Source organism: Juglans microcarpa x Juglans regia, chromosome 2D (assembly GCF_004785595.1).
Source record: "Juglans microcarpa x Juglans regia isolate MS1-56 chromosome 2D, Jm3101_v1.0, whole genome shotgun sequence".
NCBI lineage: Eukaryota > Viridiplantae > Streptophyta > Magnoliopsida > Fagales > Juglandaceae > Juglans > Juglans microcarpa x Juglans regia.
Genome location: NC_054596.1, coordinates 3,985,694 through 4,055,714, shown reverse-complemented (window position 1 = coordinate 4,055,714; position 70,021 = coordinate 3,985,694). Strand labels below are relative to the sequence as shown.

The 70,021-nt window shown below is 36.5% G+C and overlaps 7 protein-coding genes and 1 pseudogene across 20 annotated transcripts; 5 read left to right on the top strand and 3 right to left on the bottom strand.

Annotated features, from left to right (window-relative positions):
- The first annotated feature begins 274 nt into the window (after window positions 1–274).
- On the top strand, window positions 275–13,787 carry LOC121251161. Of its 6 annotated transcripts, none has more exons than XM_041150512.1 (19): window positions 275–536; window positions 1,410–1,769; window positions 2,087–2,335; window positions 2,928–3,118; window positions 3,235–3,406; window positions 3,927–4,064; window positions 4,211–4,403; window positions 5,696–5,820; window positions 6,210–6,386; window positions 6,631–6,741; window positions 7,023–7,142; window positions 7,280–7,436; window positions 7,800–7,963; window positions 8,106–8,192; window positions 9,255–9,583; window positions 10,093–10,174; window positions 10,394–10,533; window positions 11,967–12,216; window positions 12,971–13,787. In XM_041150512.1, exons 2-19 carry the CDS (start codon window positions 1,479–1,481, stop codon window positions 13,301–13,303), a joined length of 3,309 nt encoding a protein of 1,102 aa, XP_041006446.1. In that variant the 5' UTR covers window positions 275–536; window positions 1,410–1,478; the 3' UTR covers window positions 13,304–13,787. The 6 variants fall into 6 exon arrangements, with proteins under 6 accessions (XP_041006446.1, XP_041006443.1, XP_041006445.1 ...); XM_041150509.1 differs by having other exon boundaries at window positions 11,943–12,216; XM_041150511.1 differs by lacking the exon at window positions 275–536 and adding an exon at window positions 570–615 and having other exon boundaries at window positions 11,943–12,216.
- LOC121251283 lies at window positions 12,681–12,818 on the top strand (annotated as a pseudogene).
- Window positions 13,788–25,386: 11,599 nt separating the features above from the next.
- LOC121251160 (glycosyltransferase family 92 protein RCOM_0530710-like) lies at window positions 25,387–27,945 on the bottom strand. The gene is made up of 3 exons (XM_041150508.1): window positions 27,807–27,945; window positions 27,386–27,625; window positions 25,387–27,169 (listed from the first exon to the last, which is right to left on the bottom strand). Exons 2-3 carry the CDS (start codon window positions 27,516–27,518, stop codon window positions 25,551–25,553), a joined length of 1,752 nt encoding a protein of 583 aa, XP_041006442.1. The 5' UTR covers window positions 27,519–27,625; window positions 27,807–27,945; the 3' UTR covers window positions 25,387–25,550.
- Window positions 27,946–31,779: 3,834 nt separating this feature from the next.
- Window positions 31,780–34,413, top strand: LOC121251159 (myb-related protein 315-like). 4 transcript variants are annotated; one of them, XM_041150506.1, is made up of 5 exons: window positions 31,787–31,917; window positions 32,045–32,247; window positions 32,961–33,215; window positions 33,306–33,435; window positions 33,613–34,413. In XM_041150506.1, exons 3-5 carry the CDS (start codon window positions 33,083–33,085, stop codon window positions 34,148–34,150), a joined length of 801 nt encoding a protein of 266 aa, XP_041006440.1. In that variant the 5' UTR covers window positions 31,787–31,917; window positions 32,045–32,247; window positions 32,961–33,082; the 3' UTR covers window positions 34,151–34,413. The 4 variants fall into 4 exon arrangements, with proteins under 4 accessions (XP_041006439.1, XP_041006438.1, XP_041006440.1 ...); XM_041150505.1 differs by having other exon boundaries at window positions 31,780–32,247; window positions 32,979–33,215; XM_041150504.1 differs by having other exon boundaries at window positions 31,780–32,247.
- A 7,666-nt stretch (window positions 34,414–42,079) lies between these two features.
- On the top strand, window positions 42,080–48,145 carry LOC121251155 (peptidyl serine alpha-galactosyltransferase). Its single transcript, XM_041150493.1, has 9 exons — window positions 42,080–42,738; window positions 43,938–44,108; window positions 44,248–44,491; window positions 44,653–44,853; window positions 45,185–45,669; window positions 46,224–46,388; window positions 46,584–46,827; window positions 47,008–47,679; window positions 47,789–48,145. Exons 1-8 carry the CDS (start codon window positions 42,440–42,442, stop codon window positions 47,620–47,622), a joined length of 2,424 nt encoding a protein of 807 aa, XP_041006427.1. The 5' UTR covers window positions 42,080–42,439; the 3' UTR covers window positions 47,623–47,679; window positions 47,789–48,145.
- Window positions 48,146–49,321: 1,176 nt separating this feature from the next.
- LOC121251156 (protein WVD2-like 7) lies at window positions 49,322–53,155 on the top strand. Of its 5 annotated transcripts, none has more exons than XM_041150496.1 (9): window positions 49,322–49,590; window positions 50,105–50,680; window positions 50,760–51,125; window positions 51,243–51,301; window positions 51,425–51,499; window positions 51,898–51,973; window positions 52,049–52,150; window positions 52,234–52,344; window positions 52,626–53,155. In XM_041150496.1, the coding sequence occupies exons 1-9, from the start codon at window positions 49,522–49,524 to the stop codon at window positions 52,869–52,871; spliced, it is 1,680 nt and encodes a 559-aa protein (XP_041006430.1). In that variant the 5' UTR covers window positions 49,322–49,521; the 3' UTR covers window positions 52,872–53,155. The 5 variants fall into 5 exon arrangements, with proteins under 5 accessions (XP_041006430.1, XP_041006429.1, XP_041006432.1 ...); XM_041150495.1 differs by having other exon boundaries at window positions 51,871–51,973; XM_041150498.1 differs by having other exon boundaries at window positions 49,323–49,590; window positions 52,088–52,150.
- Window positions 53,156–53,771: 616 nt separating this feature from the next.
- LOC121251158 lies at window positions 53,772–54,623 on the bottom strand. Its single transcript, XM_041150502.1, has one exon. The coding sequence runs from the start codon at window positions 54,557–54,559 to the stop codon at window positions 53,963–53,965; it is 597 nt and encodes a 198-aa protein (XP_041006436.1). The 5' UTR covers window positions 54,560–54,623; the 3' UTR covers window positions 53,772–53,962.
- A 697-nt stretch (window positions 54,624–55,320) lies between these two features.
- On the bottom strand, window positions 55,321–66,434 carry LOC121251157 (cystinosin homolog). Of its 2 annotated transcripts, none has more exons than XM_041150500.1 (8): window positions 66,157–66,434; window positions 58,252–58,384; window positions 57,209–57,298; window positions 56,945–57,069; window positions 56,759–56,801; window positions 56,158–56,275; window positions 56,012–56,061; window positions 55,321–55,612 (listed from the first exon to the last, which is right to left on the bottom strand). In XM_041150500.1, the coding sequence occupies exons 1-8, from the start codon at window positions 66,348–66,350 to the stop codon at window positions 55,466–55,468; spliced, it is 900 nt and encodes a 299-aa protein (XP_041006434.1). In that variant the 5' UTR covers window positions 66,351–66,434; the 3' UTR covers window positions 55,321–55,465. The 2 variants fall into 2 exon arrangements, with proteins under 2 accessions (XP_041006434.1, XP_041006435.1); XM_041150501.1 differs by having other exon boundaries at window positions 58,252–58,396; window positions 66,027–66,283.
- Window positions 66,435–70,021: the final 3,587 nt, after the last annotated feature.

Sequence of the window (70,021 nt, the reverse complement as noted above, 5' to 3'; positions counted from 1 at the left end):
AAATATGTAATAATGAGATAAGATGAGAATTTTATGTTTCATCCCACCCCTAAGCCTGCACTATATCTATACGGCCCGGCCCGGCCCAGCCCAGGCACAACGTGGCAATTATGCGCTCTATCACTAAGCTAATAAGCCCGATGTGCAGGCCTCCCACCGGGACTTACCATGTCAAAAGCTTATCCACGCCCGTCTATAAATAGATTTTTTCAAGTTGTTACGAGAAGTTAATTTGAATTATAATTAAATCGCGAATTTATCAAAGACATCGATAGGAAAAGAAAAAGAGAAGACCACTTTAGAGAGAGTTTCTTACCACAGAGAAAGTTTGTTACCGAAGAGAAAAGACCTCGCTGGTAACCTTTCCATAGCTCGATCTGACACCCGTTTTGCTTGTTTTCTATGTATCGTCATATCCTTTCCCATTCCCTATAGGACCAATATACACTTCGGTAGACCTCTCAGTAGCGGATCTGTCTCCGCAAGTTGAGGCTCACAGTTTAATCAGCTTGATATTCCAGTGTTTCTCTGATTTGGTAAGAAAATCCTTCACATTCTTCTTCTCTTTCTCTCTTCAAGCTTCTTTCGCGATTCAGATCCATCTGCTCTATCCGAGTACTGCTCTCCGTTCGCTTTGATTTCACCTCTCTCTCTCTCGCAATCCCGAATATAACACTCAAATTAATGTAACTTTGTGCGAAACTGATATTTCTGTCTTTCAAGTATTTTCGATCTGAACCAAATAGCTTTTCGCAATTTTTTGTTACTATTTAACTTCTGAACTCCGGTTTGAAACCATGGAGGGCGATAGATTGACTATCTATCGCTTTATACGACGTATGCATCTACATATGCACATAAATATATATGTATATATGGATGCCTTTTAGGCTGTATACAATCTTGATATTTTGGTTCGGAATTTGGTCGGATTTTCTTTGCTGGTATGAGATTAATACAAGCGTATGTAGGTTTGGTTATGGCTAAATAATGTGGTTTCTTGGTTACTCTAGTGGATTGTTATTCGCTATCGCGTTGTCCTGAGCTTGCTGCTGTGTTAGTTTGCACAAAGTTTGTACAGGTGTCGGTTTTTAGACTGTTTAACGGTTCGGTCTGAAAGGAAAAATATCGGTCGCTCATTAGTTAAAGTCTACTTCAGAATTAACGAAACAGAAAGAGAAAAATAGAATGAAAATTGCTCGCCTTCTCATGGAAAATTGAAAGAGATAATAAATTGTGGACTTCGTAACATCTTTTGGGGCACGATGTTGACCAAAACCGTTTTCATGCGTTATATATTGCCATTGTCCTGATGCTTGTTTCAAGTGTTGCGGTTGGATGGATGCAATTTTTTACTGTTAATATTTTAGCGAAATTTTTTTGCTGATTTTTTTATTTTTTTGGGGCAGAGTTTCTTGGTGCAGACAGAAAGATATGCAAAGTAAGTTGGACGAGAAGTAAAAGGTTGATCCTGAACAATGCAAGGTTTCAAAGCAAAATTTAGAGTAGCGACTCTTGTGGCTGTAGCCGTATGGACTGGTCTAGCTGCTTTGTATGGCTTGTTAAAACCTATTTCGAATGGTTGTATTATGACATACATGTATCCAACATATATTCCGATTTCATCTCCGGTTGGCGTGTCATCAGAAAAGTATGGATTGTATCTGTACCATGAAGGATGGAAAAAGATAGATTTTAAGGAGCACCTTAAGAAGCTTAGTGGCATTCCCGTCCTTTTTATTCCAGGCAATGGTGGTAGCTACAAACAGGCAAGGTCCTCATAGTCTCTTTAACTTGATTAGAATATTACCAAAACACCTGGCCATTACTTATAATCATTTACTTTTCATATAATTATTTTTTTTAAATCTTATAATCATAACCGTAGTGTAGAGTTTTATAGTCACTATATGATACAACAAATATTTGGTTATGTCATCTGACATAAGGTAGATCAGATCCCATTGAAAGTGTTGGAATGTATTATACAATAGACATATATGGTATCAAATATGGTGCCTTTATTGTTGAGATTATTCATCTTTATGATATTCTTCGATTTTTTTGTGGTCATTACAATTTATAGGTACGATCCTTGGCAGCAGAATCTGATAGGGCATATCAAGGAGGGCCTCTGGAGCATACATTTTATCAAGAAGCCTCCCTAACTCCTGAAGAGGGAGGAGCGGATTTCGATGTAGCTGGCTTTCAATTGCCCAATCGATATACTTGCAGGCTAGACTGGTTTGCAGTGGATCTTGAAGGCGAACATTCTGCAATGGATGGTGGAATACTTGAAGAACATACAGAATATGTTGTAAATGCCATTCACAGGGTATTTCTTTCTTTATTTTTGGCATTATTGATTCTAGTAGCATATGAAAATTGGATGATAAGGTCAATTAAGATTAAATACTCTTGAACTCTTTTCTCTGTTTAGCACAGATGTATCAGATAATATTTTCAGTGAACATGTTTTTAGAACTGCCAATCAGGAAGATCTTGAAAATTGAGATAAATGGCATCAAACTTTGTAATTAAACTAACATATTCAATATAGGTGTCAATATTGATGACATGGGATACTTATATAAAAAAATATTGAGGACATGGAACATCTTATTAAAAAAAAAAAAAAACTGATGTTATCACTGTACTTCTCAATGCGAAAGGTTAATGACGTTAAACTGAAACATTAAAATTTTTCACTGAACCAAGAACCATGCAACTCTTAGTGTCCACTATTACCTTTCTCCATAGCTTCAGACCACACTTTTCTTTCCCTGTTTCTTATCTTGTTATCAACGTCTGATCCTGTTACACCATATTAGCACTTATTGAGTTTTTCAATTCTTGTCGTCAATTGTGCTTGCATATGTTTTCTTGAAGACCTTTATGCAAAAGCTATCATATGTCTATGCTTACAGATTTTGGACCAGTACAGAGCATCATATGATGTTCGAGAAAAAGAAGGTGCTGCAACCTCTGGGAGTTTGCCAAAAAGTGTGATATTGGTTGGCCACTCTATGGGTGGTTTTGTTGCTAGAGCTGCTATCATACATCCTCGCTTGAGGAAGTCAGCAGTTGAAACTGTTCTCACACTTTCAAGCCCACACCAGTGAGTCCTGTAGTTTCAATGAAATGGCGTTTTTCTCCCTTTAATGAAGACGGCTTTGGTTTTTACAAATTTTTTTGTATTGATCAAATTTTAATTGGGTTACCTATTTTATTCAGATCACCTCCTGTGGCATTGCAGCCTTCCTTGGGTCATTACTTTGCACGTGTAAATCAACAATGGAGAAAGGGATATGAGGTTGAAACCACTCGCACTGGACGTTTTGTGTCTGATCCTGTACTCTCTCATGTTGTTGTTGTCTCCATTTCTGGCGGTTATCATGATTATCAGGTACATGTATCTTTGCATCTTTTGCTTTAGTAGGGTGGGCAATCCACCAGAATCTCTGCCTAATTAAACTAAAAGGGGTTCTTTATATGTTTGTATGATTCAGAACTAAACTCTGGTCAATGAGGATCTCAGTTCTGTTTTCTTACATCTAGTTTTTCTAGTAGCTCTATGTAACTCTGCAGTATCTGGCAAATTGACTAGGCATGATGCTTTCATAAACACTCTAGAGTAGCTGTCTGCTTGCTGTTTTTCCCATGCTTCTTGTGGATGGTTCATGTAATATGGTGGATGCAAGTTCTCTTTTTCATTTTTGTTTCTTTTGGTTGATGAATTAACCCTGCTTTAATGTAGTTGTCCATGTTTGAAGTTGCTGTCTAGCGGGTTGCCATGAAAGTTCATGTTTTTGTTGTTGTATTTATGTAAATGCTTTCTATGAATAAAACTACTTGATTACCTATAAAAAAAAGCTTTGTATGTACCTTAATTTGGTCCACTGAGCATTTTTGGATATCGTTGTCAGGTGCGAACAAAATTAGAATCCCTTGATGGTATTGTGCCTTCTACCAATGGCTTTATGATCAGTAGTACTGGCATGAAAAATGTGTGGTTGTCAATGGAACATCAGGCTATTCTATGGTGTAATCAGCTAGTTATCCAAGTGAGTGAAACTCTCTTCTATGCAAACTTAAACATTTGGATAAATGATTATAACGTCCCGTGTAGTTGGGCTATGCCTATATCTTATAAAAAAAATTCTTATTTACCGATAAAAAAATTAATTTTAATGTGTCTGTTCTTTTCTAGGTGTCGCACACTCTTCTGAGTTTGATAGACTCCAGAACAGGCCTACCATATCCTAACACTCAACAGAGACTTGCGATATTCACAAGGATGCTTCGGAGTGGCATACCGCCTAGCTTCAATTGGAAGATGCAAGCACAATTAGCATCCCAGAAGCCGAAACATGTTCCCATCAAGGATGTCAAACATGCAGCTGGTAAATTATACTCTATTTTTTTTCCACTGTCAGAAAACTACATGTTGCACATTTCAGTTTTCTTAAAGTTCTGGAACATTCTTTTATTTTATAAGCAAAGTTGTTGCCCATTCTTATTAATAATACTTATATAAAAAAAAAAAAAGTTGCTGAATCGATCTTGATGCCAAGTTAGTGATTTTGGTAGAAAAAGTTTGAGCTTTTAAACGAGGATAATTTCTTCTAATTCTTAGCTAGTGAGAGTGAAAGCAGTAACTTTCTGCCTTGGTAAACTAGAAAACCAACTTCAGCACTATTGTTCCAAATGGTATGGTTGAACTAAAATATCTCCCTGAAGTTATTATTCTTCTGTATAACTGTCATAAATCATAATGTGCTGCTGTTAAGAAATATCTGAAATCTTATGTTTATTTATTTTGATAAGTAAGAAGTTTTATTAGAAACGAATGAATAGGCAAAGCCCATGTACTCGGTAAGTATACAAAAGAAAAATCTGAAATCTTATGTTTATAAACCATTCATTTATTTCTTATTTTGCACTTCATGGAGACAAAACAAGGAAACAGAAAATGCCAAATATCTGGCGTGGGCCTTACTTTATAGACAGCTACCAAACACTCTGAATGTGCTTTTGCTTGGCAAATGCTTTTAGACATTTTAGACATATAGAAGTGGTTTAAGTAACTATGCCCAGTTGCTATGTTTATAATACTTTTCCTGACCAAAATCAGAAATCCGATTTCATAATGAGGGTTTCATGAATAAGCAGTAATTTGGTGATGATTGGTTAGGAGTATCAGTAGTAGTATTTTCAACAAATATCTCAAAATTTTTAATTTCATGATGAAATTCAGTCGCTGTATACTTAGAGATCCTGGGTTCAATTCCACATTTGGAGTTTCCTTAGATTGATACAAGGTTTTGGTGGGTAGGTATCTTGGGTGGTTTACTACACAAGGGTGGGTCCGAAGGGCCATGCCTTGGTGAACTTCCACACCATGAAGAAAAGGAAGTATATGACTGTAGTTCTTTTTGTTGAAAAAACACAACGGTTTGAAATTATACTTTACATGCAGCATAGATAGGCTTGATGTAATTATTGGAGTCAAATGTTCACTGTTTTGACCCTCGCATATTTAACCATGCAAGGACGGGCTTCTTTTGATGTATAACCATGCATTAGAGCTTAAGTTTCATAGCATATGGGACTCAATGCACCCTTACATAAGACATTATAGTCAAAGTTACACGGTATTATCCAAATTTTCTCACTTTTCTACCGCATGCTTCAGCCGCTTGTCCCAGCAATGTTCATTGGAGTGATGATGGCCTTGAGAGGGATCTATACGTTCAGACAACCACTGTCACTGTTTTAGCAATGGATGGTCGGAGGCGATGGTTGGACATCCAGAAACTGGTTAGCTCCTTCAGAGTATTCATAAGAAAGAAACTTGCTCTGTTTTTTATTCTTTTCCCCACAGTTGATTGCTTAGATATCCTATTCTCTATAGGTCTCCCCCCCCTCTTCATGATTCATGTTTCTAGACAAGGGTTTCTTTGACCTTGGTGCCATATTGTTTTATATTCTATCCGTAAAAAAATACTAGTCCTCAACAGCTCAACGATGCTCTCAGATGTAATAACTACAATTAATCATCTTTTATATTTGTCGCATTAGGGATTGTTTTTGTTTTCTTCCTCATTTACATATTATATATATACACATTTTTGCGATACCATTCATTCATTATGTTTCTATTTTAAAATCCTAGCCAAAGTTACCCACATTCAGCCTGCGTGGTGTAGGGATCTAATGGGAAAAACCATTTTGTATTTGTGACAAACCTTGCTCCGTGTTCTGGGGTCAGACTTCATCTGTGGCCAGAAAAAGGAACTTCAACTTCAAACTTGCCTTTGAGTGGTAGGGTTGTTGAGGTGACGTTGAAAATGGTGTCTATTCCATCAGGACCAGCACCAACACAGGTACTAACTGCTGTATTCATGGCGTTCTTTTAGAACTCACATTTATGAACATGTTTGTTTTTATACTCGGTGCATCTTCCCAAATTGGAGTGTATTTTTTTTTTTTTCTCGTTTGGGTGAAGTGCTGTCCTTAAGTAGGACATTTAAATTTGGTTGCTATCAGAGACTGGCTGGACTAAAAGAATCGGTTCAGCTGATATGATTGGCATTACTTATATTTCTTGACCTGCTCTATGTTTATTAGATTGAACCTGGGAGTCAGACTGAGCAAGCTCCTCCATCTGCTGTATTTTGGTTGGGACCAGAGGATATGCATGGATTCAGATTTCTGACCATCTCAGTTGCACCTCGTCCGGTATTTTCTTTTTATGAAGATTCTTTTTCTACTATATCAAGTTGGGAGGTTATTAACAATTTGCTTTTTCTGTGTGATGCTTCTATCTCATGGATGCACCATCTTAAGCATACATAAAAAGCCCATGCCTTTGCTTTTTTATATTCTATTTTTTCCGGCAAGGGACTGTTTTTTCTGGTAGTCTTAGGATATTTGTTTTTTTAACCTTTATTAACAGAAATGTAAACTTTGTATAAGCTTATTGCTGGTATGGATTCTTTTGGTGACAATCTGGTTCTCAGACTGTTTCAGGCAGACCTCCACCTGCAGCATCCATGGCAGTTGGGCAGTTCTTTAATCCTGAGGAAGGGAAGATAGAGTTTCCTCCCTTATCCATGCTTCAATCTTTTTATTCTCATAAGGTTATTATCTCATGAAGCGGCTTAAATACTACCCGGAATATGAAATCATAGAACTTTTATCTGTTCCATTTTTTTTTTTTTTGCTTTTAATTTAGTTCACTGATCTTTCGCTGGTTCATGACTTTGATGTGAAGCAGGAGACACTTGTCAAGGAGGATCATCCCCTTGCTCTCAATCTATCTTTCGCCCTTAGCTTAGGGCTTCTTCCTGTCACTCTGTCATTGAAAACTGTTGGATGTGGAATTAAAAAGTCTGGGCTACCAGATGAAGCGGCTGGAAATGTAGACAACAGTAGTAAGTAATCTATACTTTTTTCAGTAGTCAGTTTAAAGTTTTATATATATACATATATGATAAGTGAAAGGAGTGGCTAATATATAACAGGTTTTACGAATGAAAGACACTACCCACTTAAGTTGGTGGTAGGCTAAACAAAAGCATGTGCGATGCATTTAGTCTGATGTATATGTCCAAAAGAGTAAAGGTGGATAGTCCTTGCAATTGTCCAAACATGTGTTTGGATGAAGTAGACTATCCAACCTTAACAAAAGCTTGCCCTTGACCAATGGTCTTAGATCTCAGGCTGTTGTAGTGAATTTGACTAAGATTTTGGCAGATGTGGACCAACAGATTTCATGAGCCACCTCTTTATTACAGGGCTTTGTAAACTGCGTTGTTTCCCGCCTGTTGCACTTGTGTGGGATGATACATCTGGTCTTCACATATTTCCCAATTTGTACAGTGAGACAATTGTTGTCGATTCCTCACCAGCACTTTGGGGTTCAACTCGGGATTCTGAGAAAACTACTGTTTTGCTGTTGGTAAGAGGTCACCTAAATAAAAGTGTCTTGTCACTTAATATGATATTAGCATGCAATGGTAGCAAGTTATAGTGTTTTTTCATTATCTCATTCCCCCATTGTTACTGATCATAGGTTTTAATGTCTGCATCACTTTGCTCAGGTAGACCCACATTGTTCATACAGGACAAGCATCACTGTCTCTGTCACTGCAGCTTCCAGCAGATTTTTGCTCTTGTACAGTCCACAGGTGATAAGTTTAAACAGTGGTGATGTGGATGCATATTCTAATTTTGTGCATGATATTTGCCTACTGGGGTTTGTATGCATTTGGTGCTTATTTCAAAAAACATAATTGCTTCGGTCTATTATATTTATGTTCACCTTTGTGGGTTATTAGACTATTTTCTGGTTCTTGCTTGAATAAGTTGTTGCCAAACAATTCTTATAAAAGATTATTATGAGTAGAAAACATTGGGATGGGTTTTCCATTCACATAGCTTCCAGGGCCAAAGGCTGCCATCAAGGTTATGTGGAGCAAATTGGTTGGAAGAACAGCATGCAGTTACGATGTTTCTTTACCCTATTTGCTTCATTTGCAATTTTGTGACAATAATTCCTTTTACACTCAGACTTTGGGGCTTTAGAGATTTAATGATTAACTATTCGAACTTCTCATTTGCAGCAATCTATTAAAAAATATATGCATGGAATTATCACCTATAGATTCCCAGAAAAACTATGAATGCCCCAAATGTTGTGTTTTTTAATGCAATTCTTGGGAAACACACACAAGGTATTTTTTGATAATTTATAAAGTTTATTGATCTTCAAAATTAGACATAGCCCGAGTACACAGGTGGTATACAAGTGAGAAGAAACACACACAAGATATGATGAGGGAACCTTTTAATTTCTCTAAAGCAATCTTGAAAGTGATGTCCAAGCAATTGCTAAATCCGTTAGGTTTTATAATCAACAGCAAATTGCCCCAACTAGGTGTTTTCTCTTGTATACATCCACTGTACTTGGCTACGCCTATCGGTATTAATAAATTTTTACTTATTAAAAAAAATAATGAAGAGCAAATTGACGTTTGATTTAAATGCACATCAGAAACTAATCAACCTTAAGCATGTTCTGAGTGTTACCGTTCTCAATAGAAGGCTCGACAATAAGTAACTGATATTTTCTGAATGTAGTTGACCATTAGGAACTGGCATTAATTCATAGCCCAGGCAATTATAATTTTTGGTTTTCTATGCCTCATACCTAGCAGCGGTTATAATGTTATTAAACTGTATTCATGCAGATAGTTGGTTTCTCCATTGCTGTAATCTTTTTTGCTCTAATGCGGCAAGCACGTTCCTGTGATCTCGATCTGACCATACCTTCGATGCTATCAGCTGTAGAATCCAATTTGAGAATGCCAGTGCCAATTTTTCTCCTTGCCATTGTCCCAATTTTGGTCTCCTTGTTGCTGACCTCTTTGATGTCCCAACCATTTCCTCCATTTGCTAGCTTCATCATTGTCTCAGTGGTTTGTTACTTATTTGCAAATGGGTTCATTCTCATTCTGATTTTGGTAACCCAATTGGTCTTCTATGTGGCTGCCATTATACATATTTTCATTAAGACAAGGTTAGTAGGCTCTTTCTACAATCCCACTAGTATGGAATATGATATGAGTTGATGTGTTTGTCACTTTAAATTGTAGATATCTTATTTGTAACATTTGTAGAAACCAACCCTCACGCCTGAACCAAGATGAGAAGAGAAAAAGGGAAAGTACTTGGTGTATCTGTTTTTCCCCCTTTTTTTGTAGTGTATTTAAGAATCCCTCTTTAGCTGTTTTTGAAGTGTCCAATCTTTGCAACATGGTTCCGCATTATCTACATAGTGAATCATGGTTTTATTGGAGAAAACCTGGAAATACCACTATTTTTTTACTTTTTTTACCAATAATATTTTTTAACTCTGTGAATAGACTAAATGATACTACGCCACTTTTGTTTATGGAAATTGAACAAAAAACATGTTTTCTTTGAACACATTGACATTTTCTTTTATTTATCTGTATATTAGTCATTTGTCTGATCCCAAGTCTAAAACTCCATCTGCTGAATGGTAGGAACTATTGTTTTTTACAGGTGGGAGGTGTGGGAAGGAAAAGTCTGCTTTGGATCTTTTCACTGGTTTATTAATCTGTCCTCCCGTTTTTCCTCGTTAAAGGTAACTACATATCTCTGATACAAATGTGCAATTAATGGATTCTGGTGGACTGGACTAAAATTTCTTTTCTGCTATCATGTTGTCTTCACTTCTGCCCGGCCAGATAACGAAAAAATTTCCTGTGGCACAAAAATTTATATCCCACTTTGTTTTCTTTCCTTTTATGTTTTTGGGCAAATGTTAACTTGTCAATTTTGATCTAATCCAATCATAAAACAGGTGGTAAGGGTTCTAAGAGTCAATCCCTTACTTGTTACAGCACTCACTGCAGTTATGTTGGCATGCTTGGTTCACCCAGCATTAGGATTATTTGCACTCCTCCTATTTCATGCTTTGGGCTGTCATGATATGCTGTGCAGGTATTGTTCAAGTTTAAATTCCTTCTTGGTTTTTCTTATGGTGTGATGGGTGAATCATTGAAATAAAGACGTGGGCTTCGAGTGGTAAAGGCCTTGGGCTTGGGGGTATGCTCCCCCTATGTCTAAGGTTCAAGTCCCCTTGGGTGCAAACAATCTCTAAGGGCCATCGGACTGGGGGATTTTCCAATTGAATTACCCGAGGTGCACTTGCGGGAAACTTCTTGCCGAGGGCCTGTGTACCCCTGGGATTAGTCGGGACGTTGTTCCTGGACACTCGGTGACAATAAAAAAAAAAAAAAAAAATGTGGGCTTTAAATTTGTGGATTTGCTTAACTGTATGCTATGTGCTGCTACTCTCTCTCTCTCTCTCTCTCAAGTAATATATTTTGCCAAAAAACTGTGGAGGAATTTCTCTCTTTCATGGGCAAAATTATTAGTTTTACGCATGCATGTCAGTAAAAGCCATGGAAAGTCAGAAAGTACAATTTCTATAAACCATCTCAAGAATGATGACACCGTAAAAAAGTAGGTAACTTAAATTTCAATAAATTCTGCCACAAATGATGTGCAAGACAGCCATGCAACTAGGAAAACTTGTTCACCCGATCTGTTTCACTGTACTGGAATGCATGATAGGATGTAACTAGACAAGAAGCTAGTCCCTAGTGCACAGGGGATATATGGAACACATATCTCTTATGAGAACAGCCTCAACCAAAAAAAAAACAACTCAAAAAGCATTGAAAAGGTGGAGCACTGCATGCTTCCTATTTCTTGACACTTGAGAACGTACACATTCACATCGTGTTATTTGAGTGCGTTGACGCTCTGGTTGTGTTCTTCTTCTTAGGTAGCAGTATTGATCTGAATGGCTTTTGATGTTCAATTTAGTATTTATTCAGTGACGAAAAAAGAAATGACGCTAATGTCTGACAGCCATTAGGAAACACTGCATAGGATGGTCTTTGATGGGAATTTGGCCCAAATTATGGAGGGGCTTGTTTTGTGATTTGCCCTTAACTGGTCCTGTTTATGTACTTTTATTTCGTTGTTCTTTATTTTCTAGAGTCATGCTTCATTATTAAATTATTAAAGTCTGATGACATACGGAAGCAGATTAGTGGTAGCATTCACTAATTTTTCCTTGCTCTCAATTATGGTCCATCTGCTAGACTTGACTCGCAGTTAAAGCTCAAGCATCCACAAGTGGGATGTAATTTAAAGGCTGTATTATAAAACTAATAATTGCTTATTGTATTTTGTTTGCGCAACTCTTTAATCAAACCCAGTGTATGGTGAAAGATAATATTACTTGCAAAAAAAATGTCAGAAAGATAATATTGAAATTTTCATGTGTCATTATTTGTGACTATGGTGATCCTAAGTGTTGCTTCATGTTTTTGTAACAGTTTTTTGACGGCTTCCTTTCGCAGCCATGCATGGAGAAAAGAATTATTTGGCTATAAGAATAAAGGCAATGATGGGTCTCGGCAATTTACATCCAAATTTGGCGAAAGATCCAACCAGAGATTGCCTTTGGAAGAAAACAGTTCCAATAGTCTAGACTCTCCAAAAAGTTTTGGGGACTCACAATTAGAGATATTCCATCACCGGCATGGCATGTTGATTTTGCATCTTGTTGCAGCACTTATGTTTGCTCCCTCACTTGTGGCTTGGTTGCAGGTATAAAAGATATCCCTTTCTTTGTCTAGAATGTGATTTTAAAACAAATGAAAATAAAGTTTGGATGCTCGAGCAATTACCATCACTGCTATCAACGCATTCTAGTTTCCTACACTGTGAAGATGTATGTTAAGACCGACTGCAAATAACCTTATGCGTGCACCCCCCCCACACACACACGCGTGCGCATGCATAAGGCCCAACCAAGTACCCAAGCAGTTACCAACAATCTTATCTATACATCTCTTTCTTTTTTGTTTGAAAGTTGATGATCTCTGGAAGGTTGAGTTTACTGCCCCAGCATCCATTAATTATTTTATTTTATTTTATTTTATTTCTATGGTGTATCTTAATATTGGGTTCTACTTGACATGATTTATGTCAAACTTCTTTTGTCTTCATAGTATACACAACATGGTTACAAAATGGGTCTTTGCTCTTGGATATATATTGCATAGCAAATTTCCAAGCTTTGGAATTAAAACCTTCTACTTAGTTACTAAGGGAGTATAATGGCTTGGACGCTACACATAACGATTGTGGCTATCCTGATCAATGGTTTCTTTCAATGCCATTTGATCCCGGAAACACCACATATATTATTTGTTGCCATCGTTAGAGTTTATTTACTTATAAAAAAAAAAAAAAATGGTTACTAAGACATGATGTTGCCCTGACCTACTGAAGAAAATCAATTATGCTGTGTATTTCAAACATGTGGCTGGCCTTAACAAGACTTCCGGCATGGTTGCAGAGAATAGGGATGGGCCAGAGCTTTCCATGGTTCCTGGATTCTGCTCTTTGCGCTGGTGTCATCCTTCATGGTATTTGCAATTCAAAGCCTGAGTTCAATTACTTCCCGTTCTCTTTTCCCGGCATCCCAAGCAGGGAAGTGAGACTTGATTTTGTCTACCTTATTGCCGGATACTATTCCTATCTCTCGGGATTGGCCTTGGCTCCATACAGAGCAATTTATGTCATGGCCGCCATTGGCTTCATTTCTTTTTTTTTGAGGACTTTGCAGAGAAGAAAGCGGGAAAAGGGTGAGGTTTCTTTTGGGAGCCGAAAGCATTCACACCGACATTGAGAGAGCTTTTCCATTAAGTCAATTACTGCACATCAAGATCCTTTTTTGGTAGGTGCGCTGCCAGATTCCCAGGTCCCCTGAACAATCGATCATATATTATCTGCTGATATCCGTCAGGTGTTGCGGAAATCATTCCAAGAACCACAGTTTTGCTAGCAGAATCCTCGCATTCAAGTGACATTATTTACAGGTGAAAAGCTGTAATGATGGGAAGGAGCAAAACTTTATACAGTTGTATCTGGGGCGTTTATAGGAGGCTGGGTCCTTTTTTTCGTGTGTTGGGACCATTTTGTGACATTTAGTTGATATTTTTGAGCAACTTGTCTAAAAATCAACGGAGGAAAGCCGCTTGTCTTACCATTGGGAGCAGAGTGTTTGGCTTGTGAAGTGTGCTCTTAGCAGAGAAGAATGGTGATAGTTTGGGATTGCATGTTCAAAACAAGCCGGACGATAAATCCAATTAATGAATTTTGAATTTCTTCTACATCTGATTGTGAAATAGGACTGCTGCTAAAATTTGAATACCACGAGTGGACTACTTACTACGCCACTTGTGTTTTCGTAATGGCTATGGATGCTTTGCATGCGTGCACTCTCTCTGTTTCAGACAACAGAAATAAAACCGACTATGAGAAACTAAATTACAATGACAATATCACCTATCTTTATTATAATTACTCCCATGTTACAACAAACAACATTGAAATTAAGAGTACTGAAAATTAATTCCTTCCCAAGCCTGAATCCAATAGACCAAAACCAGCACAGCAGCACTAACATGACTACACGGATCCTGATACTCGCTGCTTTCCAAGCAACTAGCACAAGAAAGAGAGGCAGAACGGCAAAAGGAAGGCTAAGGATGCAAGTACAGCCGTGGTGAGAGAGTGAGGAGAGCAACCAGAAGCAGCAGAGCCACCATGTCCAGCGCCTGTGTTAGGAGACGGACTTGATGTAGGTGAGTGTACATAGTCCCAAACGGAGTCAGACATACCCACTGCTACTAGCATTGCAAGTATCGTGCAAAATGAGGCAAAGGGAAGCCCTAACATTCTGGTTGCCATCTCCACTGAATTCAGGTAATGAGTGAGCTTATTGTGTCTCAAAGTGGAAGCTTTATATAATAGGGTAATGGAGGTGCCACAATCTTCCTAAACTTACCAACTTGCTTGTTACGCAAGGTAATGGCGCATTTTGTCCATTTAGTCAACCTACCACGTACCCAATAGTCAGGGTTCCATAATTTTGTTTAGTTCTTCTATTTCCTCAGTCCAAGATGCTGTTATTATTGTAATTCAATATTGTTATTATTATTACAATTTGTGGAGAAATGGTCAGTCCAAGATTACAATATCTTGTATTATATCTAATGAATGAAGTCTGGAGGGCTTTAGAAGTCAGTACTTAGCACGCAAGTGTTCTCACAGAAACTAGCAATGAAAACCCCTGCTGCTGCCTTTTGGACTGACTATTTAAGGGCTGCACAGTAGAAGTCTGAATTTGTAAAGCTGGCTCAGTGCTCACACTATGAATTCTTAAGAGAACTATGAATCCCCCAAGCTTTGAAATATGTTGTGCTGCTCATAGTTAGGTGAAGGAAATATTGAAAGATACGTGAAGCTGCTGATCGTTAAGCAGCGTATAGAAGTTGACCTTTCTAAATTAATTTAGTTATTTGCTAAGTGGTTGGACAATCATGAGGTTTTGATATTAGAATATATATTGTTATTAATGTGAATCCGTTTATTGTTTCATACTACATAGAACTCTGAATGAGGAATGTATCCTTCATAATGTTAGGAAAATCAACACAGCGGAAGGGATAAAAGTTGTAATAAAAGAGTACACTCTACGCACTCAGTGACACCAAAAATTTAACGTGGTTCGGCAACTGCCTACATCCACAGAAAAAGAGCTTCACTATTAAATAGTGATATACAAGAAAATATTACAGAGGAGAAGGATCACACTCCACTCAACTCAACTCTCTTCTTTTCTCTCAGAACTCTCTAGGCTCTCTCTCTTTTCTCTTCTTGGGTGTGTCTGAAGCTCTCGCATGGAGCTTCAATTTATAAGCGAATGTATATCGCATTACCGTATGAATGCATTTAATATGCATTCAATAGACAGTTGGGCGCTAGGCACTGGGTGCTGCACGCTGGAGGTTGAGAAGCAAGCAGTCATTGTTGACTGCTTGCTTGGGGCAGGGACTTCAACACATAAAGCCAACATTTCGTGGATTTCACATTGATAAATAACCCTCAATGACTGATTGCTTGGGCAGGGACTTCAACACATAAAGCCAACATTTCGTGGATTTCACATTGATAAATAACCCTAATCATTAAATTATCATCTCATATTCTTTTAAGCAAACGATCCAACAAAACAAATAATTAAGTGAAATGGAACAACAGATCGATAACAAAAGGATTATTACTTAAAGAGACCATACTCAATAGGCTTGAGCAACAAACAATTGTGGCATTTCCTATCATTTATACTAAAAGCACACTGTAATGTGTGGCAAGCTTCAAACTCAAAAGACTAATCAACTAACTAGACGACTCTATGCCGGGTAAGATCTAAACCGGTGTCTTGATACGCTTTGTTAGCAATAATGTATTTGGTATCATAGGTATCTCTGTCTGCGACAATGATCACATGTTCGATCTTTATCTTTTCAACGACCCCAGCCATTCCCATTAGAATTTGAGGCATAACGTGAACCCGAAAAAGATCGATTCACAACAAGGATCATGCCATAGAACTATGGAGAGAATTGGTGATCTCTCGTTGCTTTTCTTCTTGGAAGACAAGTGCATAAGACCTATTAAGAGGAGGGAGAGGATTCATCAGCAAAATATATCCACGAACAGCAGCATAGGAGTCGTGGAGTCCCATAAGGAATTGAAGAACTTTTTCTTCTTGATCACGATCATGGAGAGCTTTCATTGCCCCACAATTACATGGAGGCAATGGTGAATAAGATGCTAGCTCATCCCAATACCCCTTCAGCTTGCTAAAATAAATTGTTACAGATGACTCGTCTTGTCGTAAAGAAGAAATGGCCCATCGGATTTGATAATGGCGCAGAGCGTTATTTTGAGAAAATCTTTCTTTCAAGTCGGCCCATACATCAGAGGCAAAATCAGTGTAGATAACACTAGTGGCAATATCAGCATTGACTGAATTGAGAATCCAAGATAGAACCAAGTCATTGCATCGTTGCCATGATGCAAATTCATCTGGGTACTTGGTTGGGTCTGGTCTAGGAATTGTTTGATCTATAAAACCCAATTTATGTTTGCACTTAAGGCCATTCGCATGGCTCGACTCCAGGTGGAATAGTTGTCCCCAGTTAATGAAGAGGAAACTAAAATAATTCCTGGATTATCTGAACCATGAAGATGGTATGGACTGATGGACGCAAAATAGGAAGAGTTTTCGAAGTTTTCGACGGACACATGTGGATTTGCCATGGGAAATAGGAAGAAGAAGAGCAAATCAACGTGAGGAAAAGAAGAATAACAGGATCAGAATTACTATGATACCATGTCAAATGTATCTTTCATATATATTCATTGAAAGTAAAAGGTGAATATATATAAAAGTTTGAGAAACAGATCCCATATGATCAGACTACAAGAAGGAAACAAAAAGCCATACGAGGAAATTTTAGAAACTTTCCATAACAGAGGAGAATGATTCTGGATAGCGTGATTTACTGGGAGATAAATCAGGGGAAGTAAATTCCCATAAATGTGTAGCCGTTAACATGAACTTCCCACTAATCAAACCAAATATAAAAAATCTTGGGATTAAAGCAAAAAAGAAAATAAAGATGAAAGGTTTTAAAATGGGGTTGGATTTGTGTAGAAACAGAGGATTCCAGAAAGTGGAGGAAAGAAAAAAACGTGTATTAAAAAAAAAAAATGTAGATATCTTATTTGTAACATTTGTAGAAAGTGCCTGAACCAAGATGAGAAGATAAAAGGGAAAGTAGTTGGTATCTTTTTTTGTAGTGTATTTTAAGTAAGAATCCCTCTTTAGCTGTTTTTGAAGTTGCAATCTTTGCAACATGATTCCGCATTGTCTTCGCCTTCTGCCCTTCCATGCTAGAATATTTTCGACCCACGCCGTGTCGAGAAGTTCAATGACATCCCGATATTCATGGTGTTGAGATACGGTCAATGATATCCTGGTGTTGAGAAAATCAATGATATCCCAATATTCATGGGATGTGTATCATGCTGTATTTATTGTAAATCTTTCAGACCCCAATGTACTTAGATTACCAAGAATAGATTAGCATAATTAATTATAGGAAATCTTCTGTATAAAGCTGTATCCTTCGTTTTCAATGAGAAACAATTTCAAGTGGAAAATATTCTCTTTACATGGTATCAGAGCAGGGAATGATAACCTAGCTCTCTTCCTTCTTCTCTTCCTTCACTCAGTTGAAGCTTCTCAGCTCTTCCTTCCTTTTTTTTGCTCCTTTATCAGTCCGTTCTTGCTTCTTTTTTTTGGTCAGCAATTTTGATTGCTCATGTCGCAGTGAACCACTTCACTCAGCTTTTACTTTCGGCCATTCATTTTTACCATAAAGCTTTGGCCTCACCTTTTTATCAAAAGAGACTTTCGGCCCTTTTTTTATTATTATTATTTTTTTATTTTTTTTATTTTTTATTTTTTGCCTTTCTTTGTCGCCGTTTCACATCATTATGGCAAACGAACAATCTTCGAACAATCCATACTTTCTCCGCCATTCCGACCATCCCGGAATGGTGCTTGTTTCCAAGCCCCTTAATGGGGATAATTATTCGACCTGGTGTAGGGCCATGACCATCTCTTTGAACGCCAAATCCTAGCTGGGTTTCATAGTTGGGACCATCACAGCGCCACCTGCTACAACCAAACCAGACGAATTTCCAAAGAAAATTGGAGAAAATAAAGTTAAGAGCTTCAAAAAGCCCCTTTTGCAAGTTCATCACTGATAAAATATGAACAGGTATACTCGATAAAACATGCTTGATGAGAGTAATTTTTCCCCCGAAAGATAAAATTTTATTCTTCCATCCGGCCAACTTCTTCTGAATTTTCGAATGGTCATCCTTCCTACATAAAAGGCACCTCCAAATAAATACAGGGCCAACGTCCCTCCACAAAGCCAGTTTGCCGCAACAACTCTAGTTTCCTACTAAGAAGAAATTTTGGGGAGAAAAAAATAGATGATTTGCCAGGACTTACCTGTTGGCCAGAAATAACTTCATACGCATGTAACGTGTTCTTCAAGTGCCGAACAGATTGTTTTCCCCCATTGGCAAAGATGAGTATGTCATCAGCATAAAATAAATGACTGATCAATGTACTTCCTTGCCCAATAAACGGCTTCACCTTCTCCCTTTGGAAAGCAACTTGGATCATACGAGAGAGAAGTTCTTGAGATAAAATAAAAAGGTACAGGAATAAAGGATTGTCTTGACAAAGACCCCGACAAGGCTTGAAAAAACCTTTAGTTGAACCATTCAGCATAATCGAGCAAATTGGAGAAGAAATACGATTGAAAATAAGTCCTCTCCATTTTTCTGAAAAACCCAAACGTCTCATCACCTCCAACAAAAACTTCCAACTAATCCGATTTTTTGCCATATCAATTTTAATCATCATATTTTCTCTCCGAACTTTCTTATTAATGCCTTGAACTAGTTCTTGCGCCATATCAACGTTGTCAAAAATACTATGCCCCTTCAAAAACGCCGATTGCTCTTCAGAGATAATGTTGCCCATAATCGGCGTCAGCCTTGTAACCATGACCTTCGCCAGAATTTTGGGAAGAAATCAAAGTGTTGTTTCGAAACCTTCAGTGCTCAGGGGCGGCTCATTATATTTTGTGGCGCAACCATTAAGTACATGGCGATTTAATTTTAAAATGATAATAATACTTAAATATTAAATATTAAAATTTTCTGAAATGCAAAACAAATATTAATATTATTCTAAATAATAATATCTATTAGTACTATAACAATTTAAAATAGAATCTAATTTTTCTGTAAATAGAGTATTATTCATTTTCCATGTATATACTTCTTTTAATACTTCATTATAAAAACAAATAGGGCCATCGATATCAAAATAAACATCATATTTTATAAAATATTCAAGAGTAATATATCATTATATTTTTGCTACTTCTATTCCAATTTTATTATTGTCTGAAAATTTTGTACACTTTGAGTAGATTTTTTTTAGTAAAACTTCTATATTTACTATATTTTTTTTTTACCAAATTTTACCATTTAAGATTGATTTTATTTTAGACAAAAAAAATTTCATATTTTATGCTGACCAATATTTTTTCTATAGTTTATCTTTTAGGATCATAATATATTTTTTTTCTTTTGGGGGCCTACACAGGTGGGGGGCCTTAGGATGACCTTAGTTGCCTACCCATTGAGCCGGCCCTATCAATGCCGCCTATGCCTTCCTTTTAAAGAAGGGAACATGGTAACTGATTTTTTAGCCAAAAGGGTGCTAAAAATAACTCTATGAAGTTTGTCGGCTCAGAAATCGGTTCGGGGAGGCTTTGCGGATTGTTGCGCACTGATTATTGAGGACTTCCTTTTTTACGCTGTTAATTCATTGTTTATTCTTTTGGCTGTAAATGGTACATTGTTCCTCCCTCTCAGCAAGGATGAATCAATAAAATTCATGGATTTTTTTTTTCAAAAGAATGTCAGTAAAAGCCGTAGAAAGTTAGAAAGTACAATTTGCATGGCTGTCTTGCACATCAAATGTTGTGACAATGATCACATGTTCGATCTTTACCTTTTCCACGACCCTGACCATTCCCATTGGAATCTGAGGCATAACGTGACCCCGAAAAAAATCGATTCACAGCAAGGGCCATGCCATCAGAACTATGGAGAGAATTGGTGATCTCTCGTTGCTTTTCTTCTTGGAGGACAAGTGCATAAGACCTATTAAGAGGAGGGAGAGGATTCATCAGCAAAATCTGTCCACAAACAACAGCATAAGGGTCGTGGAGTCCCATAAGGAATTGAAGAACTTTTTCTTCTTGATCACGATCATGGAGAGTTTTCATTGCCCCACAATTACATGGAGGCAATGGTGAATAAGATGTCAACTCATCCCAATACCCCTTTAGCTTGTTGAAGTAAACTGCTACATAAGACTGGTCTTGTCGTAAGGAAGAAATGGCCTGTCGGCTTTGATAAAGGCGCAGAGCGTTACTTTGAGAAAATCTTTCTTTCAAGTCGGCCCATACATCAAAGGCAGAATCAGTGTAGATAACACTAGTGGCAAGATAAAAGGCTGTTTCCAGGCGGTTTTGACACACTGCTTCTTGACTATTCAAGGCACTGGCTGCCTTCCTTGCTTCTATGTCTTGTGGAAAGAGAAGTTGTATTGTATTCCAAAGGACCGTGTTCACGCTGCAAGATCTTCCATTGCTGCAAACTCAAGTAAATGATATTATAAACAAACAAACCCTGTGAACATGAAAGCCTATAGCTGTTTAGTTTCAAATTACAGCTGAGAGTTACCTTATTAGTTGTCTGCATTTTGGGCACTTGATACCACATTTATCGGCTGCAGATCTTAAACATTTCTTGCAAAAACTACAATTGAAGATAAATAAATACTCAGGAGTCAGGACTCATCCATCCTCTACTAGACTTAAGAATGTGAAATCAATGAAACTAAAATCCTAGAAACAAATCAAAGAAATATATGTATCTGAGAAGAAAAAAAAAGGCATCCCCTCTAGTCTGAGGTAAATTCAAATTTAGGCTTTGTTTAGTTCATTTAAAATTGAGTCTACCTGTGTCCACAGGGAGTGGTGCTCGGTTGAAAGCAAACTAGACAGATCTGCAAGAACATCAGAACTGATTAATTAAAGAAAACTCGATTTGGTTCAAATTGACCGAAAAAACAAACTAGTGACAATTCAAACCACCAAAAAAAATTCTTACTGCGCAAGATAATTCATACCTAAGCTTGTCCATACAAAGAGGAGCTAAACTTGGGTAAGAAACACGAGATTTCTGTTCAGATGATTCATTGGCACCTATTTTCTCTTTATCATTCAGAGCAGCTTTCACTTCTGACTTCCTTTTCACGTTCTCTGTACATGAATAATACCCCAGAAACAATTGTTTTCTTTCCTCTAAAGCTTTCCTAGTTACAAAACAAGATATAGAAGATAAAGGCACCAGTAATCCATATCTTGACAAGGAGAAGATAAAGTGAGAGAAAGTTAATACCGTTCTTCAAATTTCTTCTTCATCTAGATGAAGTGAGAGAAAGTTAATACCTTTTCTTGAAGTTTCTTCTTCATCTAGATCAAGAACAGCAACTGGGATTAATGTTGGAATCCTTCTCTGAGCCCTGCGTTTTCTGAAACACGGAACACGTAGTGTCCCTTTAATTACCAAGAATTGGACAAAATAAAAGAAAAGAAAGGAAAATCTGAAATCTTAATAGCAATGTGTCCGGTGGTTTTATCTTCCTGAATTTCCCACTAATCAAACCAAATATAAAAAATCTTGGAATTAAAGCAAAATAAGAAAATAAAGATGAAAGGTTTTAAAATCAGAGTGTTTTCGGCACTTCGATTCTCAATCAGAGGTGTCCTCCACGACAAGACTCGCAACCAGAAGGGTCTCTTCATCCCAACCGGCCGTGGCAGCCACAGACTTGAATCTGGGGCTGAATATACAATCCACGTTTTGCCCATTTTCAACTGGGTTTTTGGGACTATGTTTTGGTTCTTCATTAAACATCTTTGTACGGATTCCATTGGGTTGTTGACTAGGAGTGTCAGCAAGCATTTTATTTTTCTCAAATTTGAAAAAAAAAAAAAACCCTCAAAGCCATCTTCTTATTTTAAAAAGTTTAGTGAGATTTGCAAGTGAGGAGGATGTGGACTCCACACTATTGGAGTGCAGGACACATCCTCAACAATGGATTTAACCTCAGCTACTAAAGGAGGAGAAAAGATCAAAAGAAACCTCAAAGTTATCTTCTTATTTTATTATATACCATTGTTGAGGATGTGTCCTGCACACCACAAATCCGCCACCTCATAAATCATTTCGATTACTATAAGACAGCATAGATACCAAACATAACCATTTCGAAAATTTTGAGGTTTTTTTTTAATCTTATCGATTACTATAAATTTGAAGAGAAATTAAACTTTAAGCTTTATTTATGAATGGCAGTAATATTCAGAAGAGCTTAACAACAACCGAGATACCAAACATTTCGAATCTATCAAATCTATCAATACATTTAAGTACATTTTACGGAAACTAAGAGTTAGAGAGAGATTGGTCACAAATCAGAGGAAGAAGAGGGACCTGCTGAACAAAAGTCGGATTCAATCCACGAAGACGAAGGAGGAGGGACTCACCGTCTGCCAGTAGAAGCGATCTTGAGAAAGAGGATGCACGAAATCTGAGAGAGAGGGCTTACGGTTAGGGTTCATCGAGCAGAGGAGGTAGAAAACGCCAACATCATGAAAATGCAGGGGCTTGGGTTTCCAATTATTGAAAATTTGAAACGCACCTCTGCCATGACTAAACGCAGCGTTGCATTTTGCCACGCTGGCTGGCGTGCAAGAGGGCCTTCCCCTACACGCCTGCATAGAGGAGGAAGGTAGAGCTGGGAAAGCACGGCATAATATTTTACAACGGTCGAGTTTTTCGAATTGGATGCTGTTTTGGCTTCAGAATCTTAGCTGCTATATATGATTGCGGAAGTTCGTAAAGAAGTGTATAAAGGACCAACTGATCACCACGCCTCAAATTAAGGATTTCTGCTGCTCGGATTTCCTGAGAAACGAAGTTCATTCATAAACCGGTTATTGGTATAAATAATATAAAGAAATGCAACCAGTTTATTGGAAAAAGCAATCTCAAAGATTTGAGACCAGTTACCATTGAATAAGTTTTTTTAGAGCATTAATATAGGATTTATTATTTTCATTCTTAAAATTTAATGAAGAGTACATCTTTTTTATAAATTTAAAATCTTTCTATCTATAACTCAATATTGGATTAAATTTATCAAAATAATAATATAATATTATTTTTTTAATAAGAATATTTTTAATTTTTTTTCATATTTTACAATTATATTAACTATATGTCAATTAATAATTTAATTTGATCCTTAAATTATTATTTCTTAACTTAAATATATTGTAGCTCAAAATTGAGAAATAATAATTTAAGTAAATAAAATAATAGTTATAGAGTGTGAATAATGAATCTTTAAATTTGAAGATGAATTAGAATGCACTTCAGCTCAAAATTTCAGATTTTAATATTTGGTGAATTCAATGTAATGATTTTAAATATAAATTCATCAAATTTTAAAAATTGAACTCATTTAATGAGTCCAATGTCAATACTCTTATCTTGAGTTGGGTTAAAAGCATGAAATGTATTTGATCCATCACCATCTTCAAATGAAGTATTTTCTACTTCCTGAATCGTCTATTCAAATTCGATTTGTGAATTGTGCAACGTCTCATTAACAAAAAAAAAAAAAAAAAAAAAAATTCTAACTAATAGAACAAACACAATCATAACCGAAGAAACAAGAATAACAACTACTAATTCATCAACTAATATATTTTTGAAAAGTTGAAAATTAAATAATAAGGGTTTTGTAAAATCTTATAAGATATTAATGAATAAAGACGATACTGAGTGCTCTATAACGGTATAACCCCCAACCATCGATCTATCACCGTGGTCTACCGATGTTGCATGTGTAACTTATTATAGCTATAAGAGAAATTCTATTTGTGTGCAGATCTTTTAGTAAATAAAAAAATATATATCTTTGAGATATTATTATAATTTTAAAAAGAGAAATTTTACTTATTATTATTTTCTACACTACATATAAATATGTGATTTATCATTTTTATCATTTTATTTAAACAAAAATATTTATACAGAAGTATTAAGAATAGTAAAAAGTAAAAAGTAATTAATAGTAAAAAAAAATAGGTGAAAAGTAATAATAAAGTAAAGAATAGTAGTGAGAATACTTGAGGTACTCTTGGAATCCAAGTGTTTTTTTTTTTTCAAGAAAAGTCACCAATAGTGAAATTTTTTTTCAAAATTTTTCAAATTCCTTAGCTATTTTTTTAAGAAAAATTACAAACTCATTGAAAAATACTTTTTTAACCATTAGTAAGGGAAAAAAAAAAAAAAACCATCCGGTAGCGTTTCTCGGGACCCACTCTTAAATCATTTCCCTTATAAAAAGTGAATTTTACTATGCAAAAAATGAATATTACTTACTTTTCTTCTTTTTTTTTTACAAAAGATTTATGTAAATTTTATACATTTAAGACTTGTCCATAGCATTATTCTTATAAAAACATTAAATACTAACATTTTTTCATCAACGACATCATGAGACTGATCACACTATGCCATCTTGAGTATATATCAAAAGCAGACCGTAAATAGATTTTCTTCCGGAGGAAGAGTGATTAGAATGATCAAAACATACTGGAAAAGAGAGTGTATATATTGCGTTTTAGTAAAAATAAAATATGATTCAAAAGAAAGTTTCCCAACTGGTTAAATTATGCAAGTTCTGCGTGAATGGTCCTTCGCTTTTTACAAAAGGAAACATTTTTTCTATAGAGAGATTACATAAAAATAAACTCACAAATTGACTTGATTTGATACAATACATCAGACTGTAAAATTATTTTTATTGTAAAGCAGATCTAACAGATCACATAAAAACCTATAAATTTGTAAGTTTATTTGTATATACTCTCTTTGTGTAGGTAACACTTCTCTTTTACAAATATGTTAAACTGGGATTGCACTAATTGCTTTTTCTAACAACAATTCAATCTTTAGAATTCTCCCCAACTTCCTGGCCTCGATCTTCCTCAATATGATTCTGTTTTCAAATTAGCAGCCATGGAAATGATGCTTAACAGGCATCCATCACTCCACGAAATTGAGGAGTATAAACATAATAAAATAAAATTCCAATCAAGTCAGTCATGAAGATGTCTCTCGAGTATGTATGTCATAGTCTCATTTCTAAATTGCCTCTATTTGAGTCTCTCTACAAAAGAATTTGTTTACAACATATAATTTCTTTATAAAAAACAGTACTAAAAAAAATACAAAAACTAGAAACATTATATGTATCTTACAAATTAAGTCATAAACTTTCACTATGCTTTCCTTTTATTCCTCGTTTTTCTAAGATTGCCTTGCTCACCCACCTCTTGCCAAGGCAAAGTTTGTGTTTCTGGGTCTGCAAAGAGCCTCAATACCTGATTCCTGAGGCCATTGTCCGTGACCTCACAAAACCGGCTCGACCAATCCGGAGGTTGGACGGGTCTAGTTCCCAGACCAGGAGCTCGATCCTTGGACCCAGCGTTTTGGTCATCCTGCCAATCAGCCACATAAGTAGCCACTCTCCTATAGAATTTCTCCTTAAAAACTTCCCAAACTTGGTACTTGTAGTGGTTAATTACCATCACACCCTTGTCCACATTCACAAACTCAAAACCCTTCCTGAGATGAAAATGGTGCACCACATTTATCAATGTGGAGTTCAATGCCTCCGGCTTCACTATACTCTTGTGCCTCTCCGGTGCCGCCAGCCGACAATTGTATCCGGCAGTCACCCCCTGTTCCGGAACGTGTTTGAGACCCGATGGCCCAAAACTGTAGCACGACACGCGCACCTCTCCAACATAGCTGTACCTCGATTGGTTTTGTAACACATCGTGCAGCACCAGACCCGATGGTAAGTAAAAGAACTCATCCACATCAATAAACCCAACCCACTCGCACGTGTCCCTTGCCCGTAATGCACAATGGGAGAACCCAGCTTCCTGGGTCTTGATCCATGGCCACACGTGCCTTGTAATATTGTAATTGACTTCCTTGTCTATGTCCTTGGTCTTGGATAATAACATGTCCACGACGTTATCAATCACATTTTCGATGTCGTCGTCACTGTTGTTGTCGTAGATAAACCATCGTTGCACCCCTATTCGGGCATGGTATATCACCCATTCTTTCAAGAACCGTGCTTGGTTGCGCAGCATGGTGCATACACACATCTCGTACTGTTTTCGGGTATACGGGTCGTTTCCAGGGCGGAGCCCCGACCCCGGTCGGGCTATGGAGCGGAAGATTCCTCTACCTTTCAGTCTGACTGAGACCTTGACAAAATTGTTGCTCGTGCTCATCCTACGTGGGCTGTTCAGAACACTCAAAGGGGTTTTGCACCGTACAATCTCCTGCGCGATCGATACGACGTCGGACCTCAGTAAAAACTTTGGTCTCCTGAAATCCCAGCCATACACGCACTCGTATCTCGAAACATTGGAGAGTCTTTCGGGCCGTAGATTAAGGCCCTTCACGAACACGATCGTGGTGTTGTCCCGATCGATCATGGCTTCGTACGCAAGCGAGTCCCACCTGTGCGAGGGCCCCACTGGTGGGACGTGGCCGCTCGATTTCAAGGCAAGCGAGACCGTGAAGCCTCGTGGCTGGTGCGGGCACCGTACGATCTGGTTATCTCGATCCCCGCCGCCTTCCACGTCCAACGGCGGCTTCCTCAGCTGTCGCTGCGACGATTCGGCCGAGAAATAAACACAGTCAATGTCCTCTTTGGTAAATAACCGAGCCGACGGAAGGTAATTCAGGAAAATAAGAGCCTGGTCTGGAAGCATAACCGTCTCTCGAATTGAGATGGACCGAGTGACTGGAGAGTCGCCAGGAATGGATTCCATCACCGGAGCTCGCCATTTAAAGACCAGCGCTGGTCGAAACGTTTCTGTTCAGATGATCATACGAAGTTATGAAAGTAGTTAATTCAATCTATTTTACTAGTACTACTTCATTTATTTCTGTTTTAGAATAACTCAGCACTATATCGAATAAAAATAAAAGTGAACAAATAGAACCATATCAGATCATGATAAATGAAAAGAAATCGTAAATTCTAAGATGAATTACATATATATTGTTTTAAATAAATCGATCACAGTACCTCCAAAGAGGAGGCGGAAAGTTGAGAAGGTGAAACCAGTGAAGATGACGCAAGAGAAGATAACGACGAGGGTGCACCAGAAGAACCTGCTCCAAGAAACGACGTCGCGGTGTTTCTTACCACGATCCTTCATTGCCGCCGGCGCTGCCAACTACAGAGACACCGCAAGGTTCCACAAGAAGTACCTCTTCTTCCCTCTCATTCATTAGATTTCGTTCGGCGTAGTGGATTTTGAACTTCCTTTCAAACCAAAAACAACAACAACAAAAAAAAAAAAAAAAAAAAACAAGAAGAAATAAACTTTCTCCGGGGTGCTCGAAACCTCTGAGGAAAGCGTGTGTGCGTGCAAGTGAGAGAGTGGAAGAGAGGAAGATGGTGGATGGTGAAAGGGACAGAGAGAGAAAATCGGAGGTGCTATTACGGGGGGTTGATGATGGGAGAGAAAGGGACGACCACATCCGATCATAGATTTTGCTGCTTCGGCCGGCTGTGTCGGTTTATATGCGGTCGTTAAAGCGTCAGTACCGTGCCAATCGTCTGCTTCCTGCTTTGTTCGCCAAAAAGCTGATCCACCAACCACATCACGACACTTCATAACCATTCAAGGACTGTCTAGTCCTTTGCGAGTGAGAAAGAAAGGCCAGAGAAAAAAAAAACCACTATTAATTGCTTGAAAAATGCTATAATATCTTAGTTTTCTTTGATATTGAATTGAAATGAAATATATTGAGATAAAAATTAAATAAAATATTATAAAAATATTTTATTATTATTATTTTAGAATTAGAAATTTTAAATTATTTATTATATTTTATATATAAATTTAATAAAATTATAATGATGAGATTAATGAAACAATTATTATATTCAAATAATAGCTTATAGTATTCTATCGCTCACATCAACCAGATAAATTGAGAACTAGTAATTCTATATTATTTAAGATTTTGTATTTTGTCCATTCAAGAGTTTCTTGCATTTTAAGATATACTTAAAAATTATTAAAAAATAATCCTTCAAATAATGGAGAGAACAATTTTTTTTTTTTTTTTTTTTGACAGAGACCCTTCTAATACTACTAAATGTAAGACAACAAAAAATGTCGTAAATTTAATCTCATAAGAATAATGATAGGATTACTATTCTATTACTATTCATCTACTATTTTTTTTGCATTTGATTTTTTTTATTTTTTATTTTACTTAATGATTAAGGAAGTGAGTATTAATAAAATTATATATATTTTTTAATTTTTTCTTAATGATTACAAATATTAAAAAAATACTTAAAATAAAATAAAATAAAAACTTAAAATACATTTAGATAGTAGATGGGTAGTGATAAGGTAGTAAGCCTATCACTACCCATCTCATAAATATAGAAGTGTAAGATAAATCTGACATTTTTTTAGAATAATTAAGGAAAGTACAAGGAAGATTTCTTTGTTTGGCCCATAAAATAAATAGAAACTTCCATAAAATCCACGATGCTATTTTTGGTTGGATTTTGCTTTGCGCTTGGAATTGAATGTTGTCTACTCATAAACAATTAGTGCAAATAAAAAAGCTATATGAAATGTCTAATCCATTGAACCATTGAAAGTCCATTGTAATGAAAGGTAAGTTGACCGACGAAGGTTATTAAAAGATATTGGGGCAAAGTGAGGGGTAAAATGAGGGAGTAAATTAGTATTTTTCCCTTATATAAAGTGAGAAGAATCTTTACAAATCAAGATATATTATCGGCTGTTTTTGTCTAGATTTCTACGCATCCTTTTCAATTTTTTAGAATTTAATTTTTTCTATTGTATTTAGAGATATAAGAGATCATGAGAAATTCTTAAAATCATCCAATATAATAGACTTAGCCCCAAACGATCTGTTGTTTTTATGTCGAACTATATAAATTTATGTATCTCTTTATTTACAATTTATATACTTTATTTATGTTTATTTCTTGAATAAGTATACGAATATCATATCAACGTTCAAATCATTATCGTGCATCATTCAATTGTATTATTATACTCGACTCCCATGAAAAAATGCATCAACATCTCATAATACATAGACTAAGAACTTATTATTTGAAATCTTTTGTTTTGTCTTTAATATTTTAAGAAATGAGAAAAAAAAAAAAAGACACAAAATAAATATATATATAATTATATGTACAATAATTTTTATATATTTTTTTAGCATTTTATTAATGTGATTGATTATGTCACTTTTTTTTAATATAAAATAATTATTTTAACCAATCATATCATTGAAATACATAAAAAGTATACAAAAATAACTATATATATATTATCTTGCTATGGTCGCGCACGCACCATATTGGATACCTTTCTTGCTCATTCGTGCACTCCTCTCTAAATAAATAAATAAATATTAGATTTTTTTACAATGCTACACCATCTTCGTCGGATTGCGGACTCCTTTTGCCCCGGACGTGGGTCCCACTCAAAAGAGTACATTCCTAAAATCTGCCACGTCATATAAAGCAAAGTGTCCAGATTTTGAGAAGGTTCTGAAAACATTTTGGGACGGACGTACCTGGGTAAGGTATGTCTAACGGCACACAATGCAATCATTTTATCATAAAAAAATTTTATAAAAATAAATTTCTAAATTGATGTATTTAATTAAAATTATAAAATTATTTATATTATAAAATAAATTTAACATATTATATAAAATAATATAAATTTTTAAATTTATTTTTATAAAATATATTTGTAAGAAATTGTAAGTAAAACCACCAAAGTGATAAATCAGTTGATATTTTATAACCTCGAGATCAGGAATTCGAGTTGGGTGTAAGTCGAAGCCGCTTGTAGAAGTAGTGCCTAACCAAGAATCTATGGGATGGGCTTTGGACCGGCAGATGACTTGGTGGTGTTGTGGTGACAGACTCACCTATTGGACATTAATTATAACTCAAATCGGACATTTCACAGTAGAAAGAGGCTCTTACAGTCATGCCCAGGAAGAGTAACTACGCTGGTCTCCCCTATTTCTCCTTTTGCTGAAAAAAAATTTTAAGTAATTTTTATCTTTCAAAACAACAGTTTATGTTCTTTTGAAATATTATAATTTTCAAAAAAAGATAAAGATTTTAATAAACAGCAATGAGCATTGAAGCTCTGATAGTCCGAAATGAAGTTAACATATTTATAGGAATATCATTATATTTTTATTCTTTTATTATGAACTATACGGTATTTCAAAAAGAAGAAAAACCTGATTAGATAAGAAAGTGAGTAATATAAGCAGTCGACGTCAAACTTTCATGATCTTCTCTGCCTCAAAAAAATTTTGTTTCATCCATTACACGCATTCAGGCATTGCAGATGATCCGTCGGCAACTTGGCAGCAGTAAAAGGTGAAACTAGTGGCCCAGAAAACAATTCTAGTCTGCTTTATTATATTCTAGTCAGTCAGTGTGTAGGCAGTGGTGCAGCCGGTCCGGTCAAATTTAATTTTGTATAAAATTTAAGATTGGATCAGTATGTATTGATTTTATATTTTTTAAAATCGATTATATATCGGTTATTCTTTTAAATTGGTACTTTCAGTTTTATCAATTTCGGTTCGATACAGTCCAGTTTTCCAGTTTTAATAGTATTAGTATTAGGGTATAAAATATAATTAATATATTAATATACTAATTAATTAAAGCAAAATGTAATTAAAATACTAATGTATATTAGTATTACTAATGTATTATGTATTTATCAAAAAAAATATGTTGAGAATTTATTAAACCATAAAATATTGTTAATATATATATTTTATGTTTAAAACATGTGATTAAATAAATTTTCATGTTTAGGAGTAAAATTTTATGTTATAAATTATAATAACATTATCTATCTATATATAATTATAATTTATATTATTATATATATAATATTTAAAAAATTAATTTAAAATATATAATATAATGAACCGGTTTGGTCTTAAAAAGCATAGAATAAGAATCGGACTGGTACCGGCCGGTTTTGGAACTAAGGGAACGGGTCCTGGACTATTCTTTCGATTTTCTGGTTAAGTTTTACACTTCTGATAATCACCACTTATCTTAAAAATTTAAACTAATAAAAAAATGTAAATTTTATTAATTGGATTGGCCCAACATGTAGAATATTTAATTAATTAGAATAGAGTGTAAAGTCAGGACTTGAATTCAGGACATATACTTTGATACTAATTTGTAATCATCATTTATTTCAAAAGTTAAAACTGATAAAAAGAAATAGATTTTATTATTTATTTTATATCTTAACGTTCATAACTTTTCCAAAAATATTTTTTTTTTCTTTTTCTTTTTCATTATTCTGCTTCGATTAGTGGTTTATGCTCTTTCTGATGCCTATTTCGATAGATCCAATATTATTGGTATTCAAGTGAATCTTTTTGTTTTTTGTATCTTTAGAAAGCGATGGAACCTCAAGGAATTCATTTTTTATAGCGAAAGTTAGTGATGACTATGAACTTCAAACTACTGTGAAACTTCTTCGCCCAATGGTTTTGTCAGCACCATGATTTCATGAGCATCTTTGCCTATTCACTAATAATTTCTTTATTGTCTTCTGGGTATTTGGTAGGCATCAACGACAACTTACGTGCACTCTTTTTTGTTATGGCTCTGCAGTTGCTATATGGGCATGATCATTCGGGCATTGGCAGAATACCAGATGCTCCGGCCTCCAACTCTAGCTTGCCTTCGTCAACATCTACTACTTATTTTTTGTACCAAGAAGATGTCATGGATAGAGATGGGTCTGATATTAATTTCCAATCGGGAAATTAATAGTTCTGTGACTGTGGGATTTGCATATTCCAACGAAAAGAAAGGTATTTATTTAACCTCCCAAAACAAGGGTCAGAAAGGAAATCAATTTCTGCAGAGAAGTCATGCGAGTGATTGAGTATTTGCTATGTCATTCATGTCATGCTTAATCATCTCAGTTTGTAAGTACTGACCCTACAGTCTCACAGGGAGGACATTGGTTCCTTGATACTTCTATTAATGAACCATGTCGTGTAGCCAATGTGCTTGGATTCATTGAGTTTCTCGCTTCCAAATGAATCCACGGTCCGAATTTTATGTTACTTACATGTTTGATGAAAGGTATCTAACTCTTTAAACTAAAAAATGGGAAGAGTTGCCTCCAAACGACAAAATTGGCCAGCCTTCAAACAAAAGAAGAGGAAAAACTGGCCAGCCTTTAGAGAATCAACGAATCTAATCAATTTTCTTGCTATTATTTATTATTTTGGCTCTGCATAGAACAAAACCAATGGGAGACTACTTTGGTAGCAAAAATATAGAAAAATAAAAAAAGAAGTTTGTCAACGAGGACGACCCACGTCTGGTTCTTCTTTTCTGTGGTGTCTCTCAAAACGTGACCTTTTCCATTGTCTCCATAAGAGTGCTGGCCAATATATAATCAAAACCTTCAATGCTTTATTGGAAATAAACTCAGAGTGGTTTTCCATTCAATCATTAATCTCCCTCCATGAACAACATCCTGCTCTTTTTTTTAAATGTCTGAATGACCTGGCAGCATCTTTGCTTGGACCAGAAGCTCCTTTATATAAGCAAGCCTTTGATTGCTGACCCGCAATAGGCTGGCTCGGGGGTTTCCTCACTTTTGCTTGGTAGGATCACAAGCTCCAGAGTTGTAAAATGGGAAGGCAACCTTGTTGTGATAAGATTGGATTGAAGAGAGGTCCATGGACAATTGAGGAAGATCACAAGCTCATGAACTTCATCCTCAACAATGGCATCCACTGCTGGAGAATGGTTCCTAAACTTGCAGGTATGTATGTTTTGATCGATATGACCCTGATCCCCTTCCCTCTCCTCTTGCTCTCAAACATTGGTTTAATTTGTGTACACCATCATGAAGGTTTGCTGAGATGTGGGAAAAGTTGCAGATTAAGATGGATAAATTATCTGAGGCCAGATCTTAAGAGAGGTTGTTTCACTGAAAATGAAGAGAATGAAATTATTCAACTTCATTCACGTCTGGGTAACAGGTATGAGTGCTTATATATAGCATGCCTTTTTTCCTCAGTACCTCGATTTCCTGCAAAAAATAAAATAAAATAAAAAATTGCCTGATATATAAGAGCATAGTATTTATAAGCAATGTCATAGGATACTGAGTGGCAAAGCTGGTTTTTTCTCCTAAAACGATTAAAAACTTTCTGCAGGTGGTCTAAGATTGCAGCACATTTTCCTGGCCGCACAGACAATGAAATCAAGAACCATTGGAATACACGAATCAAGAAGAGATTAAAGCTCCTTAGCTTAGACCCTGTGACTCACGAGCCCATTGAGCAAAAGGGAATAAGTAGTGATAAAAATGAGACAGCAGTAGAGTCACGTTCATCGAAAGGACAAGAGAAAAGCGAGGAATTTAAGTCCATGGATAGTCATGCCAAGAGAGATTCTCTAGGAACAGAGGAGAAAATGGATGAAGTGAAGCTAATCTTGGATGAAACAAACGATCTACTAAGCAGTTATGACATCAGGTGGGGAGGCTTGGATTTTGGATCATGGATGCATCAAGAAACCAACACTAAAAGTTATTATAGCTTGGAAAATTCTGTCAACCCTTCTATGGGTGAATCGTCCTCTATTCAAGAAGAGTCTCTACAACAATGGGTTGAAAGTGTGGATTCCGTACTCTCTTGGGATGGTTTCAATTATCTGGAACAGGAACTTTTCTTCTTGCAAAACAGCAAATGAACACACTCCCATCTGACCCCCCAAGTATCTATGGTTTCTTTTTGGATGAAAAGTGTCTTAATTAGTTTCTTGAACACCAGGCAAGAAAATTGTTGGAAGAAGTAGTTATTGTGAAGATGATTGTGAGTGACTTTCTATGAAGTAAGAAACTGCATGCCAGTCCTTCCATTTCTTCTAATGTTTGGTTCACGATATCGCATCTGATTCATATGGTGGATTAATGATCTCATGCAAAAAGTAAATGCTCAAAACACTTGGAGACACTTGAGTGCGTTCATTTTTTTCAACACTATGGTCTTCAATATTAAAACTTAAGTTGTGTGTGTATATGTATATGCATATATATATATATATTATAATATATATAATGTTAAATGTCTTAGATATACAAATCTAACTCAAGCCTTTTATAAAAAAGTCGACTCTACTAAAAAAGAAAATGTGGCTTTTTTATACTTTTTCATAGTGGAGTCTATTTTTTTTTTACAAAGGATGTGTGTGAAGATAGCATATTTCGTTTGGTTACGCAATTCAGATGAGATGAGATAAGATGAGTTGTTTTGTTGAAAGTTAAATAAAATATTATTATAATATTATTTTTATTTTAGAATTTAAAAAAGTTGAATTGTTTATTATATTTTATGTGAAAATTTAAAAAAATTATAATGATTATATGAGATGAGATAGTTTGATTTTGTGTAACCAAATCGGTCCTAATCTATATATATATATATATATATATAATACATATTATGACATGATCTATGGTATCATGTCTTTTCTTATAATTTGATCATTGGAATTCCTTTTTCTTTTTTATTTTTCTTTTCACTTTCACCTGGATAGAGCTCCGCTCGGTGGGGTTTAAAAGCTTCTCATGATCATCATCTGCTACCCTCATGATCTTAATTTATTTGCTGTTTAATTTTTGGGTATCCTTTGATGTAATCGTGAATTTCTTCCTACTGTCATACATCATAATAATGAAAGTGGTGTCCATGGGTTTATTAAACCCATGTTGTTCCTAATTTATGTATCTTTTTGTTTTTTTTTTTTTTTTTAATTTGACATCACAAGACGTACAGGACAGCAAAGAGAACAAAAAATGATCGCTAGACGGCCATGATGATTATCAGTCAGTCATGTCTACCGAGACTAAGCTTCTTTTAATCATTATAGGATTAATTAATATAATTGCTTTTTTCTGTGTTGGATCAGGATATATTTTGTAATATGCTATAGGAAACTGCTTTAACTTTTCGATAAAATTTTCTTTTAATTCGTTAATGGGACCAAGTAATTGGAGGGGTTAGGTCGTGCCAAGCACTGAAATTAATGAAATGGAACATATATATATATATATGTTTGGCTTTCTATTTTATTTATTTTAATTAATTATTGACGTGTATGCATCTGTAGCTAAATGTCTCTTTACTTGCATTACGGAATACGGAAGGCATTGGTCTCCCAAAGCCAAACATTGATACTAATTAAATAAATTGCTGTAATTGTATATTTGATTATTAGTCTTTTAATATATTAATAAATTTTTTTTCCCGGTGCCCTCGATTGAAAAGTCTTGAATCTATAAAAAGATTTCATAAAAATAAATTTAAAAATTTATATCACATTAAATTATATTACTTTATAAGTTTACGTTTATAAAATTTTTTATAGCTAAAATACTTTTTACTTTAATTTGGATGCAAATACCCTTTTCACAAGAAAAAGAAAAAGATTAGACGACTAAGAAGTAGTGTTAGAGGGCAAGGTACTTAAAACAAAATATCAACTTGGTGATTAGTGTCGTTTGTTTTTACAGATAAGATGAGATGATGAAAATTAAAAATTGAATAAAATATTGTTCGAATATATATTTTTTAATATTATTTTTATTTTAAAATTTAAAAAAATTAAATTATTTATTTTATTTTATATAAAAATTTAAAAACTTTATAATAATAAAATGAGATGAATTAAAAAGTTATGAGACTCAAGTTTTAACCCATTTAAGTTGGGCCCTGTTACCTTGGGCTTTGACTTTGAGGGTATGTTTTCTTCTAATGTTCAATCAATACTCAATAAGAATAATATATATATATATATATATATATATTTATATGTATAAGTATCAAATGTACTAATTTGTGTAGATTTTTTATAAAAAAATATATTTTATCATGAAAAAATGTGAAAAAATTCAATTTTTCTTAATCAGAAATTCTATTTGTAATTTTAAGTGAGGGACTGTATGTGCAGATCCATTGATGTATGGGGGCAAATGAAAAAAGAAAATTATTTTGATAAATATATTATTGTAATTTTAAAATTTTTTTAAAGATAACTGAATAGGCTTGCGTGAACAGTTTTCAAATGGGGTCCCGTACGTAGACTAACTTTTTCTTGATAAAGTCTATTTTTTTACAAAGTATTTATGCAAGGCTTGTTCATTTGAGACTAATCCCTCTTATTAATCTACCCAATAAAAATGCTTCCAACATGTAGATGGTTCCTTCAATATTTTGAGAGGAAAAATTATATTCTTAAGTTGTGTAGAGCATATTTAGTAAAGGGTTGTTACAGTCACCGATGATTCTTCACCGATTGGTAGGGGTGTAAAAATTAATCGGGAAATCGGACCAAACTGGCCCAAACTTGTGGAACCGGTCCAGTTCGGGACCATCCCTTAGTTCCAAAATCGGCTTGTACCGATCCGGTTCCAATTCTATGCTTTTTAAGACTGGAACAGACCGGACTGGTTCGTTATATTATATATTTTAAATTAATTTTTTTAATATTATATATAATAATATAAATTATAATTATATATATGTTATTATAATTTATAACATAAAATTTTAATTTTAAACATGAAAATTTATTTGATCATATATTTTGAACATAAAATGTAACACCCCGTATTTTAGTGTATTTTTACTGAACGAATTATTTTTATGTAATTAAAATAATTTGTCTTATTTTAAATTGGTTGGATTTTTAGTGAGTTTATTTCTATGATTTTTATTTGGTGAAAATATTTTTATATGCTTTCTTAATATTTATTTATTGTTATGCATTTAAATTGCTTTTAATATTTAAATTAATTACCGTGGGATTTAATTATTTCAATTTGACTTTACCATTACGTTTAAATTATTTTATTTAACTTGAGGTTTTGAAATCGTTTCCGTTGGATCATTTTTGTGACCCAAGTTATGAGGATTGGACCTCATTTCTTTTTCCCTCTTTTTTTTTTCCTCTCCTTTTCTTTTCCTCCCTTTTTTCTTTTCCTCCTTATTTTTTTCCTTCGGTTTTCTCCTCTCCCGCGCGATCTCTCTCTCTCCTCTCCTCCGCCCGTTTCCATCGTCCCCTCCCAGCGCCGCCGTCCGTCGGCGGTGGTCGACACCGCCCGGTCCTTTGCGTTCCCCAACCGCCGGCCGTCCTACCCCACCAATATCACCGCCGTTAGCCTCCACGAAACCCACGACGCCGCGGCACACTTTCCGCCATTGCGCCGCCGTCGCACCGCCATTGGCCACCATCTTCCTACCACTTCATCCCCGGCCTCTTGGCAACCCATTGGACCCAACCCCAGCTCCGATCCGTCACCGGTGAAGCCCCACCAAATCCATCTCCGATTTGCACATTTTTGGCCTAAAACCACCCCTTGCGCCGCCACCCACGGCAAACACCACCACCACTAGCTTCACCGACCTCCCTAGGCCCTACCCTATCAATCTTGGGTCTTCGTTTGTCCTCGTTGAAAAGTTGGTATTTGTGACCCACGGCCACAGTGTATTTTACACTGTGGTGTTGCTCAAACGTCGCCTTTTTCAACTTCGTGATCCTCGGAAAATTATTATATTGCACTGTAAGTATTTCTCCAAAGAACTTTCGTAATTTAAATGTATTTTTGCACTAACCCATTTCACTGTGTTTTTGGCATGCCGGACTGAGTCAGAGGAGTTCGGGGGTCGGATGGATTTGTGATTGGAGTTGTTTGGTTGATTTGGTTGAATTGGATATTTGTTGTTGATGGGTTGGTTGGATTTGTTGGTTTGGATATTGTGTTGGTACATGTGCATTTCATTATTTCATGCATGATCATGTTTGTAAAAGTAAACTGGGTTTTCGTGTATTGCATTCATGTTCATGTGATTTGAAAAGCTATGATTTTATGTGATGATATTTTTGGTGCGTGTGTATCACGACCCCAAGCCGAGATGGGGTATTAACTCGGTGGAGCTCCTCTGGTTACTCGGGAGCGGAATATACTGAGTAACGTCCCCTGGATTGTCGCCGGGCGACAATGGGATCGGACGAGATGGTCTCGTGCCGACTCCGTGGTCCTTCTGCTGGCGGGGACTAGAGGATGTCTGGCCACGTACGCGCTGGGCGCGGAACTGGGCATCGCTCATTGCGTAGTGTGAGTGCTTGGCCATGTACGCGCTGGGCGCGGAACTGAGCACCGCTGCGAAGCCAGGACGTGCGGATGGTCCATAGGGGAGACCATGGTGCATATGGAAATAATGCATGGTGCATTTGGGATTAATGCACTATTTTCCGGGAAAATAGTGCGAGTTGATTTTTGGGTAAATCATTTTCTGGGAAAATGTTTTACGGATAATTTAGACCAAAAATGAGATTTTGGTGTGTGTTGGAAATTTATCATTTTCGGGAAAAATGATGTTTTGTGGAAAAATGCATGTTTTCATGTGCATGCATGTTAGTTGCATTTAATGCATTTTATATTACGTTGTTGTTTGGGTTATACTTACCTGCGAGACCATTTTGTGGTATCGCAGATTTTGATGCTGATGAGGAGGAGGAGGGCGAGCCTGAGGAGACGGCTCCGCCTGAGGAGTGATCTGGGATCACTCGTTTGTACATTTAAAACTATTGTAAATTATTTTATGGATGACTGTATAACTGCTATTTAAATCTTTACTGATGTTTGATTGTAATTAAATTCTGGTACTTAGTTGACTATCCGCTGCGTTATTTTATTTGAACACTGTTGCATGTACACACACTGGCACTTCGTTGGGATGTGTGACCGTGTTGTCACAATCCTGGCGTCTCGATCCCTGTGTATTTTTATAGGGGGGATTGGGGGCGCCACATAAAATATATGTATTAATAATATTTTATGGCCTAATAAATTCTCAATATATTATTTTCGATTAGTACATTAGTAAGTTAGTAATAGTATACTAATGTATATTAATTATAATTTACATTTTATGGCCCAATATGAATAGTCTAATACTATTTTTTTTTTTTAAAAAGAAGAGAACGATACCCCAATTTTATTGATAACCCTTACTTATGGTAGAGGAAAACCGTAGTTACAGCCAGATGCATGGGAGTTACAGATTTTTAACAAAAACCAAAACCCAAGCATCAAAAAAATTAAACAACCTAACCACAATACAAAACAATCAATAATGTTCATAAAAAATAAAAAATAAAAAATTACAGGACCAAGATAAAGTAAAAAAGGTGAAACAAAAGGCACCTGTAAAAAGAAAACACCAACAAATAATATCAACTCAAATAAAATAAATAGAACTTACTGGTAGAAATTTACTTGAACTGTATATAGGAAAGACCAATTTTATCCATACGAAAAAGACTTTGGAGGTGATTAGGGTTTAAATATGGTTCACTTCCCTACTTGGCTAAAAAATCAGCCACGACATTACCCTCATGAAAAATATGGGTCAAACGATACTCCACGCAGCTCAAGAGACTCTGCAACTCTTCCTATAAATCCTCTAAGTATAAAATATTATAAGCTCCTTTTGTAATCCGGTTAACAAGTAATTGAGAGTTTATCTCAATCTCAACCCTGCTAAAACCTAACTGACAACACCTTCGAACCCTTTTCAATAAGCTTCTTAATTCAGCAAAATTATTAGACCTCTCATCCAAGAATAATAGTCTAATACTATATTACTATTAGTAATATACTTTAAATCTATATATAAATTACTATAGAAATCACTATACTAAATAATTATATATGAAATAATGATATAGTAATACTAATTATATTAATACTATCACTATCAATGATATAGTTATAATAAATTAAAATCACTATGACAAATGCTAATATATAGTTATTCTAATCACTATAACTAATACTAATATATATATTAATATTATTAAAACCGGAAAACCGGATCGAAGCTAGTAAAATCGGAAGTACCGATTTATGAGGGTAATCGGTGCGTAATCGGTTTTCGAAAATACAAAATTAGTACATATCGATTCGATCTCAAATTTTGACTAAAATCAGACTGATTACATCCCTACCGAGTCGGTAAATTTTTTTTTCAAACATTGTTTTGAATCCCTTAAACATTTTTTTTGAAAAAATAAACATTGCAAACTCATTAATCACATAAAAAAGAAAATTTGACAGTCGGTGAGAATTGTCCATAGCCACTCTCACCACTCTTGGTGATAATAGCATTTTTTATTTAGTAAAATATTTACATGATATAATTTAATATGAAAAGAAAATTTTAAAATTTAAATTTTACAAATTAAGTGTTATTATTTAAATAAAATAAATAATATGCTCTATACACCGAGAATAAAATAACTCTTTTAAAAAATTACCCAATCAACAAGATTTATCCTTTAGAGTGCGTTTGGATATTGAAGTGAGTTGAATTGAGTTAATAAAATATTATTAGAATATTATTTATTATTATTATTATTATTTTAAGATTTGAAAAAATTAAATTATTTATTATATTTTATATTAAAATTTAAAAAAATTATAATAATAAATTGAGATGAATTATATTTCCAAACGAAACCTCCTAGAAAAGCTCAACGTCGGTCGGATGAGGTTATTATCTTTACACCCATCAATAAAAGTTGGCCACGTAGAAGATACACGAACTAAACATCTACACCTGTAAACAGAATTCCTCTTCCCCTCCCTCTCTCCCACGCATTCCTCTTCTTCCCCCTCCCTTCGGAGAAAAACGATTAGAGCAATTCCCTTCCCCCTCCCTCGCCCACATATCACCAAAATTCTATATTGAAATTGATGACCATTTGCTGTACCGAGCATAAGCAAAAATAAAATTTCACCTCCAATCAAGATCCAAATATTATATTTGCCATGAAATGAAATATGAAGTCTAATGGTTGCAGAAGTTCGAGAAATGAGAGTTGGAGACCAAAAAAGCAAGTTAATTGACATGATTGTACTCAAAATAGAAATCCCTCTCACATTTTCTCAGTAGCCAAACAAATTTCTCCCACATTTTCACAGTAGCCAAACAGATTCTCTCCCACATTTTCGCAGCATCATACACGTACAACAAATGGATGAAGAAGAAAGAAAAACAGTACCTCGGCGACGGCAACAAATCTCTCGGAAACCTTATTGAGAGCGTATTTGATAGCACAATATGAGAGAGAGAGAGTATTCTAGAGAGAGAGAGAGATGGGGGATAGACGGAGGGAGCAGGACGTGGGTGGGGGGGAGGGAGAGGGACAGAGAGAGAGATCATCTGCATGAGTGTGCAAAATGCATTTTGCTGAGACGTCTATGTGGCAGCTCCTGATTGGCGGGTGTGAAAAAAAACTACACACCCGACTCGCAGGAAGCTTCACCCTTGCAATTCATGAGAAGTTTTGAGGACAGTGATCACGTATTTTACTCTGGCAGCAATTCTCCCAGCACAATGCCGTTTGCTTCTTACAAAATTGAAAATTTGAGTAATATTAAATTGAGAGTGTTACTCCATAATTATTTAAAAAAAATAAAATTTATTACTAAAAAATTAATTTTTTATCATATAAATTTTATATATATATTTTTTTTTAAGAAATTACATAACCGTAAACTGTTAATATTATTTCTCATTCAAATAACGGTGTCGTTCACTCGTTGATTTTCAAACTTGGCTGCAGTTAGAATTTAGAACGAATCTGCGACAGTGACTGATGGAGCTTTGCATGTGAGCCAGCCAGGGGAGTAAGTTCATTTCTTCAACCCAGGATTCCTTTTTCTTATTCTTAAACAGTTTTTTATTTCACAAAATTAAATTTTAATTAAAATCCACGATAATGAGTCAACGAGTGTAACGACTTTGATCGTGTTTAGTTATTTAATTAGACAACCACAATTACGGACATGAATGAAGAAAAAGTACTCATTTTGACCTCAACCAAACTAGTGAGATTCATCAAAGCCATGAGATTCAGATCTTTCCGGCAATACCCATTTGAAATCGGAGCCTGAATTTGGAGCTGCTGCAAATGGCGAAGTTGTTGATTTTGGTCTTGGTGGTCGTGGGATTGATGGGTCCTGGGTGGAGCGCGGAAACGGGTCGGAAGGCTCCGTGGAGGATACACACGCTGTTCTCGGTGGAGTGCCAGAACTACTTCGACTGGCAGACAGTGGGCCTGATGCACAGCTTCAGAAAGGCCCGGCAACCCGGGCCTATTACCCGACTCCTCAGCTGTACAGAGGAGGAGAAGAAGAATTATAGAGGGATGGGTTTGGCTCCCACGCTTGAGGTCCCTTCCATGAGCAGACACCCCAGGACTGGAGACTGGTAAATTCTCTCCCTTTTTTGTTTTTACTTTTTCAAGAACACTATTTTTATTGATCTTCTTTGTTTTTTTTTTTCCTTCTCTGTCTAAATTGGGAATTTAAATCCGAGTTTGCCTTGGAATTCTTGATTGGTATGCGTTACTAACAAATGGGTTTGGTCTTAGTATGCGGCGAGTAAAAAAAATATCGTTTCGTAATTTCTCTCTTGAATGCGTCATGTTTCCATTGCTTTAGAAGTGTCAATGTGCATGGTAGTTTTTATATTATTAAGTCGATATTGATTTCACAAGGCTGTGGGTGTAGAAAGTAGAGGTGAAATTTAAACCGTTCGTTGTATTTTTTAGCCAAGTAAATCAAAATTTTCTAAGATTCTGCAAAGTAGGAGGCGAGGTGAAGTGTGATTATACTGGTAAGTGGTGCCATGGCGTTTATTGGCCATGAGGATGAGCAGGAAGAGCTGAGGTAAGGGTCAAGGATTAAAACTGAGTAACATTGAGAGGTGTGTAGCTAAGGTAGAGAACAGCATTTTACAAAATTTTGAGTTTAGAAGGTGTAACTGTATCAAAAAGCATGTCAAATCCAATAAAGAGCAAGTTTGGCTGGCAGTTAAGAAAGAATGATTCCTGTGTCACAGAGAAAAATGTGCATATGATATATTGCTGGTGGTAGCAGTGGCTTGGTGTTGTTAATTGAGAAATGTTTTTTAGGATTACGCTTTTTATGTTGTTGACATAATGGTGAAGTCTGCTGTTCTACTGAATATCGAATTTTTCAGCATCATATATGCTTCAGTTCTTGTATTAGAGGTTTTGTCTATGGTTGCTATTTCTTGTGCCTCTCAAGAAAGTTGTGAGGCTTTCAAGAGCTTCTTCAGTTCCTGTTCTTGCTCTAGATTCTTCTAGAATAAGTCAAATTATATACCAAAAAAGGGTGTTTCCTTGTGAAATCTCAGCATACAGGCGTTAGCTACTTTTTTTGTTTTCTAGTAATTCTGCCTTATGCTTGTTAGCGGGTCCTTTTGGCTGCACTCTAATGTTATCCTCAAATTTTATAATAATGGTTCTCTTCCATAATCTCTTTCATTGTATATCATCTTGGTGCTTGCTTGTTTGTAGAAAAAGTTCTTACATGTTACATTTTTCCAGGAACCCTTTCCCTAAAGTGGGGGAAAAGAACGTAATTCTTTATTTGGCTTTGTAGGTACCCTGCAATTAATAAACCTGCTGGAGTTGTGCACTGGCTTAAACACAGTAAAGATGCTGATAATGTTGATTGGGTAGTGATTCTGGATGCAGACATGATCATCCGAGGCCCTATAATACCTTGGGAACTTGGTGCTGAGAAAGGCAAACCTGTTGCAGCTTATTATGGGTATCGATTTCTTAGATTTTCTTTTTAAAGCGTTACTGTGTCATAGCAGTGTATTCTCTCATGAAAGTTTATACAAGAGTTCTTTTAGCCTCTTTTGGAGACTGTTGCTTTCAATGCCTATTGAAGACTTCTCCTTTAGGTACTTGATTGGATGCGATAATGCACTAGCTAAGTTGCACACAAAACACCCAGAACTCTGTGACAAAGTTGGTGGGCTTCTAGCCATGCATATTGATGATCTTCGAGCATTGGCTCCCTTGTGGCTTTCAAAAACAGAAGAAGTGCGAGAAGATAGAGCTCACTGGTCCACCAATCTAACTGGCGATATTTATGGGAAAGGGTGGATCAGTGAGATGTATGGATACTCTTTTGGTGCTGCAGAAGTAAGTTGCTTTGAATTCCTTGACAAAAGTTTATACCCATTTCTAAGCTGGATCTGTATCCCATTCTTATCTCAACTCCAATTGAACCAACTACTACTTGAGCTGCAGTTCCTGACATCTTATCTTTCGCTGAATGTTTTAATAATCTGTGGGTTTTCCAGGTTGGTCTTCAGCACAAGGTCAATGATAACTTGATGATCTACCCTGGCTACATCCCGCGAGAGGGAGTTGAACCTATTCTTCTTCACTATGGCTTGCCATTCAGTGTTGGAAATTGGTCTTTTAGTAAACTAGATCACCATGAGGATGATATAGTTTATGACTGTGGTCGACTATTTCCTGAACCTCCATTTCCTAGAGAGGTATTTTAACCGATAAAAAATGATCATGCATTTTCATAGAGAAAAAAATTTGTGTGGTAGAAGCCAACACACGTCTAGGGCTCATTTTTTATGCATAATTTTAATGTGATCAAAGTAAAGGATGATCCTTTTAGGGTCAGATCTTTTATAGGCTTCAATTAGATGAAGCACTGAATAAAATGTCAATGGCTTGAGTCATTTTTGTGACAACCATTTGGACTGCGGCATAGAGTTCTACATCCCAAACTTCATTCAATATTTGTATTTTTTCTGCAAAAGTAATATTTTCCTGGTCAGTATGGTGGAAACTTGAGATTCTTTCTTTGTGCAGGTACATCTGATGGAATCTGATCCAAATAAAAGGCGGGCACTATTTTTAAGTATAGAGTGCATTCACACTTTGAATGAAGGTCTTTTATTACAACACAAGGCAAATGGATGCTCTAAACCAACTTGGTCAAAATACTTGAGCTTTTTAAGGAGCAAAACTTTTGCTGAACTTACTCGGCCAAAACTTCTAACTCCTGCTACTATACAAACTGAGAAAGAATCAATACAGGCTGTACCAAAGCAGTTCATTGCTGAGCCTGGGAGGCAATATCCAAAAATTCACACCATTTTTTCCACAGAATGTATCACGTACTTTGATTGGCAGACTGTAGGACTTGTCCACAGCTTCCACCTGAGTGGCCAGCCTGGAAACATCACACGACTTCTCAGCTGTTCTGATGAAGACTTGAAGCAGTACACTGGCCATGACCTGGCTCCTACTCATTATGTTCCTTCCATGAGCAAACATCCATTAACAGGCGATTGGTAATCTATTCTTTTCAGTGTAGCAATAAAATTCTGATAGATTCCTTATAGGCCCCGATGTTAATTTCAGCAGTGGCATCCAGCCATTTGCTTCATGTAATGCGTGTTTAATTTGCCAATTGCTTCAGCAGTGGCATCCAGCCAATTCTATCCCAGACAATATCTCGGTTAGGGTCAAACAAACATTTAAACTTTAGTGAATGTCTCTAATTTGTGTTCAGAAACAGAATTTACCACTAGATGAGTTCAATTATCTTCCATTGAATTGTTTAGGACTCTACTCTTTTTGACATGTCCACTGGGGGACCTGCTTAAATCATCTGGATACACACATGTATATCCAGATCATGACACAACAAGAATTTGAAAAAAAAAATGAATTTTTAATATATCTGTGAGAAGCTCAATATGTAATGCTAATTACCCCTCCCCGGCCCCGCTAAAAACTGGGCAGAAAAAAAAAAAAAAAAGATAGAAAATGTGTAGAGAAGTAGATGTGATGACATGAATCGCAGGGGAGGATAAAAAATGTGCTTTTGTTTATTCAATGTCAGGTATCCAGCAATCAATAAACCGGCTGCGGTCCTTCACTGGCTTAATCATGCAAATATTGATGCCGAGTTCATAGTAATTCTTGATGCAGATATGATCTTAAGAGGTCCGATTACTCCATGGGAGTTCAATGCAGAACGTGGGCGGCCAGTTTCAACTCCCTACGAGTAAGATACAGCAACATATATCCCTTATAATGTTTTGTGTTTTCTAGGCTCTTGAGTGTAATTAGGCATTGCTCTCTCTCTCTCTCTCTCTCTCTCTCTCTGTGCAAATGTTTGTTACTGCTTGCATGTTTTTTCCTGCATTTGAAATTGCATACGATGTATATGACTCCCTTATTTATGCACTATGCATGCCAGGTACCTTATTGGGTGTGACAATGAGCTTGCAAAACTCCATACTCGCCATCCTGATGCATGTGACAAGGTTGGAGGTGTAATCATCATGCATATAGATGATCTCCGGAATTTTGCTCTGCTATGGCTGCATAAAACAGAGGAGGTCCGTGCTGACAAAGCTCATTATGCCAAAAATATCACAGGCGATATATATGAATCTGGGTGGATAAGTGAGATGTATGGTTATTCATTCGGTGCGGCAGAGGTACTTAAACTTCTTGTAAAGCAACTCATAATTTAGATTATAGGTTGGTACACTTTACATTGTTGTTCATGGAATGTGGCAAAATGATGTATGTGTTCAGAGGAGTTGTAGTTTTCTATGAGCGACTACAATGTTCTGACAAGTGCCCCTCTTCTCCTCTCTTCTTCCTTATCTGTGCAGTTGAAATTAAGGCATATCATTACTAGGGAGATATTGATATACCCTGGATATATTCCTGAACCTGGTGTCAAATATAGAGTTTTCCACTATGGATTGGAGTTCAGAGTTGGAAATTGGAGCTTTGACAAGGCAAATTATAGGGATGTTGAAATGGTTAATAGATGCTGGGCAAAGTTTCCAGACCCACCGGATCCTTCAACACTTGATCACACTAATGAGGACATACTACAGCGTGACCTGCTTAGCATAGAATGCATAAAGACGCTGAACGAGGCACTACGCCTGCATCATGAGAAGAGGAACTGCCTTGATCCCAGTACCCTATCCACCTCGAGGCCGAATACAGAAAAGGAAATTGCAATGTCAAGGAAATTTGGTAGCTTTGATGAAATTAATGCTGTAAGAAGCAACCACTTGCCAAATAATAATTCTCATGGATTGTCAAAGCCTGCCGTGATAGACAGGATGTTTAGTTCTTTCAGGTTCTGGCTTGTTGCTCTATGGGCTTTTGCTGGTTTTGGTTTCTTGGCAGTCATGTTTGTGGTGTTTTCCAGTCGGAAAAAAAGAACCAGAGGAAAAAATTACAGAAACAAGAGAAGATCTTCACATACTTGATACTTTGATATGAAGACGTGAGAGGCAAATTTGCAGTGTTGACAAATCCTTTTTTTTTTTTTTGGGGGGGGGGGGGGGGGGGGGGGGGGGGGGGGGGGGGGGGGGGGTGGGGGAGCTGGTAAAATCCAAGGAGGAGATCAGAAGAAAAAAGACAAGCATCAGAATGTTGAGAATTACTGCAATACATTGCATGCTACAGGGAATCGGCAAGACCAATCCATTCTAGCATTCAGCCTTCTAATTATTATATTTTTTAGTATTGTTTTACAGAGATCAAGATGGACATATGAAAAATAGGACATTATGAAGAAAAGATAGCATGTGTGGGAAGAGGTCTGCATGAGATTTTATACTTGAGAGACTTATCTTTTTTCTTTTCTTCAAATTGCACGCTTGCTCACAGTTTGGTTAATTAATGTGCAAGTGGTGTGCTTGTACCCTTACAAAATAAGCATAATGTGTTTCAGAGTTTTGATTTTGTATGAGTTACTGTAATATTCTAACAGGAACTTTGGTTGGGATACTGATGCTATTTTTTCTTTTTTGGCTCTGTTCGCTGTGGCACCCCCTCACCCCATTTCCCATTGTCGGGTATACCTCTTGTTCAACCAAATAAATAAACTAAAAGCTCAAAAATAAATAAATAAGAAAAACAAAGTCATGTAGTTTACAATATGCCATCCTTTTTTGGGGCTAGTTTGGATTTAGATATGAAACGAGATGATTTTAGATGAAAGATAAAAGTTAAAAAAAATGTTATTGGAATATTATTTTTTAATATTATTATTGATTTAAGATTTGAAAATATTTGAATTAAGATTTGAAAAAATTAAATTGTTTATTATATTTTATGTAAAAATTTAAAAAAATTGTAATAATGAGATGAGATGAAATACTTTTTAAATCCAAACGGACCTAAAAAGATAAATCACTTTTTCATGCCGTGATGAACCACTGCCTTTTTTTTTTTTTTTTTTGTGTGGTCATTTTAGCCATTAAAATGAGCCACCTAAGACACTTATAAAGTTTCAATTTCTTTTCCTTCTTGTTCTAGATGGATACATGTCGCCCCCACCCATTTAAGCAAACATTAGAGTGAAAGAACGTGTTTGGGGGAGCTTCGGGTGTTGTATATGAAGAAGAACAAAGATATCAAGTATCCTAGGACCAACTTACACATCTCACAACATTTTCCTTGTTAGTTGTCATGGTAACGTTGCAACTACTGGTAGTTCAACATCTACATCTCTGTCCTCTACCATCTAACTTACCACCCAAAACATCATCCTCTCTCCTTCTCCATTTTGCTTAAACCATCGACAATTCCGTATATGCAGGTTTAAAAAAATAGTCATTCATTAGATGGATTGAGTAATATTATATACTATAGTCTCATTTTATTTTCATTCTATTACGTAAGATATGATATATTTATCATTATTAAATAATAAAAAATTATCTAATAATGATATATATGTTAAGATGAAAATAAGAGAGCAGTGTCGCGAATAGAATTTTCATAATAGTGTTAAAAAATAATAGAGAGTACGTATAATTGAGGGCAACTTCGAATTCAAATTTGCCAAAAAGTGAACGTTGTAGATAAATCTTTTTTGTTTATTAGTTTCAAGGTGTGGGGCCCATGTCGAGTTGAAAAAGATCGAAGCTCCTCCAAACATGGTTGGGACTCGGGAGACCCCACTTCAGAAATAAAAGATTGCACTGCACTGCTCTTTCTCATCTGCATATGGCCTACTTTTCTACGACATGGACTCTTCGCTTCTTTCCATTTGAAATTCAAATTTAAACGGCACTTATGAGAAATTGACGGCATAGAACGACAGAGGAGCATTAACGGTTCTAGCTTCGATTTTTTGAGGTTGCAACAACCAACGAAGCATGGGAGACTCAGCTTGTCTCATGCAACCATTCTCCTACACTTCTGGCATTCCCAATGAAGCCAACGAGGTCAGTTCATGAAACTACACAACAATCTGAGTACTCTTTTTCTTTTTTTTTTGTTAGTCGTGGATATGGGCTGCTTACCATTCGCTGAAATGGTCTTTGCATAAATTTAGTATTGAATCTGTTCTTTTTTCTTTCTTTCCGGTTTCTCTTACGACATTTCTGGTTGCTGAGAAAATAACAGAAAATTGAACTAGAAATTATCTCAGCATCCACTAATAGAATTTCTTGCTTCAAAAAATTAGATGTAATTATGTAAAGCCTGATTGGGTAAGTTTTCTAATTTTCTCTCCAAATGAAAACCGAGAAAAGGACCTAAACTCGTTTTCTTTCTGCATTTTTTACACCAACCAAACATATTCCTTTACCTTCCCAACGATACTGTTTCCCGACCTCCGTTCAGTTTCTTGTATAAGATTCCATTACTACTTTCAAATTTTTTCGTTCATCTTGTAATTGGACTGAATTGCGGCAGTTTTAGTTTCTCAATGGCTCTAAAAATCTCCCTCTGCTTCAGGGTAACCCTATTCATGCTCTGGTGCAGTCAATCTCATTTGGGAGGTTCATGTCAGAGTCCTTAGCTTGGGAGAAATGGTCTACCTTCTCTCACAACCGCTATGTTGAAGAGGCGGAAAGGTACTCCCGGCCTGGCTCTGTAGCTCAGAAGAAAGCTTTCTTTGAAGCTCATTACAAGAAAATCGCTGCTCAAAAGGCGGCAGCTATGCTTGAACAAGCTAATGCAGCATCAAACAATGAAACAGCTGAAGAAGAAGTAGCTAACAATATCAATCCCCCTGATTCGGAGATAGTGATTCCAAATTCCAATGAGGTTATTGACCAACAACATGTGGTCGCTACTCCAAATACCGCAGCATATTCCTTTGTCAACGACAATGAGTATGGTTCAAACGCTGAGAAGGGTCAGTTTGAAAGTCGCATTGTGGACGGAGCTGATCTGGTACCTGAAAATCATGTTTTTGTGGTGAATTCATTGGAAGTTGAAAAATCGAACCAGCTTAGGGATGTTGATAATCACAAGTTAGCTGAAACGGAGCTCGGTGGAACGCCCCAAATGGAGAAACCTCTATTGAGGGTACCACATTTGATTTATGTTCATGAATTTTGGTTTTGATTTCTAAGTCATCGTGCTTACATGATTGTTATGGCAACAGAGCTCAAACTCGAATCAAGATTCTTTGGCGTCAATGAGCAAGAAGAAACCATCACTTTCTTCCTCAAGTTCATTGATTCATGGTAGAGCAACTAAGGTCCCATCTTCACCTGCCAAAGACGTGGATCCTATTGGTCCCAAAAAGGATAACAATGCTACTCCCATGATTATGAAGTCTGCAATACACTCAGCAGATAAGAAGAGATCAACTCCGAAATCACATTACAAGTCAGTCAATTTCACTCCCATTAGGGAAATTAATAGGTTCACTTCGAAAGTTATCCGGAAGATTGAAAGTTCAAGACCTGGTGCTAGTTCTTCCAAGACATTTAAAGATTGCTTGACTCCTTTGAAGACCCCAACTACGGTGCTTTTTCTTAGTTCCCCTCACCTGGTCACATAGACCATTTTCTTTTTCTGAATGAACTACCAACTTTTCCGTTCTCATCAATCATGTTAAGATGAGTGCATCTTCAAACTGCAGGTATCGAAAAATGAGGTACGAAGGCATCCTTCAGCTACCCCTTGGTCAGCAGAGAGAAGGTACCCTAGTTTTAGAAACTAAATAAGAAAAACTTTCAAAAGTTATATGTTTTCTTACAGATGGGGCATTTGTTCAAAATTTTAAGTCTTGCACATAAATATTGTGACGTCTGTAAATCACAGGGCCAGGACACCACTTGATCCCTCAGCCCCTGAGAGCATAAAAGTCAGCCAAAAATGGCGCTTGCTTCCTACTGAGTAAGCATATTTCACTAATATTGTTCCAAGAGATTGTTCATATTTGATGAATACATAGTGCATTCCCGATACTAGGGACAGTGGAGAATGGAACTAGAGATTGTTCTTTCTAGGCAGATTATAGGGGTGGTATGGAAAGAAAAATACATGCATCAATTCCCAGTCTACCGCTAATGGGACTCATGGTATCGGGTAAAAACCTTTTTTTAAAGGAAAGAATACACAATGAACAGACTATTTTCACTCTTTTTTCTAGAAGGCTAAGTTTATAAGATCAAACGGATATTTTAGGAATATCCGATGTGAAACAGATCATTTTGAAGGAGTTAAAGGCCCTTGGGTTCTGATAATAATTTTTATTTTAATGCCAGTTGTTCCAAATATTTGAGTGCATGCAGAAACAAAATGCAGACCCCAATTTTATCCACCCCTTTCAGCTTCAGGACAGAGGAAAGAGCTGCAAGAAGAAAGAAGGCAAGGCTTGGTCTGGGTCTTTTCATAATTTTATATAAGGAACTCTTTCATGGACTATAAATATGTAGCTCACAGATTTGTATATCTTTGCCATTTCTCCCATGTTGCTTCCAGAAGCTAGAAGACAAATTCAATGCTAATGATGCACAAAAAGTGCAGCTGCAAACAAAAATCATGGTTGTTATCTCGTCATCGAGCTAAATTTGAATCTTGAAATATTTTGTCAATCAATGACATCAATTCATTGACCATTTGTGCAGGAGAAAGCAGAAACAGAAATTAGAAAACTGCGCCAAAGCCTTTGCTTCAAAGCCAGGCCACTGCCTAGTTTTTACAAGGAAAGAAAAGAGCAACAGAATGAGATGAATAAGGTATCTTTGTGACCTTCCTAAGCTCTTCGGTATCGTTAAATAGATTTGCTACACCAAATATATTGTTTGTCATTTGTGGAGACTGGAAAAGACCTTTAATAAAGTCTCACAAAGCAGCAACAGAAACATCAATTTAAAACAGCATCGAAGAAAACATCGACTAAAAACCGAAATTCATTTGTCTTTCGATTTCTTCATCTATGTAAAACTTAAATGGCCATCCTGAGTGGTGTTATTTTAATCTGCAAAAGTTATGATTATGCATCCTTTCTTATCTGCAGATTCCATTGGCACATCCAGAGTCACCCAAGCTAGGAAGAAAGCCCACTCGCATCATGGCAGAGAGCACATCCTCTCTACCTCCTCAGAGGCCTTCAATCAAAAGAAGCGGCTCCAAGCCTCTCCATGGAAAGGATTATCAAACTACTCCAACTCGTTCTCTCACTCCACAATCTATAGTGGATACTCATGAGAATACGTCTCCAAATATTCAGATGGATAGCCATATCCACAAATATCGCACTTAGGAATGGAAAGCAGAATATCATTGAACAAGGTCGAATATCATTCAATAACACCATTGCTGCTTAAAGCTTAGAGCGACTTTCAGATGTGCACGATGACTCTGTGTGCCAAAAAGAAACAGCCAGGGATACCAGCACTTCGATTTGGATAAATTTCACAAGTTTATGCAGCAGTTCTTAATGAGATTAGTACTTAGCAGACGTATGCACTGTACAATACTTCCATTTCATCTGTACCCGGCAATCAGCATTATAAATGAATTGAAGTCATCCTGTAGTTTAGGATCCTTCCCACCTTACGGAGTTGTTGAGATAGAATTTAGAAAAGGTTTCGTCAAACGTGGGATCTATCTACGTTAAAAAGTAAATTTTTCTATGGGTCCAATAATAGGCCTATCACCTTCGCTCAGGCCCATGTATCTCAAGAGTCAAGCTATAGTCGTAGAGCTCAGCAATAGATTTTCAGCCCATGTGGTATCCCTTTTTGTTTTTGAATAATGTGGAATGCACAAATGCCGTATAGTCGTTTTAAAAAAGAATAGGGTCTATTATTAAAAAATTAATTTATTTTAATGTGGGTTTTATATTTATTTATTTTTTTTAAAGTGATTACACGGCATTTGCACACTCACAACTGTAACTATTATTTCTCTTTGTTTCTAGACAGCATATAAGTTAGTCTTAGAGAGATTTGAGAAATACTTTAATCACAAATAGATTTATATAAAATTAAATTTATAAATTAGCGTGATTTGATGTGATATGTTAATAGTAAAATTACTTTTATTATAAAATATATCTAACGAATATATTACATCAATTTGTAAATTTATTTTTATAAAAATTTTTTGCGTCTGTTCTATATAGATTAAGACACTATTCATTGGAGTGAAAAGCCAATAATACTTAAAAGCTATTGCCGACACTTGCGATTATAAAAACCAAGAAGAAGAGCATATGCGACAACCTCTCCACTAAGAGATGTTGTACATTACATTATTTTAAGTAAACAAAGGACGCATAATAGAAAGAAAGCTACAAAGGAATCATTCGAAATGGTCAATGTACATAATAAATTAACCATAGATTAGCAATCACCATTCCTCCACTAAACACCAACCTTCCTCCTCCTCAACTCGATCCAATCTCAACCCCACATCACAAAAACTCATCTCATCATCATCAATAACATGTTTCTCTTCATTATTGTTTTTAGTATCGACCTCTACGTTGTCGTTCCCTCTGTTTGTAGATGTAAGATCCACCGACTCATTATGCTCATCATCGAGATCAGAAACTTCATCATCATTCATATAATCACTTGACAAATGATCCATAAGATCAGTGGCAGAGATACTGGAGAAATTCAAACCGGGTTGTCCATCCACGACCCGCCAACTGACAAACCGAGAATTTATCATGACGTCATTTGACTTTAGCTTCTGTGCCCCTTTGGCCTTGAGCTTGGACTTACTTGTTGGGTGCACGTGACAACCGGTGCATCGTGGGGTTGCACACTTCCCTGTAAACTTTGAGTGATTGGTGGGCTTGGATGGCACCTTGGTGAACAACCCGGCAGTTGGGGGCGAATCAAATTTATTGATGAACCGGGTTTCGGGTCTTGGATTTACTGAAGATGGTAGGATCCGGTAAGTCCTAACCATCCCATGTTGGCGACCCTCTCTCTTCATGTTTTGGTGTGTGTTGCGGGCTAGAAGGAAATGAATGAGAAAGGATAGAGTTGTGACTCTTATTTTATAGGGAGAGAAGCTTGGGAGGCAAGTTGTGCTGGTTGGACAGAGTACGTGTGGACCAAGCAAAGTAAGATCAGATAGCTCGTTTAGATGAATTGACAAGGAAGTCTAGTTGGCTGATTAAAATCGACATTAATTATTATGAATAAAGTTATAAGATTGAGAACAGCATGATATTGGACTTACATTAATTTCATCGATTTATGCTACGAAAGACATGGAAGAGGAACAAGCACCTTAATTTTATTGGGTTTGACTTGCATCATGTTAAAAATTCAGAAACGTTTTGTTTGAAAAATGAATGAACAAGATTGTTTTAAGTGAAAAAATAAGTCAACTTTACCATCAGGTGTGGTTTGGATAGTGAGATGAGTTAAAATAGCTTTAAATGAATTGAATATAATATTATTAGAATATTATTATTATTTTAAAATTTAAAAAAATTAAATTATTTATTATATTTTGTATGTAAATTTAAAAAAATTATAATAATAAGATGAGATGATATTGAGTGATTCTTGAATCCAAATCGTACTTTGATTTTGTCTATTTACTTTTTAACATGATGTATCCCGTGAAAAGTAAAGATAGGCTTACAATATATTCACAATCTATATACAACTTTAAATATAATAATATTTTTTACTATATTTAAACCCATCAAATTAAAAATAAAAGTAAAAAAAAAAAAAAAAATTAAAATAATATTATTTTATTTATAATACAATTTTATGTTCCATATAATTGATTTCGTTTCACATGCAATCTCTGTTTCTTTTGAAAATAAACACAGCCCTTAAAATTGACTCTGACATTATAATTAGAATCAGAGCAGAGCAAAGTTTATACATTTTCTGATTGTGGGCAGTCAGCAGACTTGACGAGTGGTTCTTTGATTTCCGCAATGAGCTTATGAGAGACTTGAGACTTCTTGCGAGGATAGAGCACAAAACGTTGACACATGAAAATAATGTCAAAGAAAATAGATACCTGCAACAACATATTGTCATATTCCATCCAATTTTGTAGACACATCCCAACATACAAAAAAGGAAAAGTCTATTATGCCGTCCAAATCATACCGTTCGGTTTTGTTTTTACCGACTAATGAAGAAAGTGATTTTAAATGTAATGATGTATTTTTTTTATTTTTTAAAAATATTTAAATACATTAAAATAAATGTTAATAGAAAAATGAAAAAAAAAAAAAAAAACTAGTTTTACACCTAGTGGTAACACCGAGCAGTACTACTTGGGCGGCAGAGTAGCACCGCTCTACAAAAAAACATCAGAGTAACACTGCTCTACAAAAAAAAATCCTTAAAAGCATTATATAGTACGGGGCATAGAAGCTGATCTTAAATCAGATAAGCAAAGAAATATCCCTACCAGTGATAACAACATCTTCCCCATATTTCCATTAAAGTTCACCCAAGAACCTGAAAATAGCATTAAATTTTGGTAATATGTTATGCATGGTGGGTGGGGGATCGATTTCGATGTCAAAATCTATGCTTGAGGAAGAAAAGATGAACCTTGATCAATAGATTGCACAGCCATCTGCGCATAATTAGCCACCCCTCCACAAAAATCGAGTAAAACGTTACCAATGTTGAATCCATCTGTGCTCTTTCGCGCAAAGTTCATAAACGCCTATATTTCATAATAAAATTCATAACCGAAATGTAGATGGATAGTCCAGACCATGTAACTAAGGTATAAAAGTCATATATCTCAGCAATTACAAGCAACCTTTTTTTTTCCTCAATATTTTTACCATCTTGTAAGGTGAAGACAATGAAAACACCTAGAATAGATGACATTTGACGTTCCTTCTAAGAGTGGTGCTACTCTTCCGCCCATTCGGTGTATCGCTCAGTGCAAAATGCATTTGTCTTTTTTTTTTTTACTTTTTATTTTAAATGTTTTTAAACACATTTAAACATTTTTAAAAAATAAAAAAATACTAATACACTAATAGTCACTTCTTTAACTATTAAAAAAATTAGAAAAAAATAGATATATGAGCAGTCAAAATGAGAAAACAAAATAAAGAGACATATTAACATTATTCTTCCTCCTAATTCATTTATTTGGTGCTTTCACCGTCTCAATGAAAAGGGTTAGTGATCTGACCTGGGGAATATATTTGATTACCGCCATGATTACTTGAATTGAGCTGCAAGAAGAAGAGGGACAATCACTAAGCATCGAATGAGCATGATCTTTTGCAGTGTGCAGACATGAAAGTTGTCAGCCAATATTGGCATTCACATAAGGTTGAAATTCAAAGGTACAAAAAACATAAACGGAACATCTTACTTAAAGATAGATATTAGCCAGAGCCAGGAATGTGTTGGCAAAGCTGTGAAAAAACAAACAGCAGCAAACAACCACACGGCAGAGACAATTGCAATAGATATCTTGGAGACTTTCTGATTTCCACGCTTTACAAAACCACCAGAAAGGAAGATCGAATTAAACACCACACCACGCAAAAAAAGAAAAAGAAAATACTACGATAAAGATGAACCCTTGTAGGATGAAAGAAGATACGAACTCGGTGTGGACGAGTAAGCCACATACTTCATAGATTAGAATTTGGAACAAGGTAACTGCTGTCATTAGAACTGCGTGGGCAGAGAAAACCACGTCGTTTGCAGCAACAGGTATCATCTGCAGTAATTATAATACAAACAAATAAGACAAATGATACCCAATTCATGAAAAGAACACCAAAAACCTTCAACTTGGACAGATAGGTCCCGATTGAAATTTAGACGGAAGTGAGATCAATTGTCTTGTTTATTTTTGTAAATGAAATGAAATGAATTGAGATTAAAGTTAAAAGTTAAATAAAATATTATTATAGTATATTTTTTAATATTATTTTTATTTTGAAATTTGAAAAAAATTAAATTGTTTATTTTATTTTGTATGAAAATTTAAACAAGTTGTAATAATTAGATAAGATGAGTTAAGATGAATTGTGAAAATGATGCCAGTTTAATCTAATTTTAAACTGAATCTAACATTCAAACACTCAACTCTCAAATCACTAAACTTATTTCAACTCAAAATCTCTTTACACGTGAGACCCACAATTTTTTTCAACTCAATATTTCTTTCCACGAGAGATTCATGATCTTTTTTAACTTCTCATAAATTCATCTAAACTCATCTTAACATTCAAAAATATTTAAACTTATCTTAGATAGACTTTATAAAACTTATTCTACCATCTCAACTTATTACTATTCATAAAAAACTCAATTCAACACAATTTAGCTGAACATCTAAACGAAACAGATTCAACAATATCACCAGTTTCAAACGTTGCCTTCTTGACCTGGACATACAACCAAAAACGGAACAACATGAGCTACAAAGAACCTAAAATCAATGAAAAGCAGATCCCAATATTCTGAACTTAAAATTCATCGTCTCAACGCAGTCCAAATACGTTCGGTCAGCATCGTCTGCATGTGTACATATGGGGTGGAACCCTAAAAAACAAATGTTTCTTATGCTTTATCGAAAACTGATTTCTCTTCTGTTTTCACCGTTATTGATCTTCTTCCACTCTATTTCTCTGTTTTTTAAACACTACGAGAAGAAAGCACACGAACCTCATCGTAGCCGTATTTCTCGTAGTATTGCTTCTGAATAGTGGAGCTAAAGTAGAGGGACGCGTTGTATATGAGATACGAGGAGTGCTTCGTCAAATTCAGCACCGCGAAATCGAAGCTCAACCCCACCACACTGGGTTCACACCTATTAGTTGGAGGGGCGCCCACGTGGGGCTGACCCCTCCATGCGTTACTTGTAACGTTACAAGTAACGTTACTTGTAACGTATCTTGTGTAACGCATGGCTTAAAGCCATGCGTTACACAAGACTATTGAAGGCTGGCCTTTAAGGCCAGCCGTGCATAGGAGGACTATATATAGTCCTCCTCAATTGTGTTTTGAGGATACCTATCCAGAAAAAGAAAAATAGAAGAAAAAGACTCTCTCTCTTTTTGTTCTCTCTTGATAAAATACTTAGGCTGTGGATTTGTAAGTGTTACTCTAGTTCCATACTACGTAGTACACTTTCGCCACTAAGAGGAAACGCTTGGAGTTTATCAATCTGGAAAAACTCGTGGAGCAATTCTTGAAGCTGAGCTTGAGGTACTTTTTCCGCTGTGCATTCTAACATTGGTATCAGAGCTATTTTATGAATTGCTTCCAGTTTTTTTTTTCTCGCATATGCTTGAGATTTGTATGGTGTTTTTTTTTATCCTCTCTTTTTTTTCCTGTGCGAGCACCAACGCAGTGGTGCTGCGCGCACCACCGCCAGGCGCTGCTCGCACCACAGTGGTGCAGCGCGCACCATTGCGGTGCTGCGCGCACCAGCGCGGTGCTGCGAGCACCAGCGCGGTGCTGCGCGCACCTGCGCGGTGCTGCGAGCACCAGCGCGGTGCAGCGCGCACCAGCGCGGTGCTGCGAGCACCAGCGCGGTGCAGCGCGCACCAGCGCGGTGCTGCGAGCACCAGCGCGGTGCAGCGCGCACCAGCGCGGTGCTGCGAGCACCAGCGCGGTGCAGCGCGCACCAGCGCGGTGCAGCGCGCACCAGCGAGGTGCTGTGCGCACCCCCGCGGTGCTGCGCGCACCCCCGCGGTGCTGCGCGCACCCCCGCGGTGCTGCCCGCACCACGGAGGCGCAGCGCGCACCGGCGAGGTGGTCGGCAGCACCCTGCTGCTTGGACCGATCACTTCCGCCGCCTGCGGTGCTGCGTGGGAGGCTCCAGGGTGCTGCTTCGAACGGCTACTGTTCACGTGAACAGTAGCCGAAGGGGGGAAGAAGATGACCATTAGGTCATCTGATTTCCATGGGCTTGGGCCTCATGGCCCGGCCCACTCTCTTTTTTTTTTCTTTTTCCTTCTTTTTAAATATGGGCTGGGCTTGGCCCAATATTTTTACTGGGCATTTTTTTTAAAACCCACCTTTGTTCAAGCCCATTTATTTAAAAAAAAAAAAAAAAAAAAAAAAAAAAAAAAAAAAAAAAAAAAAAAAAAAAAACAGAAAATAAAATGAGGGGATGAAATTTGCTCTAAGATATATTGTTATATTAAATGTGATTTTTTATTTAATTGTTTTTAGATTAAATGTGATCACATGTGAATATATAGTTATATTCATGCTATTTTTTTTCCATTATGTTATATTACATGTGATCTTTTATTTAATTTGTTATATTAAATGTGATAACATGTATATGTGAATTGAACATGTGGATATGTGATTATTTTTATCATCTATAAATGTTAGGCTTGAATGTTTATACATTAGTCTTTATTGATAAAAAATAGAAAAATTCCCACTAAGTAGTCTTAGTTAGAAATGTCAGTGTAGATGATAGACTGAAAAAAATTGCAGTGACCCCAGTAAGAACTGTAAATGCACTGTATAGCCAAAAGACCACAGTGACCCCAGTAAGAACTGTAAATGCACTGATGGAACAAGAAAAATGGACTGTAATGGTCTTATATGAACCATCTTTGTAGACTGGCCCAACAGGTTACTGTGGTTGAAGTAGCTGTCCTTGTAGACTGGCCCAAAAGGTTACTGCGATTTTAGTAGGTTATGTCTTTACATGTGACTAGGACTAGATGACTACTTAAGACAGTGGGAGTATGGTTGAGAATTATGATTAATTCTCCCATATTTTTTGAATTTGCGCGGGAATTAAGTTAAAAATTTAATAATTGGATATTGTGGCGCAAGAGATGATTCTGAAGCCTAGCGATTTTTCGATCTTGCGACATGTCTAAATTATTTTTTTTTAACTTGGATGGACGCGGCAGATTTCTTAGGTGTGTGTGTAATATCCCTTCTTTGCGTATTGTAGTGAAATGGCATCCAAGAGTATAGTTGCCGATTTAAACAAAGGGGAGAAATTGGATGGGGAGAACTATGACATTTGGCATCGGAAGATCCAATATGTTTTAGATGAGCAAGAGGTCTTGGAGGCCTTATCTCACTCCCTTACTGAGCCCGGGGAAGGGACCTCGGAACAACACAAAATAGATCAACTAGCCTATACTCAATGGGCTAAGAAAAGTCGGTGCGCGCGCATAATAATGTTAAGCAGCATGCACAATGATCTAATGTGTGAGTTCGAGGTCTATGACACTGCCCAAAGCATGTGGGAGGCTTTGAAGTTGAAGTTTGGTGGAACTTCAGCCACTAGGTTGCGTGGGTTAACCATGAGGTTTGACTCCTATAAGATGCGCTCTGACCACACGATGAAGCAGCATCTTAGGGCTATGTCAACTATGATCCGCGAACTTAAGTCGGCAGGAAACAACCTGACTGATGAACAGCAAGTCCAGGCAGTGATAAGATCACTGCCGAATTCTTGGGAGAATATGAGCCAGAACTTGACGCATAACGAGAATATCAAAGACTTTGATGATGTCTCGCGTCACTTGGAATTGGAGGCTGAGCGCCTAGAGGCTGCCAAGCCCAATCACACGGCCTATGTGGCTGATTCTGGTTCGCGTAAGGCATCAAGGCCTAAGCGCAAGAAGTCTAAGAATGGAGTAGCTGCTGGACAAATTAAGAAGGTGTCAGGAACTTCTCAGCGCAGCAAGAGGGGCAAGCGCGGGAAGAACAAGTCGAAATTAGAGTGCTTCAACTGTGGAAAGAACGGCCACTTCGCTCGTGACTGCACTGAGCCGAAGAAGGTACACTCTGACTTTTCTCGCATTGTTTTTGTAACTAGCCATGTGATGGTTGCTCACTCCTATCCTGTGTGGACTGTTGATTCAGGAGCGACCGAACACATAGCGCGAGATAGAGTTGGATTTGTTGAGTATCGCCGGATTCCAGCTAGGAGTCGTGATATCAAGGTGGGGAATGGAGCTAGCGTTGAGGTACTGGGACTTGGTACCTACAAGCTAGACTTGCGGGGTGGCCGCACTCTTTTCCTTCACAATGTGCTATACGCTCCCGAGATCCGACGAAACTTACTTTCTGTAGTCACTCTATTAAGACTTGGTTTTCGTATTGTATTTGAAAACAATTATGTTTCCTTTTATTTGGGCCATGTGTTTTATGGCAATGCTTTTCTACAAGACGGTTTTATGATATTGAATTTAGATTATTCAAATATAAATGAGTCAATTGCTTTTCTTTCTACATCTGATAATTTGGATTCATATAAATGGCATGCTAGGCTTGGCCATATAGGGCAAGATAGAATGACTAGGTTAGCTAGAGAAGGCCTTATAGGCAATCTCGCTAAGGTCATCTTACCCACATGTGAACATTGTCTAATGGGAAAAGCTAAAAGAAAACCGTTTGGAAAAGCCACAAGGGCATCTTTTCCACTGCAATTAGTCCACTCAGACATCTGTGGTCCAATGAGTGTGAGGGCAAGACACGGAGGTGTCTACTTCATCACATTTATAGATGATTTTTCACGTTACGGTCATGTCTACTTAATCTCCCATAAGTCTGAAGCATTAGAATGCTTTAGGCGATATCTAAGAATGGTTGAGAATCAGTTAGACAAGAGTTTAAAAGTTCTAAGAACTGACCGAGGACGAGAATATCTTTCTGAGCAATTCAAAAGGCTCTGTGATGAAAAAGGAATCAAAAGACAGTTGACGATGCCGAATACGCCCCAGCAAAATGGCGTGGCGGAAAGGAGAAATCGAACACTGCTTGAGATGGTTAGGTCAATGATGGCGCAAGCAAACCTACCAATTTCTTTTTGGGGGGATGCACTTTTGACTGCTGCCTACATTCTTAACCGAGTGCCCTCCAAATCAGTAACTTCCACCCCATATGAACTATGGACCGGCGAGAAACCCAATTTGAGTAACTTGCGGCCATGGGGTTCAACGGGTTTTGTTCACAATCTTTCTCATAAGTATGGGAAGTTAGGCCCTAGAGGGAAGAAGTGTATCTTTATAAGGTACTCAGAACACTCTAAAGGGTATGTATTAATAGGTGAACAATCTGATGGAAGTGTGACTGAGATTGAGTCACGAGATGTGGATTTCATTGAAGATGAGTTTCCAAGTAGAGGAGAGGTTGATAGGAGTTTAGAACTTCATGAGATTGTAGAACAAGAAGAAAGTGCTCCAAGGAATTTAGTTGAGAATGAGGAAGAAATTCTTCAAGCTCCTACAAATTATTTGAATCCGAGTGGGAGCACATCACTTGTCAATCAATCACAACAACCTCAGCCGCGTAGAAGCACACGCGAAAGTATTCCCCGTCGTCGTTTTGAGATTGAAGGGGAAGCTTTTATGGTAGCTCCGCATGATGATGACGAGCCTAGGACAATTTATGAGGCTCTCTCATCTTCTACAAAAGATGAGTGGATGAAAGCTCTTAATGATGAGATTGAGTCTATGAAGATTAACCAGGTCTGGGATCTGGTTGATCTACCAATAGGACGTAAGACTATTGGGAACAAATGGGTTCTTAAGGTCAAACGCAAGTCGGATGGATCAATAGATAAGTACAAAGCTCGCTTAGTGGCGAAAGGATATACCCAACAGGAAGGTATAGACTATGAGGAGACTTTTTCACCTGTGGTGAGGTTTGCCTCAATTCGCCTGATTCTAGCTATAGTAGCAAACATGGATTTGGAACTCTACCAGATGGACGTTAAGACAGCATTTCTCAATGGAGAACTAGATGATGAGATCTATATGGATCAACCAACTGGTTTTGTGGTCAAAGGTCAAGAGCGCAAAGTGTGCAAGCTCAAACGATCTATATATGGCCTAAAGCAATCATCTAGACAATGGTACCTCAGATTCCATCGAGCCATTCTCTCGAATGGGTTTACGATGATCACAGAGGATCATTGTGTTTATGTCAAAAGGTCTAAGAAGAGTTTCATTATGTTGTCATTATATGTTGACGACATACTACTAGCTGGAAATAATAAAGGGTTGATAGTCGCCACAAAAGAGTGGTTATCCTTCAATTTTGAGATGAAGGATATGGGTGAAGCAGAATACATTTTGGGAGTTAAGATCTACAGAGATCGCTCAAAGAGACTTTTGTGTTTGTCTCAACAGACTTACATAAAGAAAGTCCTCGAGCGCTTCCTAATGAATGGATGTAAACCCATTGACACCCCTGTTGCAAGGAGCGATAACTTGTCTAAAGTGATGTGTCCTAAGACTCAAAAAGAAAAGGAAAAGATGGCTCGTGTCCCTTATGCTAATGCTGTGGGTAGTCTGATGTACGCAATGATGTGTACTCGACCTGACATATGCTATGCAGTTGGCTTAGTGAGTCGATTCCAATCAAACCCCGGACTAGCTCACTGGAAAGCGGTCAAAAGGATTATGCGATATCTCAAGGGAACTGCGGACTATGTGCTATGCTATCAGGGTTCAGATTTGCAGCTAAGAGGTTACAGTGATGCCGATTGGGGCAGCGACCTTGATGAGCGCAAATCAACCACTGGGTATGTCTTTCTGCTCAACCAAGGCGCCATTACGTGGAGCAGCAAGAAACAACCCTGTATAGCTTTATCCACCATGGAGGCAGAATACATAGCTTGTTCTGCAGCAGTTCAAGAAGCTGTTTGGTTACGGAGGTTCCTCAAGCATTTAGACATTGGCACGGATACTTCAGATCCGGTGACAATATTCTGCGACAGCATGGCAGCTCTCGCATATGCTAAGGACTCAAAGTATCATGGAAGAACCAAACACATAGATATCAGATATCACTACATCAGAGACATGATAGCGCAAAAGGAAGTGGTTCTGAAACATCTTTCTACGAGTCGCATGATTGCTGATCCCTTAACGAAGCCTATAGCAAGAGATGTCTTCGAGGCTCATGTTAGGAATCTAGGACTGCGTAGACTATAAATGTAATTTGTGTTCCAAATGACATAAAGATGTAACATTTCCTTTGGGATATTAATACAATATGATTCAGTTCTTGTCTTTATTGTATTGTTTTTAATACGCATACACAAGATATGTCAACAGGCTTAGATCGGCTCACTCACACGAGCGATCGCCTCTAGCGCTTAAGTAGCGAGTAGAGATGAGACATTGTGTCCCTAGGTACTTGTCCAAAGGGATAAGTTGGTTGACACAAAGTTATGTCGCCTTAGTGGGAGCTAAGATGAGGTCCATTGATAGGACTATGCATGGGTTACCCCACCATCCATGTAACCTGTAGTAAGCCAGATGCGAGTTCCTCTTTGACGCCTTGGAGACGTGCAAATTGAGGAATTCGGGTTAGACGCTTAAGGAGCGGCTAGACTAAGATCTGTACGGTGTTGATATAGACATATGCTCTTTGAGAAAGAGAAATCCACCGTAGCATGTGTTTCATACTATATGTGCTTATACGACCATATGAGTAAGTGAGTAAAATATTTCCCTCTTTCTCACTGTGTGAGTCTCATTTCTTAAAAAATGTCCTTTACTTTTGACTATGTCACGAGATGGAGGTTGTGATGTTTGCTACTTTGACATGCTGTCTATGGCCATGATTGATACGGTCTAAAGAGGCATTGTTGGGAAAGCAGTTCGATCAAAATTGAGTGATATGAGTGTAAAGGGAAGACTATTCGATATCGTATCTTCGATAGTGTTTGCTGACGTCATACAAATGACGCTACATCTTGGTAGCGGCTAAAGGTTGTGAACACATTGAAATAGTTGGAGGTAGTCAAGCATTGTTCTGAGTTTTTTTTTTTTTTTAAACTCAAGAGGGTTCGAAAATGCTTGATCTTGATGCGATCGAATAAGTCTAGGACATGACCAGACACATAAGGGATGTTACTATGCTGGTCTTCTCTGGGAGAGATTTGGTGTATGTACTCCCTCCTTTCTACAAATGTGCTTGGTGGTCGCACGGCCTATTTATTTGTATGAACAAGATTGAGAACATTAGAGAGATGCTGACCTGGGGTCATGCCCACTGTGTGCGAGTGGGAGATATTAGTTGGAGGGGCGCCCACGTGGGGCTGACCCCTCCATGCGTTACTTGTAACGTTACAAGTAACGTTACTTGTAACGTATCTTGTGTAACGCATGGCTTAAAGCCATGCGTTACACAAGACTATTGAAGGCTGGCCTTTAAGGCCAGCCGTGCATAGGAGGACTATATATAGTCCTCCTCAATTGTGTTTTGAGGATACCTATCCAGAAAAAGAAAAATAGAAAAAAAAGACTCTCTCTCTTTTTGTTCTCTCTTGATAAAATACTTAGGCTGTGGATTTGTAAGTGTTACTCTAGTTCCATACTACGTAGTACACTTTCGCCACTAAGAGGAAACGCTTGGAGTTTATCAATCTGGAAAAACTCGTGGAGCAATTCTTGAAGCTGAGCTTGAGGTACTTTTTCCGCTGTGCATTCTAACAACACCCATCAAAAAAACAAGAAAGAAAGCAACAACAATATTGAAAAACCATGGAAATGACATCCGTGCCGATCGAGGAAAAAAAGGGAGGGGACAATAGTTAGTGTTATAGACTTTTTACAGTACTGCTACTACCTCTTCCGACGGAAATTGGAGATGACTTGAGGATAGGCAGCCGTAGTCCATGATAGGCAAGCGGTCCATCCCAGAACCTGGTACATAGCTTCCATCGGAATCGAATTCCACGAAGCCATTTCTCTCTGTGTCTGTGTCGACCATCCAAGAACCAGGTACATAACTTTCACCGGAATTGAAATCCACGGAGCCATTTTTCTCTGACTCTGATAGGTACGGACGGACGGACAGCGACTGACCAATGTAGCTGTCCTTAATATTTCTTCGTGCGTTTCGGAGCCTTTTTATAGGAACATTTAGATTGTCCCTGCTCTCAACCCATTTTAATCTAGTATTATAATTTTTTTAATTTTTAACATAAAATATAATAAATAATTTAATTTTTTTAAATTTTAAAATAATAATAATATTCTAATAATATTTTAACTTCTTAATTCAATTCAACTCAGTTTAACATCTAAACGTAACCAATATTTAAAATTGAACACATTTATATCAGCTATTAAAAAAATAATAATTATATCTTTGGATATACAAACCATCTAATTTAGAGCACTATGACTTCTTTATCCTAACTTTTAAAATACATTACTAGAATTTATTTTTTCTATTTTATATATTAATTTTTACAATAAGTCATACATCAGTTTATTTATTTTTTTATATAATTTAAATATTATAATTTTTAATTATTTCAAATATTATATTCTCTACACAACATATATTTTAAATATTTCTCTATACATCACATATTTGCAATAAGATGAGAGATAAGACTCATAAGAGAGTGCTCAATACTGCTACAGGTACACGCCCAGGCGTACTGTTTGCGGAATCGGCTGACGTGGCATTAAAAAAAAAAAAGGAAAAAGCAAAACTCGATTTCAGGATTTCAGACAAATCAAAATCCTCTCTAGCGCCAAAGTCATTTTCCATCCGCCATTACCATTTTTGCATCCACGAGTGCCGTCGAACCAACCGCATTGTGGCGTTGAAATCGCTGTCGAACGAACCACGACGAAAGTGAAATCACCGTCATCCATCGTCGCGTCGAACCCATCCTAGAAGAAACATCATCGCTGTGCGAACGCTGTGCCGTCGAACCGAACCCTCATATGCGCCGATAGATCAGATTTCTGTGTTAGAGTGTGCCGTCCAATAGTGCTACAGGTTCACACCGTGGGGTACCGTTTGCCGTCGTGGGTATGAAAACTAGTTTATGCCTCTGTTTTATGGAGGTTTTGCTTCTATTTGCCAATGAGAGATTTGGTTTAGGGCATGTGAACAAGAAGATGACAAAAATCGAATACCTCCCTTCGTATTTCGTCTTCTGCACGTTGGTGGGGCAGCTTGTTTGGGGTGAAGAAGATGAACTCCCTGCGTGAATCGTCTTTACAGGTTGCTTGGGAAGGTTGCTGTGTTCTATTCGGGGTTCCATGGCCATGTAGGTTGCTGGGGTTCGAGTTTCTTTGAAACAAAGTTGTGAAGTCACGAGGTGCTAGGTTGCTGGGTTTCAGGAACCGAGAAGATAAGGAGAAGAAACGATTGTGTGATACGCACCGTTTCAATAAGTTGACGTGGACTCACGGGTACACAACGAGTACCCCTCCCAAGTGCAAACAACATTTTTCAAATGAAAATAAGATAAAAAAGGAAAGAGGATGAAATGAGAGATAAATAATAAAAAATTATTTAGAGGAATGAATAGTTATCTCTACATGTAGAGAATTTACTGTAGCTAAATGTAAAATAGAAATAAAATAGATAATCCAATGAAATGGACTTTCAGTCATCTTTCTTTATATTTTAAAGAAAATTGTATTTTACAATAGCCATTGGGAGTGCTCTTATATTATTTAATCATTACAATTTCTTCAAACTCTAACACAAAACACAATAAATAATTCAACTTTTTCACATTTGAAAATAAAAAATATTATAAAAAATTATATTATAACAATATTTTATTCAACTTTCATTCATAATAGTGAACAGGGAATAAATACATAGAAAGTAAATAGAGGGAGACATACAGATTTACGTGGTTCAGCATATTGCCTACGTCCACAGATCGTTTGAGGGGGATAATCCACTATAATATATTTATTTACAATCTCTCATCTTCACTGTACAATAGATAACATGTTTATCTTCTGGCAGAGATATCACCACTGGAGTTAATGTCATGAGGTTAAAGAAGCCCCAGAGAAGAAACTTAGCCAAAAGCCCTTGAAGTCGTCTAGCTCTCTCCCATTTATCTTCTACTCCTGCTTTCTTTATGTCTCATCATCTTTCTTTCATGTCACTTATCCCTTTTTACTCCTTACAACCTATCCTCTCCAACCTTTTGTCCCCTCTCTCTCTTTTCTTCTTCTCTCATTTCTTTATCTTCTTGATTATTAGGACGAAAGATATTTTATTCCCTCCATATAATTTAATCTTATTTTAATTTTTAAATCATCATTTATTTTTAAATTTTAAATTTATTTAATTATTTAAATTATATTATAGTTGATTGGTATGAAGAGAAGATATTACGAGAAGAGTTATGCAGTATATTTTGCTTCCATCAACATAATTCGAGAAGCGCAAAATGGTTTTAATATATAGCATTTTTTTGAAAAAAATAAAAATGTTATATATTAGATTCTAATCTCACTTTCATTTTATTACTACGTTGATAATAAATTAACATTTTATTTTTAGTTTTTTAAAATCAAAAACTAATTAAAAGTCGACGGACTTGTCAACATGGAATAAAAGTAAAATACTACTATTCTAAGATTTGTACAACACGCATTGCGTGACATGATTTTGCATAAATGTCAAACTAAACGGGCAGTTAGGATAAGTTGATATACCTAACACCTTTCATCTTTCCCCACAAGGTTTATAATGGGATTGGAAGAATGAATTGGGCTTTAATTCCGTCTTGGTTCGTTGGGCTCAAACTGCCAATAAAAAAAACTTGCCAGCTTGGCAACAATATTGTCCACGTAGATACGTCTTGAAATAACACATGATATTATTAATATTTTTTTATTTTTTGTTGTGATTTATTTTATAGACAGTAAATATATTTAACCAAGAAATAAAAAAATATATTTTAAATAATCGACGCTACATCAAAAAAATCATAAAATAAGATAAATTGCTCCTACTATTATTTCAATTTCAAATAAACTTAAGCGGAAAAATGATATTTTTCATTTAGAATTTTCTGCACTTCAACTAACTCGTAATTAGTAGGCTTATAAAAAAATGATTTAGCTACAAAATTATTTTACAAATTAACATGATTTGATGTTGTATGTTAGATTATAAAATTATTTTTATTGTAAAATAAATCTAACGTCTTATATAAAAATATAATTTATAGATTCATTTTTGTAGGATTTTTTTTTGTAGTTATAAAAAAGGAAAAAGTCTTATTGTAAGTAAGTTTGTATACTAAATCGCGCATAGATGTTGACATATAAGGCATTTGTTTAACGAAATGGTGCGAATTGAAGATGAAAATAATTTTTGTAAGATAAAAAATTTTATTTTTCTCTCAAAAATTTTTTTCTTTTGTTTTTAATTTCAATAAAAAAAGTTTTTTTTTTTTGTAGTTATAAAAAAGGAAAAAGTCTTATTGCAAGCAAGTTTGTATACCAAATCGCGCATAGATGTTGACATATAAGGCATTGTTTAATGAAACGGTACGAATTGAAGATGAAAATAATTTTTGTAAGATAGAAAATCTTATTTTTCTCTCAAAATTTTTTTTCTTTTGTTTTTAATTTCAATAAAAAAAAGTCATGTTAACGTGGTACGCTGTTTGATGTGTCAAACTGCTTGTATCTAACAAGGTTCATAAAAAAAA

Coding starts and splice junctions, on each gene's coding strand:
- LOC121251157 (XM_041150500.1), bottom strand. CDS start 66,350: ATGGCTCCGTGGATTTCAATTCCGGTGAAAGTTATGTACCTGGTTCTT. Junction 58,385..66,156: donor TCCAATTTCCGTCGGAAGAG/GTAGTAGCAGTA, acceptor GTGTGAACCCAG/TGTGGTGGGGTTGAGCTTCG. Junction 56,802..56,944: donor TGGCTAATATCTATCTTTAA/GTAAGATGTTCC, acceptor TTCTTCTTGCAG/CTCAATTCAAGTAATCATGG.
- LOC121251159 (XM_041150505.1), top strand. CDS start 33,083: ATGGGAAGGCAACCTTGTTGTGATAAGATTGGATTGAAGAGAGGTCCA. Junction 33,216..33,305: donor AATGGTTCCTAAACTTGCAG/GTATGTATGTTT, acceptor ACCATCATGAAG/GTTTGCTGAGATGTGGGAAA. Junction 33,436..33,612: donor CATTCACGTCTGGGTAACAG/GTATGAGTGCTT, acceptor AACTTTCTGCAG/GTGGTCTAAGATTGCAGCAC.
- LOC121251155 (XM_041150493.1), top strand. CDS start 42,440: ATGGCGAAGTTGTTGATTTTGGTCTTGGTGGTCGTGGGATTGATGGGT. Junction 44,854..45,184: donor AACCTCCATTTCCTAGAGAG/GTATTTTAACCG, acceptor TTCTTTGTGCAG/GTACATCTGATGGAATCTGA. Junction 45,670..46,223: donor CATCCATTAACAGGCGATTG/GTAATCTATTCT, acceptor ATTCAATGTCAG/GTATCCAGCAATCAATAAAC.
- LOC121251160 (XM_041150508.1), bottom strand. CDS start 27,518: ATGAAGGATCGTGGTAAGAAACACCGCGACGTCGTTTCTTGGAGCAGG. Junction 27,170..27,385: donor TTTCCGCCTCCTCTTTGGAG/GTACTGTGATCG, acceptor TCATCTGAACAG/AAACGTTTCGACCAGCGCTG.
- LOC121251156 (XM_041150495.1), top strand. CDS start 49,522: ATGGGAGACTCAGCTTGTCTCATGCAACCATTCTCCTACACTTCTGGC. Junction 49,591..50,104: donor TTCCCAATGAAGCCAACGAG/GTCAGTTCATGA, acceptor CCTCTGCTTCAG/GGTAACCCTATTCATGCTCT. Junction 51,302..51,424: donor CCTTGGTCAGCAGAGAGAAG/GTACCCTAGTTT, acceptor TGTAAATCACAG/GGCCAGGACACCACTTGATC.
- LOC121251158 (XM_041150502.1), bottom strand. CDS start 54,559: ATGAAGAGAGAGGGTCGCCAACATGGGATGGTTAGGACTTACCGGATC.
- LOC121251161 (XM_041150509.1), top strand. CDS start 1,479: ATGCAAGGTTTCAAAGCAAAATTTAGAGTAGCGACTCTTGTGGCTGTA. Junction 4,065..4,210: donor GTAATCAGCTAGTTATCCAA/GTGAGTGAAACT, acceptor GTTCTTTTCTAG/GTGTCGCACACTCTTCTGAG. Junction 10,534..11,942: donor TGTCATGATATGCTGTGCAG/GTATTGTTCAAG, acceptor TTTTTGTAACAG/TTTTTTGACGGCTTCCTTTC.